Source organism: Amphiura filiformis, chromosome 11 (assembly GCF_039555335.1).
Source record: "Amphiura filiformis chromosome 11, Afil_fr2py, whole genome shotgun sequence".
NCBI lineage: Eukaryota > Metazoa > Echinodermata > Ophiuroidea > Amphilepidida > Amphiuridae > Amphiura > Amphiura filiformis.
The window spans coordinates 43,148,929-43,221,017 of record NC_092638.1 but is presented as its reverse complement, the minus strand read 5'-3'; the positions used below and the strand labels follow the sequence as shown (position 1 = coordinate 43,221,017).

At 37.4% G+C, this 72,089-nt stretch overlaps 1 protein-coding gene across 1 annotated transcript; it reads left to right on the top strand.

Annotated features, from left to right (window-relative positions):
- Positions 1 to 18,570: 18,570 nt before the first annotated feature.
- Positions 18,571 to 34,194, top strand: LOC140164874 (splicing factor ESS-2 homolog). Its single transcript, XM_072188252.1, is given in 9 exon segments — positions 18,571 to 18,722; positions 22,350 to 22,489; positions 23,311 to 23,482; positions 24,179 to 24,361; positions 25,524 to 25,799; positions 26,266 to 26,618; positions 30,196 to 30,311; positions 32,781 to 32,877; positions 32,879 to 34,194. Coding segments are annotated over 8 exon segments (1,590 nt in total). The 5' UTR covers positions 18,571 to 18,722; positions 22,350 to 22,366; the 3' UTR covers positions 33,149 to 34,194.
- Positions 34,195 to 72,089: the final 37,895 nt, after the last annotated feature.

The following is a 72,089-nucleotide window of genomic DNA, read 5'->3' as shown; positions in this document are numbered from 1 at the left end:
CTATTTGATTTACAGGTATGTCGGTTCGTCATAGGGTAGAAATGATAGCTGTACAATTTGTATAACATACAGTTTAACATAGGCCTAAACATTTATGGGCACAAATCGACCTTCCGTATTATGCACAAGTATGTGGAAGTGGCAGGCATAGGGAGACAGGTCTATAGTTGGCAGCAAGTGTCCTGTCTCCTGTTTTGAAAATTGGTGAGACATTGGCTGTTAGCCAGTCTTTTGGTAATTCTCCGGTATGCAAACTTTTATTGAATATATTTGTAAGAGCTGGTGATAGTTCTTCAGCACAGAGTTTTAAAATCCTGGATGGCAACCCATCAGGACCGGGAGCCTTGTTTTCCTGTAGTTCTTTCAGGAGCTTAGTTACCCCATCTTGGGAAACATGTATTTCAGGCATCGGTGGGTAGGATTTATTACCACTACTAGTTGCGTTGTCCATTGGTTTCTCGGCAGTGAAGACGGACTCAAATTGGTCGTTGAGTATCTCCGCTTTCCCAGTGTCATCTGACCAGGGTTCCCGTTAAGGTTTTAAAAATGTGCGTCCGTAATGACGCAAGTTTGCTGACGAGGTTGCAAAACTTGCGTCCAGACAGATTTTTAAAGCGTCCATCTGAAATTCACGATTATGACGATACACACATACCCGGGTCTACACCTCATCAAATGTTGATTGTTAAAAAAAAATAAAAGTGCATTTTCACCGTGACATTCCATCTCCATTCGCTATGGTAATTTTTCTCATTTCTGGGTCAGTTTTGGTTCGAAAGGTGGTCAAAAACAGGTGCAAAAACATGTCAATCTGGAACAAATTTTCGTACGTAATTTTACTTCCGCATTTCTTTTTTTAAATTAACGTGCTGTTGATGCTACAAAGCTAAAACTAGTGCGCTGCCACAAATAATACGAAAAAGGGTTATCATTTGAAATTGCTTTTATTCATCGTAACAATAATACTAATAAAGGAAACCTAGATTATTTATGAGAAAATAAACTTAAAATATTAAAAGTTGAATATTGTCAGGTTGTGATAAATAATTAAATAAACATTAACCGCACGTTAGCGGCACGTGTTCAGCTTGTAAACAAATCAATCAGGACTTCCCCAGGCCATCAAACAACGATCGTTAGGAAAGCAAGCAAAAAGTGCACGATTTCCTGACGTTGCATTTACAAATATTGCAGAATTTACTTCAATTCTTAGCAGGTGGGTCAAAATTTTTGGGCTTTTATTATCTTAAAAATATAAAAGAATACAAATTTCTTATTTTTATCATCAATTAATGATAAAATTTCGAAGTTTTGTCTGCGTCCACATGCATGTGACATGGACGCAAAATACTTGATTAGCCATGTGAACTTGCGTCCAAATTTGTAAAATACGCGTCTGGACGCAATGACGCACACTAACGGGAAGCCTGCATCTGACACTAGCTGACCCTGCTTTTTGAGGGCTGAGATTCCTGTGGTGTCCTTCCTCAACTTCTTGACAAATCCCCAAAATTGTTTCCAAGCGAACCCACTTCCAGTAGGAGTTTTTGGAGTCTCTCTGAGTTTCTTTCCTAATAGTACGGAACTTTTCCCAGTCGTCCTCCCTTCCTGTAGATCTGGCATGGTTATATGCCCTTTGCTTCCTTCTCAGTTGACGCTTGATTTTGGGTGTTATCCAAGGAGTCATTGACCTTTTGGAAGAGTATTTTGAGGGATATATTGGTCCATACAAAGGAAAATTCCATCACGCAGGTCGCACCAATCTTTATCAACTGATGAGTCACCTCTAGAAGCAATGTTCTGACTAAGCTCCTGTATGCCTTCTTTCAGTCCATTAAGATCAGCTTTCTGATACTGGTAAAGTTTTCTTGGTTTGTGTTTATTGTAATTGGGTTTAGTTAACATGTCTACCATCACAATACCATCGTGGTCACTTATCCCGGGAATGACAGTGGCGCTATTCACCAAGGTGGAATTTGAAGTGAAGAAAAGATCTAAAATTCTGTCTTCACGGGTAGGTTCATGCACCAGTTGTTCCAGGTTGAATTGGCTTTTTATGTCAAGCAACAACTCACATAGGTTGGCATGTCTGGCTCCAGTCGGGACCGAGCAGTTATCCCAATTAATATCTCCAAGGTTGAAGTCACCGCCTAAGCAGACTATGGTGTCTTTGTTGGTGTTGATACGTGCTAGAGATGATCTCAGTTTCTCCATGTAATTTGTGTCAACCACACTGGGCGGTCTGTAAAAAGCCCCTATTAGGATGTTTTTACATCCAGCTAGTTGAATTTGGACCCATACAATCTCGCAGTCGGTGTCCAGTTCAACTTGGTGTGTGCCTATGATGTCATTACGCAGAGCAACAAACACGCCTCCTCTGAGGGTTCCATCTGCCCTTTTCTTTGCGGACGGCAGTGAAGTCTGGGGGAAAAACTTCATTGTTAGAGATTGATTCATTTAGCCATGATTACGTGCCTATTATAACATGAGGTTTGTATGAGTCCACACATGTATGCAAACTTTCCCTTTTCGCTCTGACACTTTGGCAATTTATTACCAGTATTCTCAGTTTATCATTTTTCACCTTCTTTGTAGGCACTTTTTGTTTTCTTGTGCATTTGTCAATTGGAGATGATGTAGCTGTGGGTGGGCCCAGCAATAATTCACCTTCATCATTTATTGATGAGAGGTTGCTGAAGCTGTTAGATGACTCTATGCTGGAGGTACTGAAAAGATGACTAGCAGAGTAGTTTGGTATGCCACATGTATGACAAATCCATACAATCTGAGTTCCATCGAGATCCTTGTAAGTGTGGGTCCCCATACCCATACATTCAGTATGGTACCAGCCTAAGCAGCATGTCGCAACGTACTCCTCGTTGACCCCACTTAACTGATTCGAGCAAATATGACACAGGAACTTTGGCTTGTATGGACCTGGGTTAGACTCGATGTCGTGAGCATTTATAACCAGTAATATGTGTATGTAAGCCGACACAAGTTTTACATTATTGTCAATGAAGTGAGGTGAGCTTTTCACAACACTAAAGATACGAGGTAAATGAGCAGCGTGCAAGACGCTTTGTTTTGCAATAATCATTGAAACCGCACTTTCATTATATGAAACGGAATGCCAAGACTTGTACATAGGTTTGGCATATTGATAGTATTGTACATAATTGATACCCAATGTGATATTGAAAATAGTAAACCTGTCTCTCATAAATAACCATTGATGGGGGAACACATTTCCTGGCCCAGAGTATTCACGAGATAATACAGTAGTACTACAGACATTAGTTTTAAGAAAAACCACTTTCAAAAGGATATAAAACGTTGCTGATGTTATGGTAAGCTTCATCTTGGATTGGTGATGCTGAAGACGCTGACGAGATCGGTAGCCACACCAGCGTTACCTGTTAATACATACCAGCCCTTGCCCGTAGTGAGTTACTCCATGGTAAACAGCAGATCCGCCATCTTGGAAAAGTTGATAAATCCCAGGTAGAAAAGTGTTGAATCCACTAAAGTAACGTCTTCCACGACACAAATAACTAGCCACTAATTAGCAGGAATGTACTAAAAACCACTATATGGTGGTTTTAGATGAAGATGGCAAGTCCAAAACTCGGAAAAATCAGATGGTAATTTTTCCCGATGCTCTGTAAATTCAAGAGAGACCTCCTCCTCGGAACAGCGCCCCAACCTCCTGAGGACTGAGTTCCGCAGTCTAGTATGACCAGTCAAGCTGGCGAAAATTGTACGTGCTTGCTTGCACATTTTATGGCAAAATATGTAAATTCTCGATCATGAGATATTTGCGTCGAGCGTACTATGTAAAGACTAGTACAAACTTACAGAGCAAGCACAGCTTTTGATAATAATTGACCAATCACACAGCTTCGAATACGTATTCGATTCAGTTGTCGCGTCGGCGGTCGCTAGCATGCTAGGGCGATCTTTTCCTTTAGACCACCCTCGCTATATAGGGACTAAATTATTACTTTTGCATCAAGGTTTACATTTGCATCAAGTTTAAACAGTTGCCAAACACTTTGAAGTCAAGGTTTAATGCATTGGAAGGAGGGCAGGGCTTCGATAAATGAGGGAAATTAAGGGGTAAAAAACAAGGTCAAAACAACTTTTTGAAAACATGTGAAAACGGCTATTCTGCTATTCTGCTTGTCTCAAAAAACAATTTAAAATTAATAGAAGAAGCAAGAAACATACCTTCATAAAATCAGCATCACTTCCGTCACATAAAAAGATGATCAGATGAGTGGAAAGTGGCAAAGAATTTGTGAAATGAGGGGATTTTTTAAAGAAAAATACATCGCATTTTTGTGAATTTCGCCATCTTGAATAAATGCAGAATTGCGTCAAGCAGTAAAAAACTGTCAAACGCGCTTGAAAATGCTTGATACGCGAGCGTAAATCATCATCAAAACAGCGTACATCTAGCGTCCGTGCTACGCGAAAGTTTTGGAGTTAGCATCACCGGTTTTGCATTCAGCTCTTTTACGTCAAAAATTGCGATAAAAACATGGATTATGGAACAAAATAAAGCTTGTTCGACAAACATGACAAAGTAAAAGGTATGTTTGTACAATTGCTAAAAACATATTTGGTCACATGTCATAAGTTGGGTATGCAAAAAGGGTGGAGGGATTACACTTTTCTGAAAATTGTGTTACAAATTTGATTGGCTTTCCGTAACCCCATATCCTACAGCAGTGGTTGATACCTCATTTTAAGCCTAATTTTATACTCTTTCAGTCTACTGAAGCATATAATTATACATTATTCAGTAAAAAATCACATCAGTTGAAATGAAAAATGCCAGGGGTGGAGGAGCAGGCGGATGCGGGAGTGTGCAATAGGGCCTATGTGAAAATTCACATGTCAGCATGTCAAAATAGGCACCGGAGTTTTGCGCGATTTAAAACGGCAAAATGCGCGGCCGGTTTTTTATAAAGCGTGAAAATGCGCGAAAATTCAAGTCAAAAAGCGGCAAAATCGTTTTCCACCACTTTTGTATCCATTGATGAAGTCACACGCATAAGTCGAAGTAAATCAAGTATGCGAATTCTGCACCTATTTCACACGTGCTAGTCCCGATGTTTTTCTCTCCATGAAGTTGATACATTATGTGAAGTTGTGAACAATGCAAATTTTATGTGAAAAGCTACTACTGTACTGTACAATAAATATTTTAATGCATAACTGTACTTTTTTGGCGTCCAAATGTTGTTTTTGTCATGAACTGATTCGTATATCTCGCGTGCGCTCTGTGACTTATATCCTACCCTTCTTCGCTCAATCAATTATGCATATGATTAATGACGTCACTCATACATACGATCGAACTACCACACATGGTAACACGTCATGGAAAAAATCGGACATTTGCATATCACGGAAGGGCTTCCGGGGAGGATATTGTGCTGGTCTGGACTTACGTAAACAGGCGCTGGGCCTGCATCAAATGGAATATTGGTGAATTTACATTGAAAAGTAGTGTGTTTGGCAAAATTCTCAAAATTCACGATGGACCACCAAAATCGCGATGGACCCCCAAAATCGTGATTTTTTGCGCGATCGCGCGAAACTCCGGTGCCTAATGTCAAAACTACTGGTTACTTTTTCAAATCTAGTGAGGGTATGATGTATTGACAGCTTTGAATGTTGAATTTGTACAACTAAAACAATTACTGACTACTTAAGGTGGTACTACACCCCCTGATCAATTTTGTGATTAATTTTGCATTTTTCTCAAAAATTGTAACTACACATTGGTAACAAAGTTATATGTATTATAGGGTAAGGAATCAATTACTTCACTGAAATTTCAGTGATTCAAGACAAGGGGTTCATTATATATGTTAAGAAATGAGGTGCATTCTAGCGGTACCTCTTTTCTTATCATAAATAACATACGGTACCGCATGTCTTGAGTCACTGAAATTCAAGTGTACTAACTGGATTCCTTACCCCTATAATATGTAACTTTTGTTACCAGTGTGTTATTATTTTTTGAGAAAAATGCAAAAATAGTCACAAATTTATCAAGAGGTGTAGTACCACCTTAAGGGGGTACTACACCCATTGCATTTGTTTGCATTTTGTGAAGAAATGAGAAAAGAAATTGGACAAAGTGGTATGCAAAATGAAGGGGCAAATCTTCTCGTTCAATTGGTGGCATCAGTATCAATGACGCGTACATGCTTCTAATGGTATATGGCCCATTTCACGGTTAGGCGCCACTTTTAGTGAAAAAAACTCGAAATTTTCAAAATGGATTAAATTTAATTTAATAGGGGTTTTCTTTTCCAAATAAGACCAGATTTTCATAAAAATATCATTTCCCAGCTTAAATCTCGCTACTTCTTGAAGAAAATCATGATTTATTATCTCATGTTATGTAACTTTTTAACAAATTTGATCAATATTGAGTAGTGTATATTTATACTTTGACTGTCCAATACATATATCATAGATATTTAAAATAAACGAGTATGTCATAGGCTCCCTTCTGACCAAATTTGGGAAAATTTTGTTGTGTAATGACAAATTTATGGCCACTTTAATGTAATTTTTGTGGTAAAAAAGGGAAATTGACATGAAAAGGTTTACTCAACAATTTTAATAATCAATGAATGACTCTGATATTGCACAGCTTTGAAGGTCATAATATGGGTAATGTTCACAAATAATATCAGCCAGTTTGAAAACACAGGTCAAATTCAAGATTCTGATGTTTGTGCAATTTTGGATGTGACTGATGTCAATGTGAACGGAAACCACACACTGTAAAGCAGAGTATGTTTCAGAAAATAATGATTCAAAGAGTTTTCACACACTCAGTGAATTAAATGGGATATATTGAAACATATCAACCTGTGTTAGTGTTCATTTTAAAACATTGTTTACAATTTATAGAAGTGGATGTGACATTTTCAATTGTGAACGGAATGTTTCATTATGATAAACAGTTTGCTTGTCAAAAATATAAGCTTTGGGCACTTCTAACACATATATTTTGTGAGATTCTATTGAATTGAGCAATGCTAAAACGTTTTTTCCTGACCCTTTATATTTTTGACAAGCAAAATGTTTATAATTTACTGAAATGTTCCGTTCACAATTGAAAATGTCACATCCGCTTCTGTAAATTGTATACAAAACTGTCCTCTAAAGACAAAGACAAAGCTTTGAAATAATCATATATGACATGTACAAAATAATAAACCTATTTTAGAAAGTCAAATATCATGTTGTTTAAGTATTTTGGCCTAAAACTACTAATTTTGAGGATGTGACATGTGAACGGAAATTGAAGCTTTTTGAATCTCCTGTCACAATTAAAGAAGGCATACTGAATTAAAGATTTGTTGTGCCTTTTGATCCCCACAATCCTGTAATGAAATAACTTCAAACTGGCATCCTAGTCCCATTCCTGTCTTAGTTCTTTGAAGAAACTATTTTGGATGTGACAGGTACCATGGATGTGACACATGTAAACGGAAACTTTGAAATGACATCTGCAAGCTAAGTTGATGAAGGAGTTTTCATTAAATGGTGTCATTAGATAGCTCATAGCAGGAGATTTTTAAAAATCAAGGAGAAAAATTCTGCCACATTTTGTTAATAAATTATACTATTTGGAAAATTAATCGGATGTGACAAAATTGTGAACGCGAATTTGTTGGCAAAAATTCAAAATATCGCTGTATCTACATATTAAGAGCAACAAGTGTAATTTGTTCAACAAATAGTAACAAGACTCTGAACTTTACTAAAACACACTAGTTTGCCATTCATGTAAAGTATTAGTCGATCTATTCCACATTGAATAAGGTACATAGATGTGAACGGAAAATGTCACATCCGAATTCAGAAATTTAAATGGTTCTCATGCTAGTTTAACTGACAACTAATACTTTGTTCATGTATGGCTGTATAGTGCAACTTGTTCACTACATAAAAACAACAAAAGCAGCTGGTAGGCTCAACATAGTTAAAAGTGGCAGCATTGGAAAATAAATGTCTGTTTCCAGGTTGCTAGTGAAATGTGGTTTTTGACCACTTCTGACCCCTAGCGCCCTGAAAGATAAAACTAGAAAGGCCGATTAAGCTAATGGAGGTAGGCCATACAGAGACAATGAAAAATCACCAACAGTAAATTCTGTAACCCCATTATTTTTTACACACCAGGCCAGATATGTTGAAAATCAAAAAGTGGCGCCTAACCGTGAAATGGGCCATTATGCCAAAAAGTGGTACATCACTGATGTTTTAAATTCACTTCATTTTGGAAAGCTTACTATCAACGGATTTCGTTAAAATTTTGGATATGTGTTGCTAACACAGTAGGGAAATAATGTTGATATGTAAAATGGGAATAAGTGGTCCCTGATTACACAGCCGTGACGTTAGTCACGGCTGTGTCTTTTTTCTTACAGGTTCTTTCTTTCTTTCTTTCTTCTTCTTCTTCTTCTTTCTTCTGTCAACCATAACATTTGCTCTAGCACTCACATGCTTACATCGATTTTGACCTAACTTCGTCACAATGATCATTGACCTTGCCCCTACATGTCACATGAAACTCGTGGGGTCAAAGGTCATGCTAAGTCACAGGGGTCAAAAACGTGATTTCAACTCAAAATGCACCTTCTACAAATTACGTGGGACAGTGACGCAACTTGCACACATGCATTGTAATTACCCAGTGTCTATAATGTGTACACATATTTGGGGTCAAAGGTCATTAAGGGGTCACTTCCGGCATAAAACGGAATACCTTCAAATTTTTTTTATTAGCTCAGGAAAACATAGGACAGTAACGGTATGTTCACATTTGAATTGTAGTTACCCAATGTACATGTGGTATTTTTTTATTTGGGGTCAAAAGGTCATTAAGGGGTCACTTCCGGTTTCAAACAAAAATTACGTAGGACAATGACACCACTTGCACACATGCATTGTTATTAATCAGTGTCAATGTGGTGTACACAGATTTTGGGTCAAAGGTCATTAAGGGGTCACTTCCTGTATAAATCGAAATATCTTCAAAAAATTGTATAAACTAAGAAAAACATAGGAGAGTGATGATATGTTCACACATGAATTGTGTTTACCCAATGTATATATGGTATTTTTTTTTTTATTTGGGGTCAAAAGGTCATTAAGGGTCATTTCCGGTATAAAACGAAATACCTTTAAAATGCATCTTCTCCCACAAATTACGTAGGACAGTGATGCCACTGACATACATGCATTGTTATTACCCAGTGTCTATGGGGTGTACACAGATTTGGGGTCAAAGGTCATTAAGGGGTCACTTCCGGTTTGAGACAAAAAACTTTCAAAATGCCACTTCTGCCACAAATAACATGGCAAAATGATGCCACGTACTCACATACATTGACATTAGCCAATGTCTATGGGGTTTTCATATATTTTGTGGTCAAAGGTTATTAAGGGGTAACAACACGGCTGTGTTCGTGGTCTTAGACCACACCTAAGTCTAGTTTCTTTTATGACTTCATGAACTTGGTGCTCCACAACTATCAAAAAACGAACCGGTTAAAATGCTTCTATTTTCAATGTTGAGCTATATTTTGTATTTTGAACTTGCGACACTATGTCACTGAAACTTAATTAAGCCATAGGTAACAGGTTACCACAACCACACTACAGCAATGTTGAAAAAGATTGTATTTTTTGTCACCTATACCACCATATTAGGTAGTTTTCCGTAAGCTTCATTTTTGTGATTTTGGTAACTATTTTATATTTATTTGCCCAATCCATCTCAACTAGGCAATCTAAATTGTACTCACCATTTACATCCCAAGGTATTTTAGTATATCCACCTCACACATTTCCATTATATATCCAGTAACAGACAAAATATCAAAATTGATGCCTCATTATGACATGTATGATATCACAGACTATCACATGTATTCAAAATTGATGCCTGAATTTGACCTGAACCAATTGACCTATAACCTGACCTTATAGCCTTTTTTAATCTCTTTTCCTAACAACACATTATAGAAGATACATACATGGTGTAGTTATTAGGCCTATTTAATTTATTCAGTGTTATAATCAGTGAGTACATTTCTATAGATAGTATAACAAAGGATTTAATGTATTCTATTCATGTATTCTACTTGGACATGTTCAATAGAATAAATTATGGTTTGTTATGAAACACACATCTCAGTTACCAGGATACAGTAAACAAAAAAAAAATATATAGGGCTAAAATGATTTTCTAAAATGGTTTAAAACCACTTTGTATGTAGAGATATTTTATAAGTTCAGGACATGAGATGATGAACATATTTATATACTTTATAAATTTGCAACAAAAAGAAGAAGATGGGTACTGATGAAAATCAGGGTATTATATCGCCTTAAAGGGTTATATATCATTTTTATATGTTCCATTTTTTTTCATTTTTGATGAAATCCTAGTTGAATTTCAGTATTTTTAGCAACATACTAATGTACATTTCTCTTCTTGATATTCATTTCCTCAATAATAGAATAACCGTCTCGCTAATTACTCATAAAAAGGTCATTGACCTTCACAATGTAATTAACATACATACAATTATTTTAAATAGTTCATTTGAAGCATTAATGTATTGAGATCATATCCTCCAAATCTGATGACATTCTTGCATAAAATAAAAATTTTACAGTCATTTTTGTAATTGAGGTCCGATTTGAGAAAACGCATTTGAAAATTGAGATTTACATAGACGCCTGTGTATTAACTAATTAGTAATATTAAGCATTATCTCGAAAATTAAGCATGTGTTAAGGTTAAAAATTGTGTTAATTATTAGAGGTTGTCAATCTACATGTATACAACATATCAACAAATTCATTTTTTGTCATTTTTGACAATGTAATGGAAATTGTACTTATGACATGCGACCATTTAACCTTGATGCGAAAGTTTAATTTGATAAATTCGTGATTGTAACCTTATATAGCTCAGGTGGTCTAAAAGAAAAGATCGCCCATGCTAGACTAGAGAAGTAGAGGTTAGGTTCGGTCGTACGATCACAAAAAGTATGCTGACGCAACAGTACGAAGAAGGTACAGGCCTGGGTGGGGGGGGACTTCATATGAAATGGATAGGTGTAGGGCTGGCACTTTCGCAGTAAGGGGCAATTGGTGAGAGCAAAATGTAAAAAATATGGGGTCAATGGGTGAGAGCATGATTTTTGGCATTTGGTGAGAGCAAAATGTAAAAAATATGGGGTCATTGGGCATGTTGGGTGAGAAGCCGAGAACATGACTTTTTTTTTTATGGAACCTTCAAGACTTCGTTTACCTTCGGGTGAGAGCTGAAACAGCGCACCACAGAAACCTTGAACGTTGAATTTCTAGTTCTAAATGGCTTCAAATTTCTTTTTAATTTCAAAACAAGTAACGTCATAATCAGTGTCAGTGATAACTGAAATTACATTACTGATCCAACTACTCAAAATACAACTGCTGCTCAAATTGAAAAACAAGGGTCTTTGGTGACAGATCAAATGGAAAAATGAGGGGTCTTTGGGTGACAGAGCATGTGTTCGTAAAAAATATGGGGTCTTAGGGTGACAGCGATGCTGAAAAAGGGGTCTTAACAGGCCAACATACGCGTCATCTCCAAAGTGGGAGTGCCCCCCCCCCTGGGTACAGGCATGACAGGGTCGGATCTATATAGACTCGCTTGCCTATACGCTGTGCCTTAGTGCTTAAGTACGCCATTTAGGATGTCAACAGGAAATACACACTTTAATGACTTTAAGGGGGTACAACACCCCTGGCCAATTTTGTGCCTATTTTTGCATTTTTCTCAAAAATTATAGCACATTGGTGACAAGTAAAATATGTATATTATAGGGGCAAAGACTACAACTATTGTACTAAAAATTCAGCAACTCAAAGCAAGTAGTTATTGATTTATTGATCAAATATTGGTTTTCCCTCATTTTTGACTGTAACTCCACAATTGTTGTCTGTGTTGAAATAAAATGTCCAGTGCAGTAGTCCTTGCCCCTAAAATATACATATCTAACTTGTCCCCAATGCGGTGTAATTTTTGAGAAAAATGCAAAAATAGGCACACAATTGGGCAGGGGTGTAGTACTCCCTTAACAATTTGCGCAGGTCAGAAATTTGAAAAATTTCTTTAAATTAAAATGTCATCAATGTAAATAAAATTGGCACCCACCTTATTGTGCTTGATAATTTAAGATTCGGTTGAAACAAAATTAAGGATCAAATGCATTTTAGATATGTAGGGGTAGAGGCAGTTCCAATTATTGAAACTCCTGGCCACGACAGGGAGTGCCAAGAATTGCGGTGCATATGTCGCCATGGTTTAGTGTACATTGTATGCATTGCATGTACTGTAAAACGACTTAATTTCGTGAGGTATTTAATTTCACAAATTTCCTGAGGACTTCGCATTCACAAAATTAAATCCTTGCAAATTTTATCACATTGAGAAATTTAATTGTGGTCTTACAATTGCATCAACAGTTATGTATTAATGAACTTAAGTCCAATAATGAATGAAACATTTTGCTTTGAAAGATCATACTTTTTGTCCTTTTCTAATTGTTATGTACAAAACCAATCACATATATGTAAACAAACAAAATGCTTGTTTTGCAGATAACTCACAATCAAGATGTCAAAAGAAGCCGACGTAACAGCTGCAATTGAGAACTACACCAGCTCTCCTTTTGATGCTCGCTTCCCAAACACAAACCAATCCAAAAACTGCTGGCAGAATTATGTAGATTTTCACCGATGTCAGAAGGTCAAAGGTGAAGATTATGAGCCTTGTGAATGGTTCAAGAGGGTGTATCAATCACAATGTCTAGCATCAACTGTAAGTTATTATTCATTAATTATCGTTGTGTCAATCATTTATAAACTTACACACAATCAACAAAGTGCCATCAAATTTTAAAATGGAATTTGTCAAAAATAGAGCATGGCTTGAAATGCAGTTTTCCACTCTATATACTGTCTAAAGGGCAAGGTCAAAAGATGTGAAAAATGAAATCAGACATACACACAACACATGCAGCGTGGTCTTTGTTAAAATCCTTTCTTTTTTGAGGGGGTCCAAGTATTTTACATACTCAGTGGCATATCAGGGGTCAGTTGTCTGAGAGGCATTCAAGACAAAATAATTCCCAGTGGGCATCATTTTGGTTCTTTGTTACTGTGATAATTAATTATGTGGGAAGCAAGAACAATATTTTTAATTATGCACTATTTTATCCCATTAGATGAAATTTTGTGTAATAAGGTCAATTTTCAATTTTAGACTATGTTTGCCCAAAATAAAGGTAAAATTTTATGTTTACCATAAATACCAAGCCAATTTTCACTATTTTGGGGGTAAGGGATTGAAGCTATCATTTTGGGGGGATTGGTTTTAGGTGGGTTTAAAAACAAACCTGCAAAGACCACACTGCATACATATATATGTGGATATAATAACATTGAAGTTAGTTCAGCTTATAATTGGCGAAAATTAGTCAGATTTTGTTACTGCATGCATCAAGTCGCCACTTACGCTCACATAAATTTTCACATAAGCGTGCGCCAGTCACACACTCACATACACAACGCACAGCTAGAGTAAGTGCTCCGCCCAATTGTGTGCATGCCATTCTATATCAATACACAATGTTACAAGTCTCATTTTTTTGCCAATTTATAAGCTGAGCAAACTTCTGGCTGAAAAAAAAAATGTTTTAGTGTTTCAGGTAACATTTAAGCAAGTAAATGAATGAACAGTTGGCCGGTCAGGTCAAGTATTTTATTTTACATGGTTGGGAAAACATTTTGTTTCTCAATTAGGATCGGATATTTACACTATTCTTAAGAATTGTATTCAATGAATTAGCATGTTTATGAATATCTGTACACTAAAAATACTTTGATGACAGAATAACCGAAAAACAAATGGTCATTAAGACTCATAAGGTTGATTTGGACACAACTGTGGAGTCTCAGATACAACTGCTCAGTCTCAGACAAAACATGCACACATCACCCCACACCGTGAGACCCAGCTTTAAAAGTCTTCCTCAGCAGTATTTTGATTATAAGAAAATGCTATTCTCTTGACAATTTGACACTTTTTTCCATGTACTTCCTCATTTTTAAAGTTAGGTAGGTGAGTTAATTTCTTTGCACCGTTTTGTTGTCATTTCTGCAGGTTGACACTTGGAATGACCAGAGAGATGAGGGCAACTATGCATCCAAGATTTGATGATATGCAAGATTTAGCTTAGTTCAACAATTAGTTTTCATTAGGACCAGTAATTATTAATCTTCAATACACATCATCAGTGGTTGCTGTTATTTTTTCCCTGTTTTTTGTTGGTTGTATATAAAAATGTGTTATAATGGGATAGGATAAATTCATACTGTGAACAATGAAGATGGACCTGGATACATCGCTACTACTTGTCTGCTAGACCACCTGTCATGATGGTATCAACTACACTGATTGCATGCAGTCAACCAAATGGCACTTGCAGTGGAAATATCTTGACGACAAGATATCACATTTACTCTTGTTTATTCCTAAAGATTATTAAATATGGATTTCTTAAAATATATATTTGTGCCCAGTACACTACACTCACTATATAGTGGGGTGTTTTAGTGGTGTTAATATTTTGGTGATTTTGCAGTTCTATGCTGTTTTGTTGTTTCATTGACCTACACGTACCATTTGTGGTAAAATTGTTTTCTGGGGCTTTTAAATTTGCTGTTCTCAAACCGTCCGCAAAAAATAAACCCATGAAGATAATTTAAACTAGTACAAATTTCCCACTATACAGTAACTTCTGGGAAGATAGATGAAGATGTTCCATTGATTGCATTGAAAAAGCTTTACTAAAATGTAAGCATTGGTGACAAGCATTGTTATCTTTCTCAGAAACCTTCCAAGCTACTGTTGTTAGAATGTAGTGAAAAATTGAATGTATATATTTTGGCCTACAATTCTTGATGATGGTCCCAGTTTCTAATCAGTTATATGAATGGGGGGTTGCAATATGCAAATGGTTTTGTGCAGTGCAAGCAGTACGCATTGAAATAACATAATTATAGACTCCAATAGAGAACTGAATCACATTTTCTGTCAATATCATCATTTTTTGTAATAAAATATGTAGACTTTTAGGTTGCGATCACATAGAAGTATACTGTATACGTTCACTCTACGATATATGCTCATTCGATCAGGCTGAATACACATAGTATACAACTATGTGAACTCAGCCTGATTGAATGAGCGTATAGCGAATACCGTATACCTTAATACAGTATACTTTTATGTGATCGCAGCCTTACAGGCATTTCTTCTGACCTGAATGTCAAAAACTTAGTTTACAATATAAATAAATTTTATGTGGTAAAGAGCTGCTGTAAACTTGTGTAAAGAGGATAAATAAAAGTATACTTTTATGTGATCGCAGCCTTACAGGCATTTCTTCTGACCTGAATGTCAAAAACTTAGTTTACAATATAAATAAATCAGTATCTCAGGATATACTTCATATAATTGCTAATTCAATGAATTCATAGCATGCAAATGTTCATAGCAACAGTGTAATGAGTATGACTGTAATTGCATGTTTTTAAAGAATTGTCTGACAAAAGAGATTTTGTCATCATGTACCACGGCACTTGAGTGCAAGAAAGTTGTATCTGCGAATAGTTGGCTAATGTTACCTATTTCTCATGGACTGATATGGTTCTATAGGGGTGTGCCAGGTAGAGCTGCTTTGTTGCTCAAATCCACAGGAATTTCTGCATATTTTGCCCTATAGTGCCCATTTTTTGTTATCTTGGGCAATCAACACCCCACAGCACCCTACCAAGTTCTCCTGGTAGTAACCTGTCATGGGTACATCCTTGTTCCATAACCAGAGTTTAACTTTTGGCAGCTATTAGAGATGTGATTGCCTTGCACTCAAGCAGCAATTTATAATAACAAAGTGCTCAAAATGATTTCATTATTATTCAGTATAGAATATTACAATGTACTAACAATTTTGAATGAGTGGTATGTTACGTTGCCCTGAATAAATGAGTGAATTTAATTTGTGATCTATAGTCATAATAAAATATTGTTGATGTGTAAAAGAAGATGACTGTCCATGATGTTTTTCTGGTACCTCCCTAATGCAGTCTACCAGGGCCTCTACTTGTATAGCAAGTTGGTATCAAGATGTGGGGGTGTCCGGGGATAAAAGCTGGATCTTTTGTGAATTTTTCTTCAAAAAGGCTGTTTTTCTTAACAGAAAAAATGTGACTTTTTCACGGCAGATTGGCACTACCAAAAATTGCCCCCATCTCGGCCTGCTATAAATGCTTTACCCCCGTTTGCATCCCAATTTGCAAGGGCCCGGTCACCCATCTTTGCATAGTATTTTTTGTGGGACCTGAGAGCACATCGACACCAAATTGCATTCTGAATACAAGTAATATCTTGATACCAAATAATTTTGATTTGTTTAAATTGGTGATATAGGCCATGCAAATTCAAATACAAAAGTCAAATTAATAAAAAAATTTGGGATGAAAAGCCGAACATGGAAATTTTGACCTTTTGTATTGAAGGGGTACATGAACAAAATACCTAAACCTTCAGTTCATAGCTTTCATGTATCTTCAAAATATCAAAATGTGAATTTTAATAATTTGCCATAAAATTTGTATTATACCATAAGGACATTACTCATATTCATAATGCATTTCCCACTGGCCATAAATTATTGCTCTTTCGCCGGGATCTTGCCTATTTTACCCTACCCAACGACTGAAGATACCAGGGCTCATAATTATTGTACACCCAAGTAACAAAAACAAAATTTAATTTAAAATTTGACTGAAATCATTATGGCTTCAAGCCGAAATAAGGAGGGAATGAAATAACCCCCACTTACTATCTTGACGTAGAGTATCCGGGTATGCGAGTTTAATTAAAATTAAACCACACTGGTTGTCCGGCCTTTTGGGCACCAGAGTTATTTTCAGGCAGGGGCGTAGCAAGAGCATTAGGGTCCCATGGACAGGGCTGGATTTACTTTATGGGGGCCCTGGGCCAGGCCAAAATTTGAGGCCGAACTCACATGCTGAGGAAAGCATGTGTACTCAAGTCAGTGGCCAAGTTTTGGTTTACGTATAATATAGAGGGGACTAACATATTTTGTTCCGATGTTACTAGGACATTTGCGTGCAAAGCACTTGAAAAAATTCAATTTCAGATTATTTTAGCCCCAGATCAACATGAATTTTACTATTTGAATGTGCGCGAAGCACTGAAAATTTTACAATTTTTCCCTATTTAGGCCAAAAACATGCTGTTATTGGGGTTCCAAAAGAAAGATATATAGTTAAATTTTGGGGCCCCAAAATTTTGTGGGCCCTGGACCTGGGCCCATCTGGCCAAATGGTACGGTAAATCCGGCCCTGCTCTCCATTATCAGCCCTTATTTAATTTTCGCTTTTGTGCTTGGGGCCCATGAACCCTCGGGCCCATGGACTTCATCCACCCTGTCCTCCCGCTTGCTATGCCCCTCAGTGGCGTAGTGTCATAGGGGCACGTGATCGAAAATTGCCGGAAAACGGCTTTTGCCCAATCAGATCCGGTGCCCCCCAATGTGATGACTCCCGGGGGTGGTGCAATAATTATGTGTACCCGGGGTGGTGAATTATAGAGGGGGGGGCAAAGATTTGTTGGCAGGTCGAAAGGGAGGGTCAAGCAATTTTTGGCACATATTTTGAGCACCATTTCTATATTACGCCTTAAAAAGGTGTAGGAAAACATTAGGAACACGTTCAAATATGCTAAATTTCCTGCTCGCTGCATGTGCTCGTATTATATGATAAGACAATTTAAGGTTTCAAATTCGGGTTCACCAAAATCTTACTGTGTAAAGAGGGGGGGCAAAGATTTTTGGCACATCAAAATGGGGGGAGCAAAGGGTTTTTACTTGTCAAAAGGGCGGCAAAGATTTTTTGGCACGGCCCAAAGGGACTAAAGGGGGGGCAAGCGATTTTTGGCAGACCATTGAGAATTCACCACCCTGGGGTCACATAAGTGCACAACCCCTCACGCTACGCCACTGATGCTCCTGTTTTCAGGGGGAACTTGAGAAGGTTGGAAATTGAAAATCAGAAATCTTTCTGTCGCTACGGTTCTGGAATGATTGCGTAGGCGAAATGACGTGGGCGAAATTGCCTGTAGGTGCCGTGCATTGTGGGCGAAGTGTCCTGTATTCCCGGACATCCCACAATTGCTGCTCGTTTCAAAATGGGACGTTTTTTGCGCAGTATTTTAAAGAAGACAGAAACGCTTCATTCCCCCTCCCCAGGCTTTCTTTGAGTGAATAAAATGATGTAGCCCTATAATTGAATTAAATGAAATGATCAAAACCTGTCGTAACCCATCTGGCTGTATTTTAGCCTAAGTACATTTACTTCCTGGTTTTTACTTTTTACTCTAGTGAATCGACATGCAGGTATCATGCGTAATAATTATCATGTTTGTAAACTACTTTTGTTTACGCATTTCCTACGTCTGATGAAGAAGGTGAAACCACGGTCTCGTTTACTACTTTTTACTGGAAATCTCGTGAAAGAAATCCATATTCAGAAGCGTGAAGGTGAGATGAAATCCATTAGTTATTTTTAGTACATAAATATTTATCAGAATGCAAGTAAATACCCGATTATAACCTCCTGAACATTCAATAAGTTGCTCATCGCCGAATTCGGCAGCTTGTCTGCACTTGAAGTTGTCATTTATTTGTCATCATGCTTGTGTGTGAAAATCTTGTTTGTAATGAAAATGACATGTAAATTTACAGTAAGTTAATTTAATAGACTATGTGAGTCCAATTTTTGTCGGACTCGGACATGAAAAGACTCGGCTCGGCGCGGCTCAGACTCTGACAAGAAAGGACTCGGACTCGAAGCCGAGCCCGAGCCGGGCCAGTCCCGAGTTCTGAGTCTAGTACAAGGAACTTATACGATGTCCTCATTCACAAACTGATACTATCTGTCCATCGTATAAGACTGGTTGAAGGAATATTACACAGTCAAGAATAGGCTCCATCATTTTTTGTTCTGAACCCTCCCAGTCTCCCAAAACATCAAAACATCAAAAGCGTTGCACTTATACTTACTTAAGACTGTCCTTTTTCATATAACGCAGACAAAGTAGGGCCAACTTGCCTAGAAATGGTCAAATTTTGGCAAGAAATATCTCTGTGTAATCCTATGTAAGTCCCATATCACATCGTTATCGGCGATCGAGGCTTTTTTTTCTGAAGGTTGGTTGGTACCCACCAGCGTCATGCATGTGACGTGACACGGCTAAAATAAGCGACCGGGAATCGGGGATCGTTAAAACGTCAACAAATTTCAAAACATAGAAAGCAGTAAACTTATTGGCGAGCGGTCCGAATTTTGAGCCATAAGTTTACGTGGTGAACTATTCTGTCTGCGTCTGAGTTCAGTCAGAAGTTGTTTACCTTTTGTGGGACTTGATCCCGAGACCTCTTGCATGTCAAGCACTAGGTCGCCGACTCTTAGACTTAGTCAGGGGTCTTTTGCTGTCCGGGCAGTGGGCATGCACCGCCGCACGCGCAGTCATTAGGTATGCCAGGTGAATTCAAATTTGCCATCAACTGCATCATTTTATATATCAAATTAAAGCCCTTGAGTAAAGAAAGCCAACACTGAAAACCTTTTTGTCATAGCACTTTCCGTAACAAAGTTACATCTAGTCAAAGATTGACTTTCCTCAAAAAGATTCAGCTAGCAAAATTCCCAAAAAAAGCATTTCGGGGGTGTTTCTAGATCTTAGTCTCATGATAGCAGCTTTTTTTAATGGAACTGCTATCAAAATCCCTTTGAAATTCCATGTGCGAGTCTCTCATCACCAAAAAAAATCATATATTTGGGTCAAGTGAAGTACCGGTATAGACAACATATTTATGTAGCCTTGTAGGTTTCCTTGAGCAAGCGGTTCTTTTAAATTTCAATGTAATTTTGTATTGCCGGTTTAGGCCATTTTGGCTGACTAGCAAATGTGTTAACTGACGTTTCCCTCTCATACCTACAGTCATGGCAGTGAAGTTGTTTGTAGTCAACCCCATAGAAAATAGTGTAAACTCATGTTCTACGAGAAAAATTAAGTTGATATTTTTAAAGGCCCCCTTTAGGGGGATAAAAAAAATTCTGGGCCCCCCTTTTTGCATCAGCCTTCCTTTACAAGTGTTTGTGAACGGTCTCTAAAGCCTGTGGAATTTATCACACACACACACACACACCCCGCATAGTGACAATGAATTTCAGTGTTTTGTTTCATTTTTAACAGTCTTTTTACTCTCTTGTGTTACAGTGGCTTACGCACAAACTATATTTGGAGCGATTGCCGAATAGGGTGCAACTCTACTAGTCTTATTACAAGACTGCCCTACCCCAACCCTTAACCCTAAACTTCGTAAACGAGGACTGGACTCGAGTCTAGCAATTTGCACCCTATTCTGTAATTGTACCCTATATTTTGTATACGCAATATATCACAATATTTGCACTATTTGTGAGTTCACTAATATACCCCTTTTGTTCCTTTACTCACTCAACACAAAAGTTGGTAATCATGCATGTTACCAAATATCGTGGGAAAGGGGTATATTTTTTACCAATAGCAATACCGCAAAGTTAGCAAAATAGGGAGTATTTAATTTGGATAACAGGGGTACTACTTTGGGAAAATCTGGTAATGTATTTCATATCAGATGTCAATATTGAGTGTCATTGAAAAGAGGTGTTTTGAAATTGAAATTGAAAACCCCCTGAAACAACAAAAACGTTTTTTTTTCTTTGGCCAAATTTTGTCCTCGATTTTGCATGAAAAAGGGGAGTAAATTTGATGTAAAATCATTGCAAAGGAGGTCTTTGTGGGGGTCTTTGTAAGATTTGATAACACGCATAGTTACCAACTTTTATGTCGAGTGGGAGGCACATTATTGTCAGTCGAACCCCCATGGGTGACAGGCCTCCCTGTTGAATTGAAATACCAGCATGAAACACCATATTACATGTAGTAAGGAGTAGGGGTCAAGATCATTCCACCACAATCCACCATGATTAGACCATCTCCCTTAAAGCTGTGGTGATGATGATCCCCATAATTATGATGTATTAACTCTCAAAATAAAAGTCAGATTAGAATTTGGTGTACAGCTTGTGCTTATTTGGTCTCCAACAGTTTGACAAGTTGGTAATTCAAATATGTGACCATCCATATCAAACCGCTCGTAAAGTCGACAAATTGTATTTCGACAAATTGTATTTCGAGTTAAAGTGCAAAATAGAGGTTGTATTCATATGTCCCTAATATTTGTGCGACATGTTTCTCATTTTAGTCCAGTCAAACACCAATCTTTAATCCTATTGTTGAAGAGGATAATAAGCTTATACTTATGTATAGCATTAGTAAAAAGCTTAAGTCTTTGTTTGCTTCGGCTAAATCCTGTTCAAGTGGTGGGTTAACCAACAATTAACAATGAGAGGACATTCCTGAACCTCGTTCAGTTGGGGATTTGAAGTGACCGCCAATTATGACCAGGGTCTTAGCTAGCCACCCGTCTGGCCGTCATTTTAGACGGCCAGTTTGCTCCTGGGACGGGCAAAATTAATGCCTTTGACAGATGCTATATTATAAATTGTATGTTTTGATAAGCTAATTGACCTTTTTAGTAGATCCAGTTTGTAGAACAAGGCCATATCAGCACATATTTGAATTCTTTGAACCCCCAATGGGCTATAGATGTCTGGTAAATGTTTTTAAAGGTCAAATTAGGACAGGCAATTTTATTCAAATGACGGGCAACCCTCAATTTCTAGCTAAGACCCTGATTATGACCATTTGATATTTCTTTTTTTCCACATTGCTGGTATACCAGCAATGTGGAAAAAAAGAAATAATGTAGTGCCAAAATAATATACCCTTTTACTGAAGGAGCAAAGTTTTACAAGTTATAACTCCGCTTCTGGATATCGTTTGAAGTCAAATGATATATCATTGTAAAGCTTATGATATATATTTTCTAAACACGGAAGAAAACAAATTTGACCAGGGGCCGACTTTACGAGCGTTTCGACCTGGACGGTCACATATGTTAAGTTTAAATTGGTTCTGAATGAATAGTACTTGAATGATTGGTTTCGCATTCAAATCACCAGGTCATCATCACTGAACTACCTAGATTTTTTTGCAGCACACTGAAAACCAGCCATGGCGGTTGTCAAAGTCGGAGAGAAGGCTTTGATTGCTGTGAAGGAATCGGGAGCTTTACAGGAGAAAGATAAGGTCAAAGTACCCGCCAAGAAGATCCTAGATGAAGAGACTTACTCAGAGGTCAGTATGGCTATCATGTGTACTCATAATAGCTGGCTTGCAAACTAGTGAATCTATGATACAAGGAGCTTGTATCTTTGTATCGTCCGCCAGTGGTGTAATAGTGAGTTGTTGTTTTCAATGGTGATCTGTTCCTAACAGGATTAGGATAGTGTCTCTTAATTTCATCACACTTCAAAGAATTGGGGCTCAAATATGTTGCATTACAGCATTAGAAAGTGTTATTCTTGCACTTGATTCAGAGTTAATCATCACCCCTCATTTGAAATTGATGCTCTCTTTTGAATTCATTATTCAAATTTTTCAAAAATTTTTGGTAGCATTTGAATTCATGTGCTAATCCCGCTGGAGCTTGTCACTTTCTTCATTTTGTAAATTGGCGTATAGAAGACTTAGAATTGAATTCCGTATTTTGACTGATAATGAAATGTGGGATATAATGTTTATCTATATATGGTGGGAAACAAACACAGAATCAAGTACAAAGGGCCTACCCTTCCTTTTTGTATAGTAGTCGGCTACAAATGTTTTAACCAAAATAGGTTCATTCATTTAGGCAGAAAAAATATGTGACACATAGGCGTACATCAGAAAGACTTGCAAAAGAAGGTGAACGAAAGGTGTATTGGATATTTACAATATAAAATGGCTGTTTGGCACAATATTGCACTGTAGTCATGAAAGTGCCCTTCAAGAAGCAATAATTCAATATTCCAGTAAACTTGAGGATATTTCTCAAACCTAATATTAAAATTTGAATTACTAACTTCCTTCATTTTTTCCTTATTCAAATTATTATCACATTTTCGTTTGTTTTTTAGGATCTAGAGATGATTATAGCAAGGGATTTCTTCCCAGATCTTGCCAAGTTGAGGGCACAGAAAGAATACATGGAAGCCATGGATAGAAATGACTTGGTAAAAATGAGGGAGTTAGCACTGAAATATGCAACAGCAGCAGACACCAAACACAACAGGAATACACCAACTCCATGTAAGTGATAATTTACAACAATGGCCACTACAGTGTTAAACCTCATTCCATATAATCCATATGCAAACATATAATAATTCAAGTTCAAGCATTTTGCCAATAAATGCCAGGTAGACTATTTTGGTTCCCATACTTGTCAATAATTCAATTATGACATGTAGCTGTTATTGACAGTCTGGACTCTATCCTCTTGGCTTGGTTAACATAGAGCAGCAAGTTATTTGCCCTGATATTTGGATTTTCGCCTGCATGTGTAATGTGTCAAGTACATATATGAATGTTCATCTGAACTGGAATTGTTCAAAACGAACCATGTTTACAGTTCAATCCAACATTCCAAATGAACTTGTTCAAAGAGATGAATGTTCATGTCTTGTTTCTGGCACTATGTTCAATTGTTCATGTGATACACATGAGCTTTTGAAAATTATTTTAGACAAAGATTTAATTTTGATTGTGAAAGTAATCAGTGACTGTCTTTTGGAATTTGCAGGAGAGCATTAAATAGCTCTTCTGGGGCCTTCAAGGAGAGCTGTTTAGAGCATTTACAAAGGAGAATAGTCAAATCATACACATGAGCTTGTAAAAATTATTTTAGACAGATTTAATTTTGATTGTGAAAGTATATTAAACATGGAAAGCTGGTCCTGGTTGGAAAGTTTTACTTTATGTTTTGTGCGCTATTGTTTCTCTTAGATGGTAAAGCCACCCCAGCCACATTTGAAACCCCTGAAGTAGGATCATCTGAACATCAGCAATCACCTCCTGGCAGAAGAAGACAGCCTAGTGAGTCATCAACAATAAATCCAGAAAGACCACATCCAAGCAGGAGGAAAGATGATGATGAGGAGGACGAGGATGAAGGAACAAATTATCAAAGTAAGTTGATCTAGATGCATTCTATCTGTCTTGAATCATTGTTCTCCCTCGTCACAGCTCGCCCGAACTCAATTTCTAGTGAACTTGCCATAGACACTAAATATCGCTCGCAGCGAATCACCCAAAATTGGAACTACATTCAAATTTCAGTACTTTCAATGCATTCAATTTATCGTAATAACTTCACCTTAATCCCTGAAAACAAAAGAGAGGGTGACTGTCAACTGAAAGTGTTTCATATTGGTATGAATTACCTTTTATACCGAGAGATGGCTATGACCACTACATACTAGAGAGTGATTCAGCTCTTGAGAGTGATTCGACCACTCACCTAGCATCATGCTAGTGAGTGATTGACCACTCGCCTTTAAAATCTAGACGGCAAGGCCTGGTATAACATGGGGCAGAGAGGTGGAGTGAAGGATGGGAGAGGGAACATCAGAGAGGCAGATTTGGTCGGTTGACATCTGGGAACATTGTCCCTTTTGAAAAATGTGCCCATTGCAAAAAGGAGAAAGACAGGCAGGCAAACAAACAAACAGTTTTTGAAAGCAAGAGGGAGGTTGATGGAAAGTAGAAGAGAAGGTTGGCAAGTAGAGGGCAAAATGAGAGGTCGTGACTCGTGAGAGAGATCAAGGCAAAACACAGATTTTGGGTGAGTAGAGAGATAAAGAACTTGATAGAGGGAGAGGCAAGAGGGTGAGGGAGACGGAGTAAGGAAAAGATGGAGGGGAGGGAGAGGAGGGGAAAAAGAGAGAGAGAGATCGTTATATATATACTATGATCAGCTCAAATTTTGTTACTGCATGCATCAATAAAGTTCTAACTTACACCTGTGTGAATTTGCAAAAGGGCGCATCAGTCACGCAGTATGAAAGGTGTAGATCCTGTAGGTGCTGTGACTAGCTGTGTTTACTCCATTTTATATCAATCTATGGTGTTATGAGTCCTATCTATTATTTGCTGGTCATACTACAGAGACAGGCAAAACACAGATTTTGAGAGACTTTGAAAGAGACAGTGACAGAGAGAGATGGAAGGGACAGATTTTGAGAGACTTTGAAAGAGACAGTAGAGAAAGAGAAGGAAAAGTAGATAGAAGGGTATTTGCTGGAGTTCATGGTGTGACCAATTCTACACTTTCAATTATGACTAATTTCAGAAAAGAGTGATAGTTCCCTGACGTTAGACCGATACCTAAGCAAGCATACCAGTGAGGACAACGCATCCTTTGGTGACATCATGGCAGTGGCCGAAGAAAAACATCGTCACAAACATGCTTGGTTGTATGAAGCTGAGCAAGACCACCATCAACAACAAGAAGAGATGCTGCGACTCAAAGGACCTGAAGAAAGACTGGCTATTGAAGCTGCCCCAGGGTCATCGGTGACAACGTGGGATTATCAGGTCAAGAATTCACTCATGTATGTCCCTGAAGGTAAGAGATCAATAACATGCAAACTTTCAGTTTGGTGACCTTTTATGCACAAAGTTTCTTTGTAGATGAAGCAATTAAAGAAATTGACAAGAAGTCTGATGTGGCCCCCACAGGCATGGACCTTGGTAAATGCAGGGCACCGTATTCATTATGTAATATCAGTTAAATGTAACAATCTGGTCAGAAAATATACCAAAAAGCATCTCTCATACTCCAATCCTATGGGCTAGCATGACCATTGATTCAATTATTAAGTGAAAACTGGTTCTGAAAGGATTCCAAACGCTGACCATTCGGACTTGTACAGGCTTTTGAATGTGTATGAATGCCTGATAGACAATAAGGCCAAAGGGATCAAACGTTAAGTACTTCATGGAGCTGTAAATGACAAAGCTGGATATTTCCTTTTAGTTTTCACTTCAGCACAACTGATCTTAATATTTTATCCTGCAAACTCTTCTCGCAGGTGTCGAAGAAACCGCTGAGGAAAAATTGAAACAAAAGCCACGTGTAATAGTTCACAGTAACACAAGGTTGACATCAGATCCATTTGGCAACATGCAGGAGAAGACTAGCATGGCACAGGCGGCTGCAAACCAAGCTTACAAGAAACAAGGCAAGATTGGAGCTGATGGGAAAGAGATCTTACCGCCAGAATCACCGCAGGTTAATGGCTATGGGTTTGTGGGGACTCCATCACCTGCGCCTGGTGTAAATGAGTCCCCTCTGATGACTTGGGGTGAAATAGAAGGAACTCCTTTTAGACTTGATGGATCTGACACACCTATGAGACACTCTGGACCGGGACCAGCCTTCAAAGTAAGTATGCAAGGACTTGTGTTATCAATAGTCTCAAATAGAGATATGATGGGTCTAACATGTAGACTATGAGACACTCTGGACCTGGACCAGCCTTCAAAGTAAGTATGCAAGGACTTGTGGTATCAGTCTCAAATAAAGATATGATGGGTCTGACACGCCTATAAGACACTCTGGACCTGGACCGCTTTCAAAGTAAGTATGCAAGGACTTGTGGTATCAGTCTCAAATAGAGATATGATGGGTCTGACACACCTATGAGACACTCTGGACCGGGACCAGCCTTCAAAGTAAGTATGCAAGAACTTTTGGTATCAGTCTCAAATAGAGATATGATGGGTCTGACATGCCTATGAGACACTCTGGACCTGGACCAGCCTTCAAAGTAAGTATGCAAGAACTTGTGGTATAGGTTTCAAATAGAGACTTGATGTGTCTGATATGCCTATAAGACACTCTGGACCTGGACCAGCCTTCAAAGTAAGTATGCAAGGACTTGTGGTATAGGTTTCAAAAAGAGACTTGATGGGTCTGACACGCATATGAGACACTATGGACCTGGTCCGGCCTTCGAAGTAAGTATGCAAGGACTTGTGGTATTGATCACAAATAGGTGAGCTGAATGATATACTGTGGATTGATATGGCATTGTAAATGTACAATCAAATGTGCCATAAGCACAAGAGGTACAGTTTCCTACAGTGTATGCAAAATATGTGATTTGTTGTTGTCTTAAGATGGTACTACACCCCTGATAAATTTTGTAACTAATTTTGCATTTTTCTCAAAAAATAACTACACACTGGTAACAGAAATTTTGTATATTATAAGGAAAACAAATCCAATTACTTCACTGAAATTTCAGTGATTCAAGATAAGCGGTTCATTATGTATGTTAAGAAATGAGGTACATTCTAGCGGTACCTCTTTTCTTATCATAAATAATGTACTGCTTGTCTTGAGTCACTGAAATTCCAGTGTAGTAACTGGATTCCTTGCCCCTATAATATACATAACTTTTGTTACCAGTGTGGTATTATTTTTCGAGAAAAATGCAAAAATAGTCACAAATTTAGGTGTGTAATACCACCTTAAACCCTGTATCATAATTAGTTATTTGGCATGTGTCGGGTCAAGCGTTGTTCTCAATCGTATTTGACTGGTTGACCATTTGCTTGTACAACAAGACATGATATGCATCATTGATGGCCATGTTGTGCGTTGGGGATCACAGCACATATCAGAACTACAATTATGATACTGATGTTTTTAAGACAGTTAAGTGGACCACAGAATTAGAGAAGGAGAACCGGGACTTCATATACCGCCACATACAATTGCGCTGTCAGTTATGGGGAAAAACTGGGGGTATTCGGGTCCTTGCCAACGGTGCGCGGAGACCAACATCTCATCTGAAGTGTCTTGGTACTTGTGTGCAGGTCGCATTAAGTGTGTGTCTCAAATGTGCCCGTCATCCATGTCGTACTTGCATGACAACGAATGCCTCAAGCGCATTCCGAGGGAAACCGAATACACACAATTTTTGCTCCATGCCTGTATCAAGATGGCGGTTAAGCCCCGGTTCTCCTTCTCTAATTCTGTGCAGTGGACTAAGAATAAGAAATATTGCAATGTTAACCTTCTTTTGTGGATTTTTCCTGATGAAACATGAAATGATTAGTTTAAACATTTTCAGGTAAAAACACTATCACTGATTTGCTGAATCAGAAAATTAAGAAAAAATAATCGGAAATCAGATTTTTTGTAACGCACCCTGGAAGTGATAATACTGAGCACAACCTTACAAAGGCAAAGGGTCACATTAAAGTCATTATGTTTTAATGAATCCAAGTGTTGATTATATTCAAGAATCCTGAAATCTGAATCCAAAATGTTCAGTGTGTGAAAATATTGGATCCAAAACATAATGATAAAATTGGATACTTTACGCCCAAGCCCAATATTTATTGGTCTCGCTATAAGTTTTAAAATACTCTACTCAACTACGTCTTGTCCAATATTTTAAAACTTATAGCTCGCCCAATAAGTATGGGCTTAGTCAATCCAATGTTGGGTGAGTTTGTCTGACACTTGGAGCTGCACACAATTGAACGGAGCTTCACATTTGATGGTAACATATTCTATATTCTTATAGAGTCAGCTTTTTTAATATGTTTACTTCATGTCAATCTGATACATAGAATAAAAGTTCTGTTCATTTAAATTAAAATTGGTAACTTTCCTCTCAGTTTGCAAAGTGTAACTTTTTTCATACCAACATCATCATAAATGCCTAAATGTCCTAACCAAAGGATTTGTTTCCTTGGTTTTCTCGTAAAGTTCTTGATTTGAGATTTTCTTTGGCCATTTGATGTCTAATAGCCTTCTCAGGAGAGATCTTTTGAAGTGTCAATTTCTTCCTCGTTTGATTATAGCAAAATATCTTAAGGGTGGTCTTAATCCTGGAATTATGGAAGCTTTTGAGCCTCATAACTGCACAATTACTTGGAATACATTATATTAAATGAGATTGATCACTACTGGTCCGGTCCGGGGGGCTACTAGTATTCAGAATACCTTACCATAGTACCTTTTGTCTTGATCAAAGTTAATAGTTTGCAATGAGTGCACTATTTCTAGGAGAATCAATAGGTCTCCTTCAAACAACATTGCTGTTTTACTTGGAATATATAATATACTAAATTAAATTATGAGATTAATTGCTACTAATATTCAAAATATCTTAAGGGTGGTCTTAATCCTGGAATTATGCCTCATAACTGCAAAATTGTTGGTCTACATAAAAGTATACATATTTAGAATGGATAAGACTTGATGAATCCATTTGTGAGGTCGAATTTGGGCAAAAATGCTGTTTTGGAGAAATTTCACCAAGCCTAACAAAACAATTCTTGATTAAAAAAAAAAATCAATTTAAAAAAAAATAATAAAACTATCTAGAACCCATTTTTAAAACTGTTTTTGAATTTTGATCAACTTCACCCAAAATATTTGACATTTGGGCAAAAATCATGTTTTTTATGAATTTTAAATCAAAAGTTAGCATTTTTTTAAACCATTTTGGTGAAAATGTCTCATTCTAAATATGTATAATTTTATATACATTCTAAATAAATGTATACTTTTGTATAGACCAACAATTTTGCAGTCATGAGGCCCAAATGTTTCCATAATTCCAGAATAAGACCATCCTTAATGCTCTGCAGTCTGCATGCTAGCCATAGGCTTCAACATTTTTGAGATATTTTCTCAAAATATCAAGAGCTATCGTAAGAACCACTGACCCAATATTTATTGGTCTTGCTATGAGTTGTTAAAATTCATATCTGGACCAATAAGTATGGGCTCAATTGATCCATTTTGATATCAATGTTGGGTGAGTTTGTCTGTACGGGCACTTGGAGCTACACACAATTGTATGGACCTTCTGCCGATTCTTTTCATTAATCTCTAATTGCAATCAGTTGGCAATCACACACATTCCCAGCACAGAACTAATAATAATGTAAACCCATGACCTGGTTGTATAATGTTCCATCAATTTCATCATCACCAGATTCCTAATGTGCCAAGACGAGAGAGACTAGGACACTCTCTGGTTGAGGAAGTCACCAAAAAACACAGAGCCAAGAAACAGGAAGCACTCAAGCGAGTTGCAGAGAGTCTTGTAAGGTGAGTACTGTAGTCAACCTAATTAGTGCCCTAGAGGCTTAAGGGGGTACTACACCCATTGATTTTTTTTTGCATTTTTTTGCATTTTGTGAAGAACTTACAACAAAAAATTGGACAAAGTGGTATGCAAAATGAAGGGGCAAATCTTCTCGTTTTATTGGTGGTATCGGTATCAATGTAGCTTACATGCTTTTACAGATAGAAGCCAAAAGGAGGTACATCACTGATGATTTAAATTCACTTCATTTTGGAAAGCTTACTATCAACGGATTTCGTTAAAATTTTGGATATGTGTTGCTAACATATTAGGGAAATAAAGTTGATATGTAAAATGGGAATAAGTGGTTCCTGATTTCTTTTATGACTTCATGAACTTGGTGCTCCACAACTATCAAAAAAGGAACTGGTTAAAATGCTTCTATTTTCAATGTTGAGCTATATTTTGCATTTTTAACTTGCGACATTATTGCACTGAAACTTAATTAAGCCATAGGTAACAGGTTACAACAACCATACTACAGCAATGATGATAAATATTGTATTTCTTGTCACCTATACAACCATATTGGTTAGTTTTCCGTAAGCTTAAGTTTTGTGATTTTGGTAACTATTTTATATTTATTTGTGAAATCCGTCTCAACTAGGCATTCTAAATTGTACTCACCATTTACATCCCAAGGTATATTAGTATATCCACCATGCACTTCTCGATATATATCCAGTTAAAGACAGAATATCAAAATTATGCCTCATATGATATCACAGACTCTCACATGTGTATTCAAAATTGATGCTTAAATTTGACCTGAACCAATTGACCTATAACCTGACATACGGTGACCTAATAGCCTTTTCTTCTCCTAACAACTAATGACTATGCATCCATTGTATAAGTGTTTATTTAATTTATTCAGTGTTATATCATGGTAGGTATTTTGCATGCACCACTATAGATTTTCTATAGAGAGTATAACAAAGGATTTAATGTATTCTATTCATGTACCCTACTTGAACATTTTCAAAAGAATAAATTATGGTTTGTTATGAAACACAGATCTGAGTTACTAGGTTACAGTAAACAAAAAATATATAGGGCTAAAATGACTTACTAAAATTGTTGAAATTCACTTTATATGTAGATATATTTTATAAGTTCAGGACATGAGGTGATAAACATATAATGTACTTAATAAATTTGCAAGAAAAAAAAGAAGAGGGGTACTGATGAAAATCGGGGTATTATATCGCCTTAAGGAAGTCATTTGAAGGTGGGAATGCTTATAACAGGCATGATATTCTTCCTCCGTTTAGAGGAATTCCTCATTTTAAGTTTGCCCTGTGCATTTTTGGTGTTTTTCCTCCTTTTTCATCGCACCTTAGTCTCATGCCCTCGCGGGCGCATTTGTAAAATCGTGAGATTTGGACAAAAAGAAATGCGGATTTTTTTTATTAAAATTTTTTTTTTTTACTTTTTCCAGAAAAATTAGGCGAAAATCAGATTTTTTTCTTCAAATACCATGAAAAAAGTCGGGGATAAAAAAAAAAAAAAAAAAAAAAAAATCGCATTTCGCATTTGTTTTCAAACAACTCGTGAGCTTTAAGACAAACCATTTTTTTTTTTTTTTATCTGTGTAATTGCAGAATGTACAATAAATGGTCCAATTCTGTAGAGTTCTGGGTATGCGCTGGTGACCATCAATCCCTTCTATGTTCTGATGACCAATGGGTTATGAGTTGTGACTGTTGATCAGCCAATCTGTGATTGTTTATCGTCTTTCCGTTTATATGCTCAACGCACAGGACATAATCTGAAGAATTGAAAAATTTTTGGCAATTTTAGGAAGATTTTGATAGATTTTTAGGATACAGTTGAACTCAAATGGGTGCACTTGATATGTATATAGAAGCCCATAAGGGGTGGGCTCTTAATAGGATATGGGGCTTTAATTGGGTCAAATACAGATACTGGGTTTTGGAGGATGCTCATCAGGAGGGTGGAAGGAAGTGTATGGTGTGGTGGCATGATAAGGATAGATCATCTTGTATTTCTTGGAATTGAACACAGCATGATTGTATTCTGTGAATGTAAACATTAATTCAATGTTCTGTACTGATATCAGATCTGGGATTTCTCTAGATCACTGAAATGAACAAATCAAGAAGTTATGTTTTGCCGTGATGCGTTTCACACTTTGGGGTTCACCCCATAACTAAATTGGCAAGTCTAAGAATCAGTGCATTATCTGGCGGATTCGTATCATGGCGCAACACTGTGATTGCAAAAACTACCACAGGGAGAAGCTGATGTTAAAAATAATAAATGGCAATCAACCAATGAACTGTCTAGAATTTATGTATGAGTGATATAATAAACAATATCAACCAAAAACCATCCAAAAATTTATTTTTGTCAATAAGTAAGAAAACATGTGTAGTATAATCATGATCAATTATTTTGTGTATTTACAGCCCGTCACCCAAGAGGTACAGTACACTAGGATCAGTAGAGAGATTACGAACACTATCACCAGCAGCTCAAAAACTAGTTAGCAAAAAAATTAAGTCGTGGAGGTACGGACAAAGCCTTACGAGCCAGTTACACACCCTCTCCCTCACATAGAGGCGTGCCAGGGGACAAGACACCAAGACTAACCCCAGGACACACTCCTGGACGTACCCCTGGCAGAACTCCAGGAAGAACTAGCAAAACACCTAACAAAACACCTAGTAAGACTACAAGTGATTTTAGTAGTTCATCCGATAGTTCCACAATAACAGATAACCTGCTGAATTTACCAAAGAGGAATTCAAGAGCAAAAGCTACAGATTTCTTCTGATGTTTGCAAAGTAAGTTTGATTCAATGCTCGTTTTGGGCTGGCCAGACTATCGTCCACACATACTTGCATTGAATTTGACATACAGCTATTATGAACCAGTGCTTGCTGTATAGATGAGGTGACCTCAATGTTTATCAACAAAGCAAGGGACTGGTATATCGATATGTTTGAGTGAACCCCATGCAACCACTACACTGTTCAATAGCCTTATTGTGATTTGGTGGGAGTTTTAAAAACACGATCCCTGAACAAAGTATGGTGCGCACGCATACTGACAGGCAAAAAACAATGGACATTGTTATGATGGGTGCGCATGCTGCCAGGCATTGACATCAGAAGCCAACTCATCTATAATTATGTTGTTTACATGTGGATAACCATTTGTGGGTCTTCAAAGCTGTGTTTATACAACATAACATATAACTATACATGAATTATTCTAATTGTGACAACATCATATGGCTACATGTATTTGCACCAGTGTGCAGGTGTGATCCCTGGCTCCACACATCTAAAATGAAGCTCAGCACTCCAATACTTTCCTTTGTAATGATCTGCTGTGTCAGGATCAGAATATAAAACTAGACCTCGTTTTAAGGCCCGATGGCCTGATGAATACCTCAGAGGAAATAGGTCATGGTTTTATGATAACAATGTTATCAAGTTCTCATCTGGACTCAGAATATGGCCTACATTGTGTACACCCAGTGCCAGTATATATTTTATGATTTCTCTTAAATATGACAATTTAAAATTCAACTTTGATTGTAATGAGTTGACTTTCATATATGTGACCCCTCGCCACAAATGAGCCCTGAAGTCGCCAATCATCATTTTTGAGATATTCAACCAAAATATTCTGCTTGAAATTAGCTTTAAAATGATGTATATCATGTCTATAGTACTTGACATTTACGTAGTGAAAAATCAATAAAACAGTCAATAAATCCTTTGTTTTCTATTGTTTATTATTAAGTTCGATGGAGCATATCTCAATAGTGGCACTGGCGACATCCGGGCTCAGTTGTGCCGAGGGGTCACATATATTCATGGAAGGTCTGTTCTTTGAATTTTTATACGCTCTCCCTTTTGGGATTGAGCACTTTATTCAAAAGATAGTCTAACTGGAGTAAAATGTTGTTGAATTTTCATAGAATATATATATTCATTTGTGCATCAGTTATCTGACAACGGAAGGATTCAATGGATGCTGATTGTATCTAATCAAAGAATGGCTGTGTTTATTAGGCCAAAAAAAAAATTGTTGTGTTGCCCTCAACCGTCCTACCCTAAATCCTGAAAAATCAGGGTCGCAATTTTTTTTTTTTTTTTTGAATGATGATTTTTACAGATTTGTTCAAAAACTCAATGTTTTTCACTTAAAATTAATATTTTAAATAGTAAGACTAGTCTTTAATTGTTGTCTAACAGGTATCCAGAAGTCAAAATTGACAAATGTCCCTAATTGAACAAGCGTTATTTAATATTTGAGGGGATTTTTAAAAACTGAAGGTTTAAAAAAATATTTAAAAAATAATCCGACCGTCCCAAATTTCCCATTTTTCCACTTGAGGGCAACACAACAATATTTTTTTTGGCCTTATCAAAGCGGTTACAAGAAGACTTTTATGATTTATTGAACCAGTCAGGAGCATTGTAAGAATGGTGTTGAAAAGGATTGAGAATAAATGTCTAGAAGTTGTATTGATCACTCAGATGAATATGTCGCATAATTAACCCTAACCGTACCAAACATCAAATAACATCATGCAATTCACAAAGCATATGCACGGGCAGGTATCCCACATGATGCGATTGCATGATCATGCTAACAGTCATATGGCCATAGAAAGCTTGGCCGACCAAGCTAGACCCCTGTGGCAAGGTAGGCGGCCAAGCTAGACCTCCTTGGCAAGGTAGGGCTGTGCACTTGTCTGGCACCGAGGGGTTGGTGGTTCAAAACCGCACCCGAGAAAAAGTATTGAAGATATTTATTTTCCCAAATAGACCTAAAATATTTAGGTCTTTTGGGGGAAAAATGTGTACCTTGACAATACAAAAGGTCAAAATTTTTAAATGATCATCGGCTTTTCCTCCCAGCTACATACACTTTAAGTACATGTCATTAGATTAATTAAGTTTAGGACTATTAAATATCAAAAATAAAAAATAAATCTAATTTTTGTAATTTGCCATAAAATTTGTATTATATCATAAATTTCAAAAAATCAAAATTATTTGATATCAGAAGGACATTATTCGTATTCAAAATGCAATTCGATATGTCTGATGTACTCTTGTGGTGTCCCAGAAAAAAATACTGTGCAAACGTTGCTATCCTAGCCCTTAAGCAGAAAGACAGTTACTCTCAGGTGGTTTAATCAATTTGGGGGTACTCATAATTCATGGACGTCTCTGATATCAAATACGGGTACCGGTTTCACATATGGGGAGGGGCGTAGCAAGCGGGGGGACAGGGTGGACGAAGCACAAAAGCGAAAATTAAATAAGGGCTGATTTACCATTAGGCCAGACAGGCCCGAGTCCAGGCCCCTTTCAAGAAACAAATGGTATTTTTGGAAACCCCTTATACATCACAAATCCAAAATGAAATAAATATTGTCCCTTTGGTTTACAAGTAATCACACTTTTGAATGCATCCTTAACACTTATACCCCATCCTAAATACCATGTTTAGATATCGGGGTGAACCAGTCAGGGGTTAACACCCTACTCTTTTCGAAACTGGCTGCGAAATACATGTACAGGTACATGTATGGCTCTCTGCACACAGGACCGACAGCTTAACGTCCCCTCCGAAGGACGGAGCACTTTCATGATTCATTTACCCAATTCTAAATAAACCATGGGGGAGCGGAAGTCTGAATTTAATCTACAGAAGTTGCCAATAAATTTCAGACTTTTTTTTCCAAGTCAAATCCCAGCAAATCGCCACCGCCGGGAATTGAACCCGGGACCTCATGCACTAAAGGCAAGTACCCTAACCATTGCGCCACACTCTCCTTTTTTATTATTATTTTACATAATGGATGGGACTCACCGTGCTTTCGATAAGAAAATTCAGGGACCCACAAATATTTAAAGAGTGGGAATATACAAAAGTTTGGTGGATCCGACTTTTAATTTTAAATAACATGATAATAACAATAACACTATTGCAAAGCAGTCAGAAAGCCTATTGATGAGCAAGGCCAGCCTAGACTAGATTAGGCCTATCTGTATGCCTACTCCTATGTCTAAAAATAAAAAAATTTAAAAAAATTTGGATTTATAAAGCGCCTTTCTCCAGATCTTAGAGGACTCAAAGCGCTGTAATTTCGCTGCAATGGTGAATCATCACAATCAGATCGCATCAACTAGGTTGCTGCCGAACGGCGCACACCTATCCGCATTTAGATTGTAACATCCACCAATTATCTGTGCAGCTCCCCAAATTCCATTGGGTGAAGGAAGTTTTTGATAACCAAACAACTAATCAGTCTATGGTAAAGCCTTGCGTTTGTAATATTTTAACTGAACAATGAACAAAGGATATAAAACAAATATTAACTGCTCTAAATTCAGGATCTGGTGGAATCCATTGATTTCTTGGTGAACTGGAGATGGATGTGGGCCTACTATTTTCCCTTGAACCTACCGTTGGGAAAATAGTAGGCTCACGGTCTCCAGTTCACCTCGTGGACCAATAGCTGCCACCAGATTCCTTTTGAGCAGTAAGTATTTGTATAATGAATGCCCAGGAGGCATGACATTTTTGAAAAGGGGTGTTTCTTACAGGCGAATTTTCAAACTGAAGTTTTTTAACCTTATAAAAGGCATTCAATGAGATGCTTATCTGCTGAAAACATAAATGTGTAAGGAACTTCTAATCCCCCTGCTTCCTGACTAAATCGTCGTTTGTCTGTGACGGTTGCCATAATTATTCCATGATTTGTTTAGAAAGAACCAGAATATGTTATGTTATTATCAGGTGGTTCAAATCAAAATAGATCAAGAAAGCACGGTTAATGATAATAATAATTTTAGGAAATGAAAATGTTAAAAAAAATATTTTGTTTCTAGTTTCTTCTTTGCATTGGTTGAAATTGTTTGCATTAGTCGGGCCTGGAACAATTAATTTACTTTTCAAGTTTATACGGTTCAAGTATAATGCTCTATGAAATAGCAATGTAAAAGTGCATTCATCACCATGTGTTGAGTGTACCCCGAGCCTGCACTCTAATTCATGAATTGGATAGTAAAACTTGGGCTAGCTACATCCCTGATTTAGGCCTACTCACACAATAATTCCCGCTGCACCAGTAACGTCACCAGTATTACTAATATTGTTTGCGACTGGGTTTTGAGACTAGGGAGTATGTGATTTATGAGACGTCCCTGAATTATGATACTGTCACATGACTCGGCACGACAAGAGTATTTGATATCAGAGAAGTCTTTAAAGTGCTGAAATAAGGCCTTCTAATGAATCTTATACAAGTGAAATAAAATTGCACACAATTGTGAACTTTTGAATTTTGAACTTAAAATAATTGAAACTATTTATGGTTTCTGTTCCATATTAATTAGCTGATATTTATCAAACTGGCAATTAGCATCTTGTATCCACGACAACAGATACGTCATGCACACACACATAGTTAAGGATTCGGATAGCAACGTTTGCACAGTATTTTGCGAGACCTGAGAGCACATCGGACATACCAAATTAGGAATGTCCTTCTGGTATCAAATAATTTTGAATTTTTTGAAATTTGTGATATAATACATATTTTATGGCAAATTATTTAAAATTGATATTTTGGACATTTAACAGCCCTCGAAATAAACGTTATAAATCTAATGATATATACTTAAGTGTATGTAGCTGGTTGGAAAAGCAGACCATCATTTGAAAATTTTGACCTTTCGTATTGAAGATATATATTTTTTCCCCAAAACACCTAAAATTTATGTTTTTGGGATAGAAATGACTGTTAAATGTCAAAATATCGTTTTTTATAATTTGCCATAAAATTTGTATTATATCTTGAATTTCAAAAATCAAAATTATTTTTAATTCAGAAGGACATGCCTCAGTATTCAGAATGCAATTTGGTGGGTCTGATGTGCTCTCATGTCCCACAAAAATACTGTGCAAACGTTATCCGATCCCTTAACTGACTCTTGCCATATGTGACATGGGAAAGGACCAACGCCAAGGCACATGGCAGGTGTGTGTCTTCAATCCTCTGATCCTTATTTTGATATCAGTAAAAACATGTTTACCATGCAAAAGAATACTGACCCTAATTGTGGGAATTCCACAGAAAGGCTTTTCCTGTTTTGTCTCAGAATTTTTGACATCTTACGTCATTGCCCACAGGAAATATTTGCCAGTTTCTTTCTTTAACTGTTTTAAAACGCAAATGAAGTGATACAGCAGATCAATTGCACACTTATTAAGACTTCCACCCGTTTGAGCTTGCATGTGCAATTTCTCGGAACTGGTAAGGCGTATCGTGATGTGATTTTGTGGAGGAGTGGCAATTAGCGGTCTCAAATTCTATTTGGTTTTTTTTGTAGCAAAATATGCTTATTCGGTAGCTAATTTGTGTCCCTGAATACAATTTCTTGGAACTGGTAAGCATATACCGTATTTCGTCAAATAAACGCCCCCGGGGCGTTACATTTTCCCAATGGGGGGCGTTTATTAGAGGTCATTTTAGCACGACAATTCCCGTTAAAATCATTAGGTAAGCTTAAAAGTCACGCTAAAATGACGAACTATGAACTTTTGACACTGACTTTTGGTTCACTTCCGGGTTGCCGATGCAGATTTTCGCCATTTATTGCTGCTATTATCAACCATGTGAGCAACTTGGTAAGCTTACTACACAAGATAGCATGGAAATATCGAATTTTTGAAACATCTTGGTTGAAAAAAGTGGTGGGGGCGTTTATTTGAGGGGTGGCGACTATTTGACGAAATACGGTAGTGATGACTTGGTGGAAGGGTGGCAATTGGTGGTCTTCAAATTCCACTAGGTTTTTGTTGCAATATATGCTAATTTGGTAGCTCATTTGCACATATTTATTTTTTATTTCATTTAATTTTTTTTGGAATTGGATTCCCCAGTTCTGCTCCAAGTGAAATCACCCTTGTTAAAATGATTCGTGTGTCAAGGTGGAGGCATTGTGGCTGATGCTTTGTGTCAAGACCCACGCAACCCAAGAACCGACGCTGATTATGCAAGTTGTGACAATGATTTTAAAAAATTTAACTGAACAATCCTGCCTCCAAAAAATGGTGAAAAACAAATCATATTTGAGAGACTAAAATTAGCTGAGCCAGGCTGATTTTGATAGGTATTGGTACCCCTCTGTGCCCTTATAGTTGCCAATGTAGACTGGATGGATCAAATGGGGTCATAATGAATGTCACAAAGTGATTTGTGAACAAAAAAATGGTGAATGGCAAGGTAACTCAAATTATTCTATAATTAACAGTTATTTAAATTATATGTATATAAAAAGTTGTAACAAAAAATTTTCATATAATAAAATTGAACTGTGATTAAGAATATTATGTCATTAGTAATTTATTAGTATACAGAGTGTTCCATAAAAAGTGGTAAAGTGATAATTTAAATTCAATTTCTAACAATCATTAAAGCCACATCTTTTAGCTATAATTTATAGGAGTTTAAACAGTTTTAAAGATGCAGGATCAATTTGTAATTTTTGTGTTGGCGCTGATAATGTGCATCCATCCGTAGATCAATTTTCTATTTTTATTAAAAAAGAACATTTTTGTAGAAGGTGATATATACATTGTGTAGGAAATTTCCTGAGAATTTGAAAAATGACATTCAAATTTTGATGGGTCTGTTAGTTACATGTAACCAATTGTAGAAACTTACTATTTCCTTGGCTGATAGTTGCGTCAGTGAACCACTGAGTTTTTGTAAAGCCTGTTTTGTGATGATCCAACAGCTGATGACAAAAATATAGCAGATCAAAAAGAAAAGAATCTGAGAGCCAATTTAAGAACTCAGCTATTAATGTAGCTTAGGCAAATCATATTTTCAATTGGGGGGTACAAAATCAATTCAGGTCAGGAGGAGGGGCCAGGGAGTTATGAACAGGTTAAAAGTTATTCATAACCTCATTTTAATAAATGTGATGCATGCGATCCAATCACATTTAGTTATTTGTGAAAACGTGAATGCAAATCAAGGTAATTAATATCTCACAATTGACCGCAAAATGCATAATTGTTCCAAAGTAAAATATTAGTAACCTCCGCGAGTGCCGTATTGTGCGTCAAACAAACTGCGCGTGATGGCTGCCGTATTTGGATTGCGCGCTACCATATTTGTACATATTGTGATTAGTCGTCCTGTTTTAGCCTGATTGATATTTGGAAGGGGAAGATGTAAAAATCATCTATTTTTACAAAATTTTGTGTTATTTTGTAAAGTGAAGAGATCAAAGTGATGGTTATGAATGAGGTTAATAACTTTGCATTGGTAATATGGCGGGCATTGTGAAAAATCTAAACATTTAAATAAAAATTTAATCGTTATTTAAGACATTGGTTCGATCAAAATATTAAAAATATTGTTACATGGGGTAGAAAAACAAACTTACTTTCTTGTATTTTCATGTGTATTTCAATGGGACGATTATTTAGTGGTGTGTGTCCGTAACCATTTTCATGGGTCCTTTGGCCCACAGCATAGCATAACCGGGGGCACTCACATTTCCCAGCTATACTGGTATGTGCCATGGCGACGACCCCCTTTTTTCAGAGCCGCTAGCCGTTCCTTAGACCCTCTGAATTCATTGATTGCCCGCTCTGAAGCCCCAAAATTTTCTAGCCGTTCCATAGACCCTCAGATCATCGATTTCCGCTCTCATTGGCATCTTGACAGGCGTGTTTTCTGTCCTACTATTTCAAGCCCAAAAGCTACTTTTGCGAGCTCAAAAACTTCAAAGGGAATTTTCCATAAATTTCTTCCCCATTGAAACACATTGTATTAAGAGTAAGGTGAACTTTGGGCGGGATTTTGGGCTCCTTTAGTAGTGGCAACACTGGTTTGTTGTTTATAAACAGCACTGCACTGTCGAGTGCCTGCCGCGATGCCAATGCCTTCAGCTGATGAACATTTTGCTAGAAATAAATGATTTTGAGATCTCTTTTGGGAATAAAATTGCCAAATATGAGGAAAAGTACCTCAAATAATTGTGTGCACATCCTTGCAGCTGGCCATAACAGTGAATTAAAAGGTAATTTACGATCTACTGGTCTAGTGGAATGGTGTCAAATTCTGCACACTTCACTCAATCATCTCATGCAGTTCAATGTAGTCAATGTTTTACTTTTCGGCACTGAAAAAAATATTTGTGTGGGTTTGTTTTTATGGTGGGCTTTTATGTAGTGCTGCTAGCTGCTGCTATAATTATCAGTAGGCTAATAGTATAGATTGTAGGTCTGCAGGGTCTAGTAATTTGATTCGAATGCTGTTTTGCTTTGCTGAGATTTTCATCGTAATAGGCCAAACAGACCTATTTTGCATTAATGGTTTTCCTGATTTAATAATTTAATGCACAATTCAAAGTGAAATCGATTCCTTCAAAAATCTGTGGCAAAAACGCAACAAAATTGAACCCTGGTTTGGCCTGCATGGTTTAGTTGCCGAGATTTTTCAGATTTTGGCGGCTGATCAGTTCCCAAGACCCCCCTTTTGGCCGGTCAAACAGTTCCCAAGACCCCCCTTTTTGACCAGCCGATCAGTTCCTTAGACCTCAAGTTCGAAACTGGCGGTGGCAAACCCCAACAAAAAAAAAAAATTGGGTGCCCCCCCCCCCCCGGGAGCATAACAAAGGCCATTAAGTGGTTTTGACAGGCCTTTGGTCAGCCAAAGAACAGTTGTTGCTTCATTTAGAAGTCCCAAATATGATAATGAGGATTATGAATACAATGTCACACTCTAATGATGTGGTTCCGTAGTGGTCAGCGACAACCTGTAAAGTGTGCTGAGGCTTGTGGATCAACGTCTAGGCGTTGTGCCTGTGCATAGCGCACTATAAATCACTGCGCTTTTTTTTTTTTTTAACACACATGTAACACTGGTACTCAACAATGGAATGAATCTATATTCCTCATTAGCATATAATATTTGGGACTTCTATTTGCTGTCGTTGTGCACATTAGTAACCATTGGTTACTGCTCCAAGTCTGGGCCCATACATCTGTTCCGAATTTTGATATGCCATAGGCTTTGTGTTGTGATCATTTCAATCAGTGGTTTGTGACAAAGAAAGCGTGATCATCCAGTTGACCTAGCAACGGTCATATTCTAATGTGCACTACAACAGGGAATATGAAGCACCTACCCAAAGAGCCCACCTTATTTCTGACATTGGATGAACAGTACACATGGTTAAACATCAAGCGTGTGGATCGGATTCCAAACGAAACCATCTACAACCTGACCAACACCACTCCACTGGTTGCCAGAGTCAAGATTCATCAACTCAAATTTCTCGGCCATATACTGCGCTTGAAGATGGCGAGCCTGTGAAAGAATATGCGCTTTATATTCCACCACATGGGAAGAGGAAACCGGGACGGTCAAGCACACTGTACTTACAGTATGTCCAGCACCTCCTGGGAGATACTGAAGGGATGCTGCAGCCAAACAAAATTGTTTCGCTTGCCCAAGATCGCATTAGTTGGAGAAAGCTTGTAGTCGCCTGCTCCGCAGCCGACTGATGATGATGATGATGACACATGGTTATGGGGCAAGTTGATAATGATAACAACCCAGGTAACAGCTCTATTTTTAAAATTGTCTGATTAGATCAGATTTTTGTTTCCTTTGTCCAGTTAGTGCCTGCAAGAGATGTTGTCATACTGCCCTCTTGTACCTTCCTTTCCATGAGGCGTTCATTACTTGGATTTTCTGAATCTATCCAGTATAATTTTGCAATCTTGTTATCATCAAGGTTTCTGCTGTGGGGCATGCTAGCTGAACATAGGTAATATTTGTTTGAATGAGCCCACTGTTTTGGTCATATTACACTATTTTCTGTTACATATTTCTTGTTTGCTTTAATTAAAAAAAATTTTAAGGTAAAACACATTTTGGAAATTTATTCTATTGATGTGATCTTTTGGGTATTTGTATATTCTCCATTTCTGATGTTCTACAGCTTTTTGTTTCCACTTCACCAATAACAATAAAACAGAAAGGGTTTTAAAATAAATTGCATAATAAGGTACATCAAAATCAAAGGTAATGATTGTGGAAAATACAAGAAGGGTTTACGATTCACAAGAGTTGCAGATGTAGGTTTGAGGTTGATGAACTGATTTGAAATGATCCTTATTATTTGGGGAACTAAAACTGATGAAATTGATGGGGAAATTAAAGAACACAAATTGTTTAACAGTTTGAATTGTTTGATGTGGGAAGTTATTTGCCTTCTATTTCTGCCGTCAGTATTCTAGTCCATGTAACCATTGATAATAACCTTAATAATGTTTATGAGATGAATAGATTTATGTTGCACCAAAACAATAAAATGTTTCAGCTACATCAAAATCTATTATGGCTTATTAGCAGCAAAAACTGATTTTGTCTGATATCCTTGGAAATGATTACTAGTATGAAAAAGAATTCTTATATACAGAATTAACAGCACTGGAAGAAATTAGGTATCACACATCTGAGTACCTAAATACATGCAGTAAGTGAATGCAATATTCATAAAGCATGGGCAATTTAGCACGAAAAGAGATCATTGGCTTACCATAATGGTAGAGACTTAATTCACAAATGCATTATGCAAGAGACAGGCTTGTATTGTGTGATGCAGTTTTCTTAATTTTTTTCTTCATATGAATTTGGTCTATCACATAATATGGTGGCAACCTTTGCTGCATTGTTAGCCATCAAACATATTTTGTACCATCTGCATCCCACATGTGGAATATGCTCTCACTGTAGATATCCTACTATCAGACCCCAGACCAGCTTCAGTAAGGGGTTAATCTAGGCGCAAACCTTTTCATTCATTCATTCATTCATCTTTATTTCATTCAAATATAAAATATAACAGCACAACAATTAAACACATACATTGAATGAGGAGGGTCTCGGAAGGCCGGATGGCCTGTATTAAGAACCCCCTGTCCTAACATAACAAAAAGTTTCAAAATAACAACAACATCAAAATATACCGCAAAATGTCAATACACAACCCACCCCCCTCATTTACCCTAACCAAAAACAAACAAAAAGCCTGTTTTGTGATCAAGAATATGCACAAAAAAAAAATTACCGTGATAAATTCAATACTACATTAACTATATTACAGATAATACGATACACAATTAAATTACTTTAAGCCGTACAAGGAAATTAGATAAAATACTAAATGTCATTTAGTCAGCTGTCACCCTGATCATGTGGCAGTGATGTCAGTGGGCATTTCATTGCCTTGGCTCAAAGAACTGGCCTAGACACGCACTGGATTATAGACACTGCATAGATGCATGCACAAAACAGCATACCGTGCTGCCACATCGGTGAAAAATAAGAGCATTGACGTCACTGCCACATCAGGGTGAAAAATGGTATAGATTTCATGCTGTTGACGCCTAGAAATGCCTTGACATAAACAAATAGAATGCCACTGTCGAAAATGTGTTGTGTATTTTGATTGATTATGTATTTGTTTTGAAAGCAAAATATAAAATAAGCTTTGTAAGGGTTGTTTGCAATTTTCATGTGTACCAATATCCCGCTCCCATACGAAAAGATACAAGTGACTTGTATATGGGAGGTTGGGCCTTCTTGCTGTACTATTAGCAGAGACTGCATGCTGTACCATCTTTCGGTTTCAATTTGTGTATGCTTTTAATCAGGCTATGGTTGCTATCCCAATGTTTCAGTGCAGAAATTACAGTAGACATAGGAACCTCCTAATATCCCACAGTGCCTTTGAAAGTTATGAAGGAAATTATGCTATCCTATAATACATTGCAGAATTGGTAGCAAGATGCTATCCCATGATGCTTGAGGGAAATTATAATGGCCATGGTGAAACAGAGAAACTATATTATGAAGAAGGCATCCAATTGATAAACCAGCACCTGATATTCATTGAGTCAGCTAGGGCAGCTCTAATTCAACCTCTTGTGTGACATCTTAGAGGTTTAAGGTGGTATTTGAGGCATTTTGGAAATGTTCTATTCAGATTAATATTGAGTAGGGCAAAGAAAGCTGATCAACATGCCTTTTATCTGAAGTTAATGGGACATACGCTTTTCAAAACACAAACATTTTAAATTTCTATGCATTTTATTGTTTTTATCAAGTTAATGAGCTAATATGACTTGAAAGTGCTCATTAATATGTAATTTTTACCAATATTTTGCTAAAAAACAATGCATAAATGTTCATAACATTTTTATATAACAGAATATTGGCTTCAAACGTGGTCAAAGTGTTCCTGATGACTTCCAGATAATGTATGCACAGTGAATTAACTAGCTGCCCTAATTTGCATAATTAATTAGCATTTATGCAAATTAGCTCATTATTTATGCAAATATGCAAAGGACGGCTTCACTATATAATACGTTAGAACGTTATGTGACATGATCTGGTCCATGGGGGCTAAATGCGGCAAATTTGAAATTGAGTTAACAGGCAAAAATATGGACTACAAAAACAATAAAATACATAAGAAAATAAACATCATGAAACTTCATAACTTAAGAACCAAGTATGCTAGACCTTTGGTATTTTCAGTATATGAAGCTATATGATAGCATAATGTTTGTATAAGGTAAAAGTTATAGGAGCTCAATAATGCCACCTTTGGCCCCAATGGACCAGATCACGTCACATATTAGAAACACTTTGACCAAGTTTCAAGGCAAAAGTATGCAAAATAAAAGTTCCCTGGACATTTATGCATTGATTTTTAGCAAAATATTTTCAAAAATTGCATATTAATAAGCCTTTTCAGCCATATTAACTACATTGATTATTGATAAAAACAAGATACAAAGAAAATATTTTAATTGATATATTATGAAAACCGTATGTCCGATTTGCTTCAAACAAAAGGCATATTTTCAGAGTACTTTGCCCTGCTTTATTGATCTGTTTCAAACATGTACCAGTCCATTTTCTAGTTTCCAAAAAATGCCTCAGTCACATATCACTTTAATATTTCCTCTTCAACAAATGAAGGAAGAAGTCCAAATGAATATAAATGACTGGGAAATTGTTTCACAAATAAAATTTTATTTTTGGTGAAGCATAAACTATTTTTAAAACCATTAATAATAATATACAATGCATATAAATAAAAAAAATACTATTTCTGTCCATCTTTGCCCAATTCTCGCGATTCCAAATACAGCGCGCCACCAACGACGGCAGTGAAAATTGGCATTTCCGTGTCTGGGGTCGACATCCTTTTCATCAACCATAGCTGACCATGTTTGTGATTACTCTAAAAACACAATGATTTGTAGTACTTTTTGAAATTTTTTGAGATTTTCTGTGTTGAAGTGAAATATTGCAGTTTGATATTCACAGATGTCTTTTTCTAAAACCCGCAAACTTGATGTTGATACTAGGTGTTAACTTTTGTTATCCCATTTTCTAAAACCGCCCTTTTTGTTTTTAAACTTTACGATGCTTTTCAGCCCGATACTGCCATGAGCCTAGTCAATGCAAGTAGGCCTAGGCCTGTCCTTTTTTAATGGAAAACGCATAGGTTTTATTTTGGTTATTAGAATAAATTGTTTTAATTCTTTCTGAATTTATTGTTTGTTCAATACGATAATAATATAACACCAGCATACTTAAGAAAATCCATACTATAGGTGTTATGCGTTTTTGTAATCGGCCTACATTTTCTAAAAATGGTGTGTTTTTTTGCAACGAAGGCGCTTATAGCGACCCGCTGTGCGAGATAGGCCTCTGCAAAAGTAAATTTATAAACATGCATCACATTGGTTTGCTGTTTTTGTTATTATTGTAATGGTTTGATTTGTCCTTATTTTATTTTTAGCCTAAATTTTTATTTTTAATTATATTACTATCAAACATTAAAAGAATTACGATCGCAATAAAAACACTTTGTAGGCATAGCCTACCGCATAAAAATAACATTTATTTTTTGTTAATATTTCAATTTGAGACTTTAATGCATAAGTTCAACAATACCTCATAGAGTTCTAGCATTATAATAAAGATGAAGAAAGTTTCAAACTGCAAAAGAGTACATGAATTTTAAAAGATCATTATTTTAAGGCATATCAAGAAAATATGCATGAAAAAACTTCATAACTTTAGAACCAAGTATACATACATACATATAAGATTTATATTGCGCTTTATCATGAAATACCAAAGCGCATTACAAAGAGATTTTACGCTACAATAAACTTACGCTACAAAAACATGCAAATGGAATATAAACAAAAACAATATTAAGCAACAGGAAATAAATGTGATTTGAGGAGTTCTTTGAACCGGTTAAGGGTGGGGGCCTCACGGATATGCTGTGGAAGAGTATTCCATATCCGTGGGCCAGCAACATGGAAAGCCTGATCCCTAGGCAGCGATTTGTATATGGAATGTGAAGTTTGGTTGTATCAAGAGAAGAACGAAGCAAATGATGTCTGGTGTTAACAGATGAATAAAGATGAACATAATCCTGCAAATAAGTTGGAGCTAACCCATGCACACACTGAAATATGATGGTGAGAAGTTTAAACTTTATGCGTTCTTTAACCGGAAGCCAATGAAGCTCAGTAAGATGAAAGTATGCTAGACCTTTGGTGTTTTCGGTTTAAAATGATAGCCTATTGTATGTATAATGGTTACACAATTTTCAAAAATGCCTCCTTTGGCCCCCATGAACCAGATCGTGTCACAATTAAGGTTTAAATTTGACAATTGTCATGCCCGATTTTAATATTAATTCATGTTTCTTTTTCATATTTTATTTTTACTTCCGCTTTCTTGCATGTCATGCCATCTTTATTTCATCTTTCCCCTTTAATAATTCATAACCCAAGGAAATTTACTCTAAATGTAGGCCTAGGCCTACTCCCAAATAGCACACGTTGGTTGGAATGAGTTTCTTTTAGTCATATTATCGAAAAATCAAAAACTTTTTCGACTAAATATTCAATTGTACAATTTTAAACACCTATAGGCCTAGGCCTATACATGTTTTTTAAAAAGAAAAAGAAAATGGGAAAGATTAAAATCTTTCCCATTTTCTTTTTCTTTCTCATGAAATTATAAGTCAACACTGTGAAAAGAACTGAACTGTAGTGTAGCTCAACCTTTACGGCATTGTGGACTTTGGCCAAATTGGAAAAGGTTTAAATTCGGAGGGTCGACATTTCTTGCATATTAAATAAATGGATCAGGCCCATGGATCAAGGACTCAACCTACAAAGTAAAGAGGTCAAATCTGGGGATGGACTTTATTGGAGGGGTGAACGCATTGTTTAAGCCTGCTTCATTTGAGACTGAAGGGGCGAACCTGGAACCCCCCCCCCACACACACACACACACCCCACCCCCCTACACACACGGTGAAGGATATACTGTACAATAAGGGACAATTTGCAGTTGATGTTTTTGACAAAAACAAGATAACTTAACATGCTTAACAATGTAGTTTGGAGGCCATTATAGGCCTAAATGAAAATGTGAATATTCATACAGAAAGGATAGGCCTATTATTCAAGCCCCCGCACCAAATTTATTGAGGGGGCTGAGCCCCCAGCCCCCGGTTCATAAGCCTATGTAATTTTGTTGACAGAATTGCATCACGAGAGTTTATTTTAAAAATTAACAGGTTTATTTGTTTAGTGCAAGTATATATTTTCTCCCGACATTATACATTGGGGCCAAAGTGTTTTGTTTATAGGGCTATATAGAAGGAAATGGCTTCTAAATTTACGACCTTTCGTGATCATACAGTAGGCCTACATCATGCTACAAAGAGCGTTTCAAAACGTCACACGAAAAATGCTTTAAAACAATTAATTCATATCTAGTCAAGTTTGTAAAAAGGTTATAAATGTAAAACATCTATAGGCCTAGGTTAGGAAAAAAATAATAAAAATAAAAATAAGACAAGCGTTCAAAACATTTATGAAAACAAAAAGCTTTTATCTTAATCATGTATCACGCATGGTAATAATTATGGGAAAAGTTATCCAAACAAGAAATAAAAAAGGCATGAGTTGCGTTTAGATTAAATTTCCTGTTTGAAATTGTTTTGCATCAAAAGCATTTGCTATTAGGCCTATAGGCCTACCCAAACTCGAAAATTGACATTTTGACATCGGGTTTATAGGCCTAGATTGTCGATCAGAGACATCAACATTTTTGACATCGAGTTTTAACCGTAGGCCTAGTTGGTTGAATAGGAATAGAGTACATTTGAAATTCGAAAACGTTTTAATCGTATTAAAAAAAAATGCTTTACGCTGTCCATGCTGTTAAAATATGTATTGAATATTTCGTTATTCTTAATATTGAGCATTAGGCCTACTTTACTTAAAACAAACAAGGTTTAAATATTGGGTTTTTTTAAAGGATATATGCATGAGGGTCTAAGTAGGCCTATCCCCAATCATATTTTTTTAATCAAGTCTATTATAGGCCTACTTACAACAAAGCTTAAAGACCTGAAAGTGTTTTCTTTTCTTGTAAACGAGAGCCTAAAGTATTTTCCCAAGCGCCTCGGAAAGTTCGGAAAAGTTTGAAAACAAGGGTTTAATTGATGCCCATTATTTTGTGGGGAATAGGCCTAACACTCTGAACATTCACAGAGGTAGGCCTAAACCATGACTGTCGAAATTAACTTTAAAAGGAGGCAGAAATGAAAAAAAAATCGTCGGAGGGTTGAATCAACAGCTGATCATCATCAACGTAAATAAACAAAAGTGGTTGAGTAATCGATAGCAACACTCGTTTCCGTTTCCTTGGTCGATGGTTCATCGTCGACGCGTCATGGATGTCGACTTTTACCCATGATGCTCTGCGCGAAGTAGATCAGCCAGGCATGATCGTAGGTGGCGCGCTGTATTTGGAATCGCGTCAATTACGACATTTTCTGAAATTGAATTGAGTGATACTGGACGTGAAGAGGATGCAAGTAACTCTTCATATCCAGACTTTTTTATACCCTTTTTGTGAGTTTCACCATGATTTTACCTCAAGATTTTACCTCAATGATACCCTATGTGGTAACCTTTTGCACATAACACTGATTTGAATACCATGTGCAAGAAGCCTACATTCATGAAATGGTATGGGAACCCATCCAAGATCATCCCCATTTGACAAAATAAATTGCTGAGATGTGTTCAATTTTACCTGTAAAATGGAACATCCATCTTCAATATATAATTTGACAAATTCTTAATAAATTACACTTCATTTCATGGTCATTTACTGCAAATTTCATGTATACAAAGGAATTCATTTCACAAAACACATCTACAAATTCTACATGTACGTCATTCAAATTATAATGGGCTCTATTTGAGGACTTTACTGAGAATGTCATTATTTTCATGTTTTCTGCACGTTCAAGACAGAAATTCATGGGATTCAAGTTTTGACAATAACATGCATCTGTAAACAACCATTGACTGAGAATTTGAATTAACTGGAGGCTGAGTGATTAAAATAGGCTGAAAATAGGCGGATTTATCAAGTATTATGAACTTTGCAATAATTATGAGCCGTGGGTAAAATAAAATGTACGAATGGCGTGCCAAAATTATTCCCTAAATCCTCTTGGTGTACCAAGTGTAAAATGCTATGCCAGAGACTGAGACTGCAATGTTAAGTGTGAAATGCTATCTACCGGAGATAGCAATGTTAAGTGTGAAATGCTATCAACTGGAGACTGCAATGTTAAGTGTGAAATGCTATCTACTGGAGATAAGTGTGAAATGCTATCTACTGGAGATGGCAATGTTAAGTGTGAAATGCTATCTACTGGAGATAGCAGTGTTAAGTGTGAAATGCTATCTACTGGAGATAGCAATGTTAAGTGTGAAATGCTATCTATTGGAGATAGCAATGTTAAGTGTGAAATGCTATCTACTGGAGATGACAATGTTAAGTGTGAAATTCTATCAACTGGAGATAAGTTTGAAATGCTATCTACTGGAGATAGCAATGTTAAGTGTGAAATGCTATCTACTGGAGATGGCAATGTTAAGTGTGAAATACTATCTACTGGAGATAGCAACGTTAAGAGTGAAATGCTATCTATTGGAAATAGCAGTGTTAAGTGTGAAATGCTATCTATTGGAGATAGCAATGTTAAGTGTGAAATGCTATCTACTGGAGATGGCAATGTTAAGTGTGAAATGCTATCTACTGGAGATAGCAACGTTAAGTGTGAAATGCTATCTACTGGAGATGGCAATGTTAAGTGTGAAATGCTATCTACTGTAGATAGCAATGTTAAGTGTGAAATGCTATCTACTGGAGATATCAATGTTAAGTGTGAAATGCTATCTACTGGAGATAGCAATGTTAAGTGTGAAATGCTATCTACTGGAGATAAGTGTGAAATGCTATCTACTGGAGATAGCAATGTTAAGTGTGAAATGCTATCTACTGGAGATGGCAATGTTATGTTAAGTGTGAAATGCTATCTACTGGAGATAGCAATGTTAAGTGTGAAATGCTATCTACTGGAGATAGCAATGTTAAGTGTGAAATGCTATCTACTGGAGATGGCAATGTTAAGTGTGAAATGCTATCTACTGGAGATAGCAATGTTAAGTGTGAAATGCTATCTACTGGAGAGAGCAATGTTAAGTGTGAAATGCTATCTACTGGAGATGGCAATGTTAAGTGTGAAATGCTATCTACTGGAGATAGCAATGTTAAGTGTGAAATGCTATCTACTGCAGATAGCAATGTTAAGTGTGAAATGCTATCTACAGAAGATAGCCATGTTAAGTGTGAAATGCTATCTACAGAAGATAGCAATGTTAAGTGTGAAATGCTATATACTGGAGATAGCAATGTTAAGTTGCATTTCGAGGGCCCTATATCTTCTAAAGTAAGAGAGTTACACGTTTTCTGATGCCAGATTTGAATTCTACACAAAAATGTGCCCCAGGGTACATACTTTTCAAAGTTGTAGGGGTTCCCTTTATACATTTTATATCTTTTGACATTGTATGTCAGGCACAATGCCTTTATTTACTTAAATACACTACAAATATTACAAAGAAAATATTGCACAGCACATAATCCATAAATATATTAGATATTATTACACAAATTTACATATATAATAAGAAAATCAAACAAATAATTTAAGCAAAATGACAGAGCCAAGAACTAACACAAAAGTCGTCCAAGTAACTGTTCATCTGTGATCAACTAACTAAAGTCATCGCAGATCAAACCTCTCATACGAAGTTCCTGCCTAAAGAGGAACAGAAGACAAGGATGACCCCAGTATCTGAATTTGCCAATGCACATTTTGCCAACACATATAACATGATTGATATATTTTGAGCGAGCACTGGTAATGTCATTATGATAATTAAGTAAAACATTTTCAACAGAAAGCCTAAAATTCTTACCAAGCCTTTGTGTAATAACCCTGTTAGCAAATTCCCAAATAGGAGTAGTCTTAATACAATGAAAAAAGAAGTGCTCTGGATGATCAATAGCATTACAGGAATTGCACAAATTTGTATCTTCTTTCCCCATTTTACATAATAAAACTTTTGTAGGATAAATGTTATGAATAATTTTCCAATTAAGTGAAATAAGCCTGGTCTCATTGGTACAACATGGTATTGAACTCCAAATCTTTTCCCAATTAAAATTGTAATTGGGGAATCTTCTACACCAGTAGTTCATACAGATTGGTGGAACATATGTCTTATTAACCATGGCAAGTCTAAACATCTTCGAAGAACAGGCTTCTATAGGGACTGCATTAAAGACAATTGATTCAGTCCCAATTTGGTCTAAAATTGATGCATTCTTCCAATCATTTGGCAGAGCATTGCAAAGAGCAAAGTACTGAAATAGAATGTTGCCAGTGCGCTTAATGTGGTGACTAAAATACTCAAGTGAGTAGATTGAACCATCATCATCAAAAAGATCTTTTATGAAAATAAAGCCAGCATCAATCCAGTTTCTATAGAAAAGTGTTTTCTTGTTAGCAGTTACACTTACAGCATCATTGTTCCAAATGATTTGATTGTAGTAATCAGGAATGTCAGCTTTATTTGAAGTACATTTAGTATTGAACCAGACTTTAAACATGTTGTTATAAAAAACAGGAAAGGTGTCAATAACATTCTTGCAAACAGTGTTGATTTGGTTGAAACTACAATTGCAATTAAATACATTCATACCCATACCAAACTTGTTGACATAGTAAAATGGAATGTTTTTCCAGCAAGCAGTACTAGAATTGTTTAATTTCTTGATCCAAGACATTTTTAAAGCATTGAAAAACATCTCAACCTGAAATATGTTTATACCACCTCTTTCATAATCTGCAATAATGGTGTTCCGCTTCACCGCTTCCACTCTATTCCAAATAAATTTAAAGAACATAGTGTTGAGTTTTTTTACAACTCTCTCAGGAAGGTCTACAACTGGAGCAATGTATGAAAGCTGTGAAGCCAACAATGTTTTCACGATCAAGTTTCTACCAACCATTGATAGGCCTCGCATCTTCCATGCACGAATTGAACACTCGATCTTATCCTTTTATCCTCCCAATTACAAGACATATGATTAATTGAGATACTTGGGGAAAAATACACACCAAGGATTTTAACATTTATGGACCTCCAAACATCGTCTTTCGCGTCGCGACACATTTTTTACGCTGACCCCCTAAATTTCAAATTGCTGCCACGGTAAAACAAAATGGAGTATGAAGCTCAAATTTTCAGCATTTTACTTTCTCAACAATATCTACCACCACACAGAAAAAGAAAGAAATTTAAGAAGTGCTGCGGTGCACATCCCTGGAGTTGACATGGATTGGCTCTATACGTTAATTGTGTTTTTGTATGCTGTAAGACTTAAGGTAATTTCAGGTTATTCTAATTTTCACAAAACATATTTTCTAATCTCCTTTATACACCAATTAATGAAACTAACATAAAATATTAAAAACTATGAGCAAAGTATTGTGACTGCAATTATTAAAACAAAACATGCAAAATTGCATCTTTATTGTCCATTTTCACTCAAATTATGAAAATATTATAATTTGATTTTTAAACTTTAGTTAGCACTAAAGGATTTGGATTGAGCTATGTTTCATTTGCAAAACAAAATAATATTTCTGCTATGTAGGCTCATACGTTCCGGTAGTTAAAATAACCAAGAAAATTTTAAAACTTTCAACGGAAACTGAAGGCAAATAAATAAAGATAATATTTGTTAATCTAAAAAAATTGCTATATTGTTGTGGAATTTTGAGTAGGTGGTATGCAAGTTCTTGTTAAACCTTATAGTTGGTATCACATAGCAAAAGCTCAATATACTGGTCAATCTGTTGTACATATTCCAGATATGGCAAATTCTATAATGTAAAACAAGCTTATTTTGCAAGCACTTCACTAAGTCAGTATATTTGCTCAAAAGTCATGTTGAGATATCTTGAGATATGTGTTGTGCTGTGCTGTATGGTGCCCTGCCTGTGTATAGAGCTAGTCTAGTACTTTAGGACTGGTCATGCAAACATTGAGATGAAATAATTAAATGTCAAGAGGTTTAAAATAGAAATTCATAACTTAAACAAATAAATAGTTTGCAGTTAATATGCTTCTAAAGAAAATCCACAATTTAAAATAAAAAAATTTAATTTTGAGAGTCAATTTTGAAACCAGCTGCCCCTGGCTACGCTACTGGATTTGGTGATTATTGCTTCAGCCCAAGGTTAAATATTTTATCACAACTTTAAAAGGAAAGATAGAAATATCATAGGTCAAGAAAACATAGTACAATTTTATTTTGGGAGAAAAAAATGTAATCAAGATTTCTGGTACCTTTCACAGAATACCGGCAAATGATAAATCATGCGTAAAATTTTATAAATCTTTCAAGAAATGTCTACAAACATCTTGGCCACCCACACAACAAAGCTCAGTCTGATCATTCTCATCGTTCCAATATCTGTGCTGCAACAGAGAATAAATTTGAGTGATTATGTATAGAGATGCTTTGGCTAAACTTTAATGTATTCAAGACGAAACTCAAAGATTTAGCTGCATTTCTTTTTGAAATTGAAATTTTAAATAAACTAAGAGAATGTTTCAAAGATGTGATATTTGTATCACCTGAACTTGTTCAGAAAGAGACTATGACAGTGTTCAAGATCTTGGCACTATTTGGTGACCAAAAGTGTGTAAAAAGGTATTTAGAGGTGAAAACAGTGATAAAGTTTATGATTATATCCGGGGGCACTTCAATATGAAATGGATATAGGTGTAGGGCTGGCACTTTCGCAGGGAAGGGGCATTCGGTGAGAGCAAAATGTACAAAATATGGGGTCATTGGGTGAGAGCATGATTTTTGGCATTCGGTGAGAGCAAAATGTAAAAAATATGGGGTCATTGGGTGAGAACATGACAAAAAAACAGCGTCAAAAAACCTCGAAAATCAAATTTTTAGTTCAAAAATGCTTCAAATTTCTTAGTTTTTTCAAAAACAGGTAACAAAATCAGTGATAAATGAAAGTTGCTGTTCAAATTGAAAAGTAAGGGTCTTTGGGTGACAGATCAAATGGAAAAATAAGGGGTCTTCGGGTGACAGAACATGTGTTCGTAAAAAAATATGGGGTCTTTGGGTGAGAGCGACGCTGAAAAAGGGGGTCTTAACAGCCCTACATACGCGTCACCTCCAAAGTGGGAGTGCCCCCCCCCCCGGGATTATATAGGCCAATTATCATAATTAGGGTAAAATTATGTGTAGATTCATTTTTTAGAACTAAAAATTTATTGACTCATTGACACTTCCTGTCAATCATTTTGACATTTTATGTCAATCACTTTGACATGTCCCATTGACAGTTCCTCCCTAGTGTACGTATATTAGGCGCATCATCATGTTTATTTAGTTGCTCTGAAGATGGCACTTACTAGAGTTCCGAAAGCTCAGCCCTCTGAAAAGGACTTCTCTAGGGAAAGATCAAACCTTACTCGTGTGGGATGTATGTTATTTTAAAAAACCAACCAGAGGCAAGGTCAAAGGTCATCTAGAGGTTGAATGGTAAATTATTCAAATTCGACTAAAACTGTTATAATGAAAGACAGAAATAAAAAGACGTATCCTGTCTGACGTCATCAAACTTGAGCTGGGTTTGTTTACAAGTGTCGTGATGATGACTTGCTGAACGCGGCGGTATAAACGGGCGCCTTATTGTTAATTTTGCACCTTCAAACATACAAACCATCTCAAAAGTTAGGTCTTTACAGTAGGAAACTTTCTTTCCCAAAGACACTGTGTCAATAATGCTTAGAAAAGTTGCTTTGGGCCTTTTAAAAGTACGTCATTTTTCGTCATTTTCTGCTATTCCTTTTCTCCGAGCGGCACCAGATAAATTGGCCTTCCTTTTACGCTACTATTAAGGGATCTGAAATGAGCATTTTGAAGCGTTTAAACAGTATTTTTTTATGGAACATGAGAGCACCTCAGGCGTGTCGAATTGCATTCTGAATACGAAGCATGTCTTTCTGATATCAAATAATTTTCATTTTTGAAAATCACGATATAATACAAATTTTATGACAAATTATAAAAATTTGATATTTTTCAAATTTTTGATATATAACAGTCCTCGAAGTAAATTTTATAAATCTAATGATATATTCTTAAAGTGTATGTAGCTGGGAGGACAAAAGCCGACAATCAATTGAAAATTTTGACCTTTCATATTGAAGATATGGATTTTTTTCCCAAAAAGACCTAATTTTTTTTGTGTTTTGGGAAAAAAAATACATATCTTCAATACGAAAGGTCAAAATTTTCAATTGATGTCGGCTTTTCATCCCACCTATATACACGTTAAGTATAAATCATCAGATTTATAAAGTTTACTTTCGAAACACTGTTAAATATCAAAAATATCAATTTTAATGATTTGCCATAAAATGTGTATTACATTGCATAATTTCAAAAATCAAAATTATTTGATATCAGAATGACATTCTTCGTATTCAGAATGCAATTCGATATGTCTGATGTGCTCTAATGTCCCACAATAAATACTGTCCAAACGTTCATACCCCTTCCTTAACCAATCAAGGATCATAGGGAATTTGATTAACAGTGACGTCAGATGCGATAAAGTCTTTTTATTTCTGTCTTTCATTATAAGTTATATAATTTGCTCTCAAGCATGTTGCAACATGTACAAGGGGTAACATACAGACCAGAGTGAATGCTCAATTCAGGTGACACTACAGCTCCATTAAGCCACTTGCGGTTCCGCCATTATGCACTATGTGGGGAGAGCCTCGAACTGGCAGCATACATGAATGGGAATTGAACCAGTCATATAACATTCTGTGTAAGGTTACGTAATTCTTCCTTTCATGTATGCTGCCAGTTCGAGGCTCTCCCGCATATAGTGCATAATGGCGAACTGCAAGTGGCTTAATATGTGCTCCTCTTTCAGGACCAGTCACATTCCTGAAATTGTGAAATGCACTTTTCAAAAACACTTCTACGATTAAGTAGGTCTATTTAATAGACCTCTTCAAGCACTTTTTAGACCAAAACAAATAGCAATTATTTCAAAGATATCAAGCAAATATTTATATTGCATATTTATAATTTAATGTTCAAACTATACCTACAGACATGGTCCAATAGAAATGGACACCACCTAGCCGTGCAGTGAAATAGAAGGTATATAATGCATAGATTAAAGCAGAACCTGGATTTCATCATTTTTTCTTTGCGTGAAATCAAAGCAAGAAGTAAATGTGTAGCACATGGCAGTTACATTGCAGCGATCGATTGTCCTAAGTGTACAAAGAAATCAAGCATAACATTCTCTGTATTTGCTGCATATTATTTGGACTTGTGCTGAAAATTCTTGAAGATACCAGGACTTTCCAAGTGTGTGCTGGTATCAATTATAAACCAGCTTACAAAATATAAGAAAATAGTCTTTGGAAGTTTGCAAGTAAACATGTCTTAACAAATTCCTTAGATCTTGGTTTCTATTTCTGGCAAAATTGCCCTTACAAATGGGTTAGGGTTTTGTAGCTCAAACTCTTACATCCCTAGTTGGGATGTAGAAGATTTTATGATTAAATTTGTTTTTCAAAAAAAAAAATGTTTTAACTTTAAAAAGTTTTAGCCTTTTGTGTTCTTACAGGCCTCAAAAGGCAAGATGACTGGAAACCTGACCTACGCAAAAGTAGATGAAAAACCAGTCGTACGCAAAATGCCTTGTATAGTGTATACATGTATAAACCTGTATTGGGCTATTCCATTTAAAATCCACACTACCTCTGTGGATGATTTAGCTAAAGTCTTCCATAGAATAGACAAATAGGTAACTTCCATTAGAAATACTCACACCAGTTGTGGAATATATAGGTAAAGCCATATACAGGGGGAGTATTGGTTTCAAAATGATTAACTTGGACCAATTACATTTGAAAATCATACTCCCCCTGTGGATTTCAACTGGAATAGCCCAAGTTTTGAAGTCGTGTGAACTGCTTGACACATTTTTTGTTCTGTATGATAATTAGCAAGATATTCTAGGTTAATAGAATACAAATTGACACATAAATGCAAGCAGGGTAATCCATATAGCTGCGGCTTGCAATATCAGGTACAAATGAAATGTATTAGAAAAGTAAACCTGCTCTACACATGTCGACACATGTTTTGGAGAATTTTTTTATTTTTGTTTATGCAGTTTGTATGTAAAATCTGCCATTTTTTAGCAAAAGTCAATCAATTTATTTTACATATATTTATGTGATTTTGAAGGGTTTGTAATGGATCATCAGTCAGACAGCATTACACGGCTGAGGATAGAGAATTGTTTCTCTGATATAGTCACCTCAAGATGTGAGTGTTGTTGACCAGTTTTCAGTCTACATTTGTTATGTCAATCAATAGCTATTGTTATATTTGTATTGGCCAAGATTTAACACCAAATTGCATCTAGGCCCACAGCCATAATTTTTTTAGGGGATGCTGTGGGCTCAAAATAAGACCTTTTGTGAAATTTGTCTTCAAAAAAGGGCAGATATCAATGTTTTTATCTATAAAAAAAATGGACCTTTTGTGAATTTTTCCTTTAAACATGGGCTGATTTTCAATGTTTTTGCAGAAAAAAATGGACTTTTTTTATTTGGATTGACATTTTGGACGTAGCTTGGGTCACCATATTGGGGAGGCACCGACCATGATTGGGGTGGGGGCACCAGGTCTGATTGGGGGGTGGGACACAAGCCATTTTTTGACCATTTTCTTTGGGATTTTCTAAATTTTATGGGGGGCACGTGCCCTATGACGCCACGCGCCACTGTTTCCAACTAGCCTTAAAGGAAACTAACTAGCCCAAAAAGTAAATGAATTATTTTGCCATATATTGCCAATTGTTAATTTGCAGCTCACTTTTCATACCATACCACACATACATTGCAAGTAATTTTAAAACAAACGGGAAACAAGAACATGAACAAGTAAACATTTTGAGTGATTGGTGATATCATAGATCTGTCATTTTTTTTGAGAGTATCATCCTCATCCATCTTAAACAAGTTACAGGCTTCAACTGTGTGTTCTTAACAGTAGACTTCTCCGTAGTCCACTTGCCAATTGTGCACTACTCTGGCTATTACATTTAAGCTTAAAACTCTGATTTAATTAATGAGTGCACAATTGATAGATTTTCACAACTGATCTTTTCAGTCACCGTCGCCCTCTGTTTGTTAGCTTCCCAAGTGGACTACTGACTTTGCCTTGAGAGTTAGGCCAATTTCTGGCCTAACTAAAATTGGTGATGATGTAATGCATCTTTAAAATGAATCTGGCTTGTGATTGGTCGCCCAGATCTCGTTATTGTTTAAATCCTCCGACGCGTACTGGTACCATTATAACTATACATGGTACACAACTATCTAGGGAATGCGGCGCTTTTGTGCTGGTGGATGAACGTATGCATCTAGCGCGTATTGTACCACCATGCTTAGTCTTGTGGTTAGATTTTATTGATAAACAAGTATGATTGACAGTGTGTGAGTCCCGGGTAAAGTTCTGCTTAAAAGTGAAAGTCCATAGTCGGTTTTTCGGATAATAAACTGGCAGATTCTAAAATTAGAATTGTTCAGTATTGAAGTGTCATTATAATTATGCCATTATGATATGTTGCATTAAATAATATAAGCCTCACGTGAGGGCCTATACTTTACTTTTACTGTCACAAATATAATTATATAGCCTAAACTTTTTCATAACCATTTTATACTAGTATTTTGATGTAGGCCTACTAAATATCAGTATAATTTCGAGTTCAACTGAATGCGTTCATCATGATTAATAACATTTTTATTTATCAAAAATCGACTATGGCATAGTCTATCTTAACAGTGGCCCTAAAGCAATGGTATATAGTGTAAAAATGATGCACCGAATGGCTTCAATTGTACCTTCATTCTGCAAAATTTCCCAACTTCTGATTCCCAACTCCACCCCAATTTTAGGGCAAAATACAAAATTTAGAAAAAAAACCTAGCTTTATATAACCAATGCTTTATAATAATTAAATTTATGATTTACACTGGCATTATTTTCCCAAAATACAAAATAAATAAACACGTAACTGTCTGCAATAGAAAATCAAAGTTTATTTTGACAGAGTATCATCTCAATGAATGGCCTATGTAGTGTGTACATTAATCCAAGTAATTTAGTGTACAGTTGAATACACACCACCCCGGAGAAGTTAAGCGAGTGGTAGTTCCTCGCTTTGCACCACTGAAGTCCCGGGTTCAAGCCCCGGCGCGGCCCAAGGACTCATGTGCACTTGGTTTATCCCGATTCTATGCTCGCTCTCGCAGGTTTTCTCCGGGATCTCCGGTTTCCTCCTGCTTTCAAAAAATCGGTGATTAGTTGTTTGGCTATCAAAAACTTCCTTCAACCAATGGAATTTGGGGAGCTGCATAGATAATTGGTGGATGTTACAACGTAAGTGCGAATAGGTTTGCGCCAAGTTCGGCTTCAACCAGCCTAGTTGATGCGATCTGATTGTGATGATCCACCATGGCAGCGAAATTACAGCGCTTTGATCCCTCTTAGATCCGGAAAAGGCGCTATATAAAACACCGAAATTTATTTATTTATTTATTTATTAAATCAAGAAATGTAACTTGTGATATGCACACAGAATAATTGATCAATAACATATTTCATTTAGCTTTATGTACAGTTACCATGGTTATTGCTGGGACCAATATGGTGTACAGCCCTATCACCACGCTATGTCCAAAAACTGGGTGACTTCATGAGGCTGTGAACTATGCGACTATGTGTTGATCAGTGGCGATGCTAGGGGGGGCAGGGGGACAAATATTTTTCTTGCTCCCTCACTTTTGAGGGGAAACCCCCAAAATTACTTAAATTTCCACTTTTTGCAGCAATTTTGCACAAAATTTGTCGATTTCCCCCCCCCCCTGAAATTCCACTTTGCCCCCCATGCCCCCCAAAAATCGTGGTGCCGCCACTGGTGTTGATTGACAGATCATTTCTAACGCTATGAGCAATTGAGTAATATCACTGAGAGTGGATGCGATGCCATTCATTTGCCTAATACCTACACAACTAGATACAAATTAATTTTAAAACTAGAGTGGAATATATTATGTAGATATTATCAGATTACTTATTTGGTTGCTCATAAAGCTACTAGCCTGGTGTGATACCGGACTAGTGGCGTAACTAGGGTTGGTAGAAAAAAAAATCTGTGAGAATTTCTTTAGATTCACTCAAATCAGTTTAGGAGAATCTCTCGAGAAGGGATTCTTAAATTCTCGCCAAATTTCTGAACCTTACATGTCAGCCTCCACTGCAGACCCAACAAAATTTAAATTGAGATTCATCTGCATTTTAATATTCTTAGTATTGCCCTGCACCATGTTGCTCTGGACAGTGCACAAAAATAATAGAAAAAGGCAGCGATTGATGCCAATTGTTGTTCTAACTTTGCTGTAATTTGAGATGAATCTTGTTGTGCTAATAAATAAGTCTCACTTCATGAATATATCAAGTTTTAAAGACTTCGTGGACTGATCTGTTTTTACTTGTTTTGTTTATTTTTGGCCCCCACACATATAGGGCTTATGTTATCATCTAAATGGTCGTCTGTTTGGTTGTCTGTTTGCAGTGGCGTAACTAGGGTTGGTAGCACCCGGGGCAAGAAACAAAATTGGCGCCCCTACCCCCACCCCTAATTCTTGAAACATTGCGCATGGAGCGCTCAAAAGTTTGGACAAATAAGGCCTACCACTAATTAATTTTGAATATTGAATATTGGTCTTAAAATGTTCTTTCAATTGATTTTGTGCTGAAATGCGTGTGAAACCAGTGAAAAAACTTTCATCGCTTGGAGGGGCACAGAATCGATGCTGAATTGGCTAATTTGGCGCCCCCCCCCTAGTTACGCCACTGTCTGTTTAGCTGGCTGTCCGAGCGGAAGCAAAGTCTTTAATCCACTGTGCAATTCAAAGGCAATAACCGATCTACTTCAAACATGGAATGGTGTTAGGATATGGTGGCCTGATGTGCTTTATAGTTTTGTATATGTTATTTGCATTATTTACAAATATTAATGAGCTTATGAGCCATTCCATGTCAACTCTTTTTCTGTGTGGTGGTAGATATTGATGAGAAAGTAAAATCCTGAAAATTTGAGCTTCATACTCCATTTCGTTTTCCTGTGGCATCAATTTGAAATTAAGGGGGGGTCAGCGTAAAAAATGAGTCGCAACGCGAAGACGATGTTTGGAGGTCCATAAATGTATAAAGGGAACCCCCAACAACTTTGAAAAGTATGTATCCTGGGGTACTTTTTTGTGTAGAATTCAAATCTCCTTTACTTTAAAAGATATAGGGCCCTCAAAATGCAACTTCGTCCATCCAGGACCACCTTCGGGGGGTCAGAATTGCTGCTCTCTTTCCGTCTCTTTCTTTTGTCTTCCAACTGGGTTCTTCTCGTAACTTCAAAGGCAGAGACAGCTTGCTGCAAGGCGTGTCTCCAAACAACACAGTCAGCAGCCAAGGTAGACCAGTGTCTGGGGTCCATGTTGCAGGCTTTCAGAGATGACTTAAGGTTAGTCTTTGTACCTTTTTAGCGGTGCCCCTACATTTCGTTGCCCAGATGACAGCTCCCCGTATAGAATGATCTTTGGCAGGCAGTGGTCTTCCATTCTATACACATGTCCTGCCCATCATAATTGTGTCTTCAGTAACATGGTCTCAGTGCTGGGGATGTCTGCTTGCTCGAGGACTTTGATGTTGGTAATGAAGTCGCTCCAGTGGATGCCAAGGATACGACGGAGGCATCTCTGATGAAATCGTTCAAGGATTCGTAGATGCTTGCGGTATGCTACCCATGACTCAAAGCCGTACAGGAGGGTGGTCAGAACCACAGCTTTGTATACACTGATTTTGGTGGCTTTCTTCAGGTGCTTGTTGTTCAACACTCATTTGTACAGTCTGATAAAGGCACTGTTTGCTTTGGCCAATCTGCTGTCAATCTCTTTATCCAGCTTGGCATCAGAGGAAATAGTAGATCCCAGGTAGGTGAATTGGTGCACTGATTTAAGTTCTGTCTTGTTGATGAAGATCGTGGGGTGCTAGCTGGTGAAGCACTTCAGTCTTCTTCAGGCTGACTTCAAGTCCAAAGAGTTTTGTGGCCTCTGCAAAATAGGATGTGATGCGCTGCATGGAACTCTCTGTGTGGGCAACAAGAGCGGCATCATCAGCAAACAACAACTCCCGAACTAACAGATCCATTGTTTTGGTACGGGCCTGTAGGCAACTTGGTAATATTATAATAATTCCTTTTAAATATCTCATTATCAGGAAAGATAAGTTGACATCACTTGTGGCACTAAAATCAAGTTCTATTACATATGATTAAAAGAAGTGTTAAGGTGGTACTACACCCGCTGATAAATTTTGTGACTAATTTTGCATTTTTCTCCAAAAATAACTGCACACTGGTAACAAAAGTTATTTATGTTATAGGGGTCAAGGAATCCAGTTACTTCACTGATATTTCAGTGATTCAAGACAAGTGGTTCATTATACATGTTAAAAAATGAGGTACATTCTAGCGGTACCTCTTTTCTTATCATAAATAATGTACCGATTGTCTTAAGTCACCCCCTATAATATACTTAACTTTTGTTACCAGTGTGTTATTATTTTTGAGAAAATGCAAAAATAGTCACAAATTTATCAAGGGTGTAGTGTCACCTATAAAGCCATGATGTATGATCTTATAATATGAAGTGGTTTTTTTTTTTCAAACCTGATTTACACATCATTATGTTTGTCAGATCAACAGAGCATACTATTTCAGCACCTTGAGTAAAGAATAACAAAATTAAAATGTTATGGAAATTGTACATTATGACTTGTTTAACTTTGTTTGGACGGGTGCCTGCCCCCAAACAAAAAATCAAAACAAACAAAAGTTAGTGTGACAAATGACAGTGAAGTTTTTATGTAATCAAATAATACGCATAAACCAATAGATATTAGGCCTAGATATAAATATTGTATTATTTCATGTTGAGAGGGATTGCAAAATCAACTTGTCTTCAAGAAAATTGATGTATGGGACAACTTGACCTTATCACAGTCCTATTAATTCCAGATTTATTTTATATTTGTACATAAATAAAATATCAACTGTTATAAAACACTACTTTTTCTTAACATTTCCCAATATGCATCACAGAAATACTGTTGTGCTATGTTGAAAAAAGGTGTAACCATTTGGACATTGCAGAGGGGAAAGGTCCTGGTAGTTGAGAAATCTGTCCTAGTTGTAGGGGAAATGAGGGCTGACTTAACATACTACAGTTTTGTTCTTCTTGTTCATTCCATTTCACATGAAAATATTTTTCCAACAGGAGCTAACAGGACACTTTGCCCCATGCTGGTTATACCCCTGGTTCAAAGGTTGGCTAAGTTTTCTGATTGGTAGCCCAGTGGCGATGCTTGGATTTTAAACAGGGTCTGAACATTGCTCACAGTAGACATTTTCAGTAACTTGGCCTCTGGCACAGATAAGACCAGTTATAAATGGTTGCAAGCCAGCATTTCAATTTGTCCATATATTTGTGAAAAGTGTGACCATTCACACAACGTGTCTGCCAGCATTTGTGCAAAGTGTCTGACCATTCACACAACGTGTCTGCCAGCATTTGTGAAAAGTGTGACCATTCACACAACATGCCTGCCAACATTTGTGAAAAGTGTCTGACCATTCACACAACGTGTCTGCCAACATTTGTGAAAAGTGTCTGACCATTCACACAACGTGTCTGCCAGCATTTGTGCAAAGTGTCTGACTATTCACACAACATGCCTGCCAGCATTTGTGCAAAGTGTCTGACCATTCACACAACATGCCTGCCAACATTTGTGCAAAGTGTCTGACCATTCACACAACGTGTCTGCCAACATTTGTGAAAAGTGTCTGACCATTCACACAACATGCCTGCCAGCATTTGTGCAAAGTGTCTGACTATTCACACAACATGTCTGCCAGCATTTGTGCAAAGTGTCTGACCATTCACACAACATGCCTGCCAGCATTTGTGCATTAAGTGTCTGACTATTCACACAACATGCCTGTCAGCATTTGTGCAAAGTGTCTGACCATTCACACAACATGCCTGCCAGCATTTGTGCAAAGTGTCTGACCATTCACACAACATGCCTGCCAGCATTTGTGCAAAGTGTCTGACTATTCACACAACATGCCTGCCAGCATTTGTGCAAAGTGTCTGACTATTCACACAACGTGTCTGCCAGCATTTGTGCATTAAGTGTCTGACCATTCACACAACATGCCTGCCAGCATTTGTGCAAAGTGTCTGACTATTCACACAACATGCCTGTCAGCATTTGTGCAAAGTGTCTGACCATTCACACAACATGCCTGCCAGCATTTGTGCAAAGTGTCTGACCATTCACACAACATGCCTGTCAGCATTTGTGCAAAGTGTCTGACCATTCACACAACATGCCTGCCAGCATGTGTGCAAAGTGTCTGACTATTCACACAACATGCATGCCAGCATTTGTGCAAAGTGTCTGACCATTCACACAACATGCCTGCCAGCATTTGTGCAAAGTGTCTGACTATTCACACAACATGCATGCCAGCATTTGTGCAAAGTGTCTGACCATTCACACAACATGCCTGCCAACATTTGTGCATGTCTGACCATTCACACAACGTGTCTGCCAGCATTTGTGCAAAGTGTCTGACTATTCACACAACATGTCTGCCAGCATTTGTGCAAAGTGTCTGACTATTCACACAACATGCCTGCCAGCATTTGTGCAAAGTGTCTGACCATTCACACAACATGCCTGCCAACATTTGTGCAAAGTGTCTGACTATTCACACAACATGCCTGCCAGCATTTGTGCAGTGTCTGACCATTCACACAACATGCCTGCCAACATTTGTGCAAAGTGTCTGACCATTCACACAACGTGTCTGCCAACATTTGTGAAAAGTGTCTGACCATTCACACAACATGCCTGCCAGCATTTGTGCAAAGTGTCTGACTATTCACACAACATGTCTGCCAGCATTTGTGCAAAGTGTCTGACCATTCACACAACATGCCTGCCAGCATTTGTGCATTAAGTGTCTGACTATTCACACAACATGCCTGTCAGCATTTGTGCAAAGTGTCTGACCATTCACACAACATGCCTGCCAGCATTTGTGCAAAGTGTCTGACCATTCACACAACATGCCTGCCAGCATTTGTGCAAAGTGTCTGACTATTCACACAACATGCCTGCCAGCATTTGTGCAAAGTGTCTGACTATTCACACAACGTGTCTGCCAGCATTTGTGCATTAAGTGTCTGACCATTCACACAACATGCCTGCCAGCATTTGTGCAAAGTGTCTGACTATTCACACAACATGCCTGCCAGCATTTGTGCAAAGTGTCTGACTATTCACACAACATGCATGCCAGCATTTGTGCAAAGTGTCTGACCATTCACACAACATGCCTGCCAGCATTTGTGCAAAGTGTCTGACTATTCACACAACATGCATGCCAGCATTTGTGCAAAGTGTCTGACCATTCACACAACATGCCTGCCAACATTTGTGCAAAGTGTCTGACCATTCACACAACGTGTCTGCCAGCATTTGTGCAAAGTGTCTGACTATTCACACAACATGTCTGCCAGCATTTGTGCAAAGTGTCTGACTATTCACACAACATGCCTGCCAGCATTTGTGCAAAGTGTCTGACCATTCACACAACATGCCTGCCAACATTTGTGCAAAGTGTCTGACCATTCACACAACGTGTCTGCCAATCTTTGTGAAAAGTGTCTGACCATTCACACAACATGCCTGCCAGCATTTGTGCAAAGTGTCTGACTATTCACACAACATGTCTGCCAGCATTTGTGCAAAGTGTCTGACCATTCACACAACATGCCTGCCAGCATTTGTGCATTAAGTGTCTGACTATTCACACAACATGCCTGTCAGCATTTGTGCAAAGTGTCTGACCATTCACACAACATGCCTGCCAGCATTTGTGCAAAGTGTCTGACCATTCACACAACATGCCTGCCAGCATTTGTGCAAAGTGTCTGACTATTCACACAACATGCCTGCCAGCATTTGTGCAAAGTGTCTGACTATTCACACAACGTGTCTGCCAGCATTTGTGCATTAAGTGTCTGACCATTCACACAACATGCCTGCCAGCATTTGTGCAAAGTGTCTGACTATTCACACAACATGCCTGTCAGCATTTGTGCAAAGTGTCTGACCATTCACACAACATGCCTGCCAGCATTTGTGCAAAGTGTCTGACCATTCACACAACATGCCTGCCAGCATTTGTGCAAAGTGTCTGACCATTCACACAACATGCCTGCCAGCATTTGTGCAAAGTGTCTGACTATTCACACAACATGCATGCCAGCATTTGTGCAAAGTGTCTGACCATTCACACAACATGCCTGCCAGCATTTATGCAAAGTGTCTGACTATTCACACAACATGCATGCCAGCATTTGTGCAAAGTGTCTAACCATTCACACAACATGCCTGCCAGCATTTGTGCAAAGTGTCTGACTATTCACACAACATGTCTGCCAGCATTTGTGCAAAGTGTCTGACCATTCACACAACGTGTCTGCCAGCATTTGTGCAAAGTGTCTGACTATTCACACAACATGCCTGCCAGCATTTGTGCAAAGTGTCTGACTATTCACACAACATGCCTGCCAGCATTTGTGCATTAAGTGTCTGACTATTCACACAACATGCCTGCCAGCATTTGTGCAAAGTGTCTGACTATTCACACAACGTGTCTGCCAGCATTTGTGCATTAAGTGTCTGACCATTCACACAACATGCCTGCCAGCATTTGTGCATTAAGTGTCTGACCATTCACACAACGTGTCTGCCAGCATTTGTGCAAAGTGTCTGACCATTCACACAACATGCCTGCCAGCATTTGTGCATTAAGTGTCTGACCATTCACACAACGTGCCTGCCAGCATTTGTGCAAAGTGTCTGACCATTCACACAACGTGTCTGCCAGCATTTGTGCAAAGTGTCTGACTATTCACACAACATGCCTGCCAGCATTTGTGCATTAAGTGTCTGACTATTCACACAACATGCCTGCCAGCATTTGTGCAAAGTGTCTGACCATTCACACAACATGCCTGTCAGCATTTGTGAAAAGTGTCTGACCATTCACACAACATGCCTGCCAGCATTTGTGCAAAGTGTCTGACCATTCACACAACGTGTCTGCCAGCATTTGTGCAAAGTGTCTGACTATTCACACAACATGCCTGCCAGCATTTGTGCAAAGTGTCTGACTATTCACACAACGTGTCTGCCAGCATTTGTGCATTAAGTGTGTGACCATTCACACAACATGCCTGCCAGCATTTGTGCAAAGTGTCTGACCATTCACACAACATGCCTGCCAGCATTTGTGCAAAGTGTCTGACCATTCACACAATGTGTCTGCCAGCATTTGTGCAAAGTGTCTGACCATTCACACAACGTGTCTGCCAGCATTTGTGCAAAGTGTCTGACTATTCACACAACATGCCTGCCAGCATTTGTGCAAAGTGTCTGACTATTCACACAACATGCCTGCCAACATTTGTGCAAAGTGTCTGACTATTCACACAACATGCCTGTCAGCATTTGTGCAAAGTGTCTGACTATTCACACAACATGCCTGCCAGCATTTGTGCAAAGTGTCTGACTATTCACACAACATGCCTGTCAGCATTTGTGCAAAGTGTCTGACTATTCACACAACATGCCTGCCAGCATTTGTGCAAAGTGTCTGACCATTCACACAACATGCTTGTCAGCATTTGTGCAAAGTGTCTGACCATTCACACAACGTGTCTGCCAGCATTTGTGCAAAGTGTCTGACTATTCACACAACATGCCTGCCAGCATTTGTGCAAAGTGTCTGACTATTCACACAACATGCCTGCCAGCATTTCAATTTGCCTTAATGGGGGCAAAAATGCCATAACATAAATACCTCTTGGTTAAACAATTCCAATAGTTACTGAACATGTTCATTAGGACTGTTATTGAAAATTATAACAAGGTTTCATAGTTCTAGTACAATAAAACAGTACTCACTGTAGACGTTTGAAGTCTAGCAGACTCCTTTTTCAGCACTGTTGGTGTTGTGACGATCTTCTGTTTACCGCAAAGGATGCTGGTTGCTTAGCAACACGGTTGCCAGATGTATTTTTCTTGAGAAGATCGTCACAACATCAACAGTGTTGAAAAAGGAGTCTTCTAGACTTAGAAAATGTCCACAGTGAGTACTGTTTTATTGGGCTAGAACTATGAAACCTTATTATAAAATTCCAAAAGTTCAATTTTTTTATCAGGGAATCAACTTTCACTAATTACAAAAAGAAATATAAGAGATAGGGATTTCGCGATGGTTTCCCATTTGACAGATATGTAAAATCATTAAGTGCAATAGATGGACCAGCAAAAGAATGCGACCAATATTATTTGAGGTCCATACATCCCTGTATTGTACCGACCTATACTATGATCAGCTCGTAATAGGCGAGAATTATTCGGTTTTTGTTACTGTGCAAGTCAATAAAGTCCAAACTTGTGCTGCGTAAATTCACCAAAGCATGCGTCAGATACGCAAAGAGCAGTTCGCATAGGAGATGCACCCAGCTGTGTGCTCACAATGTAATGAGTCCCGCCTACCCAGACCACCTATCACAAGCTGATCAGAGTATATCTAAAACTGTCTAAAATCTCAATGAAGTCTTACCAATAATATGCTTATTTTGTGTATGCTTATATTGGGAATAGTCCCAACTTTAAGGTCAGGTTCCTTTGCTTATACAAAGTTTGGATCCCCTCTTGATGTCTGCTATTGACTGAACCCAAACTGGACAGAAAATGACCATAAATCTGTAACTTCTGTTAACTGGACAGCGATTGCCCAGACTGGTTTACCAGAGTGGATGAAAGTATCTCCTGCAGTTGAACATCTAACATTTTGTTTGAATTCTTTTCTGGTTATAAAATACACAAATCCTTGATAGGTTATAATTGATTAGGTCGACTCTTGTAGTCGGACTTCCATCAGGGGCGGATTTAGAGGGGGGCGCACCCGGCGCGCCCCCTCTATTTTTTGCAAAGCGGCGCCCGACTTAAAGGGGCACTTCGTGATCCACAGCCTCATCCCCCCACTTTTCTCAAAAAAGTTGAGATTTTTATATCACTGAAACCTCTGGCTACATAATGTTTATGTACAAAATATTTCTTGCAGATTAATTCGTTTTGCAAAGATATCGTGAAATTTGAATTTCGTTCTGGTGCACCAGAACGAAATTACAACACATTGTCTATGGAGCAGTGCAATATACATAATAATGCATAACTCGCAAACGCACGATCGGAAGCAACTGAAATTTTGGGAATAAGCTTTTTTCGTAGATATCTACTGAAATATGTCATAAAAAGAAGATGCTAGGATCACGAAATACTCCTTTAATGTATTTTTGCAGAGCGGCGCCTGACTTTGTGTGGCTCGGCGCCCCCTCTATTGAAAATTCCTGGATCCGCCCCTGTCCATAATGGCTCTCCAAACTGCTCTGTCCAGCATACAATTGTTGATGTCTGGGCCTGTTAATCCTGTATCATCTGCTAACATCTTGATATAATCCTTCTTGGGTAGACCTCTTGTTCGCTTTCCATGTTTGGGCTGCCACATAATAACAATTGAAGCTGCTTCCTCTTTGCTCCTTGCACAGTGCCCTGCAAACTTTAACCTTATAATCCAGAGCCTCTCGGAGATTGGCAACAGTTTACCATACAGTTCTTTGTTGGTGGTGTGTGTTTGCCATGAGATATCTAGTGCCTTCCGCAAGAGACGAGTATAGCGGCCATCCATAGCTTTTCTCATTTTGGTTGTTATTATCCATGTTTCAGCGCCATATGTTAGTACCGATTCTACAGTGGTGGTAAATAACTTGATCTTTTAGAGCTCTTGGCAGATTACTTTTCCAGATCTTGTCCATGCTGTTGC